This window comes from Hipposideros armiger, unplaced genomic scaffold (genome assembly GCF_001890085.2).
Source record: "Hipposideros armiger isolate ML-2016 unplaced genomic scaffold, ASM189008v1 scaffold_27, whole genome shotgun sequence".
Lineage (NCBI taxonomy): Eukaryota > Metazoa > Chordata > Mammalia > Chiroptera > Hipposideridae > Hipposideros > Hipposideros armiger.
Genome location: NW_017731377.1, coordinates 2,632,429 through 2,704,343, shown reverse-complemented (window position 1 = coordinate 2,704,343; position 71,915 = coordinate 2,632,429). Strand labels below are relative to the sequence as shown.

The window sequence follows — 71,915 nt, the reverse complement described above, 5'->3', positions numbered from 1 at the left end:
GTCCCTAGGCACCCCCTAAGAGATATTCCAACCTCTTTGTTTCATAATATGCTATCTCCCCAAAGGACAGAGAGAGCCATGCCTGGCACTTACTGATGTGGCGCTTATTAAAATGGCATTGCCCATTCCTGGTCAGGAGAATGCAATGGGAAGAACATGGAACTTGGAGTTGAATGACCTTGGCTCAGGTTCCAGTGATAGCACCTCAATTTCAACATCTATGAAATGGGCAAAGTAATGTTTTCTCCACTATGTTGTTGAAAAGTAGATGACATATGAGATAACATATAAAACTTCATTATAACCTAGAAAACTTTCTTTATAAAGCTGAGACTTAAACTGAAAAGTTATCTATCCATGGGATTCTTCTTTTAGTTACAAACTCACCTACTTTTTAAGCCCTCAAATATTTCTGACCTTTATATATATATAAACAATTTGTTATTAATAGAAAACTCTGTGTTTTCTTCTGACTTGGAAATAAAGAGCTTCAGGGCCATCAGCTAAGGTGAGGATTTTTGTCTCCCCTGCCCCGCCCTTTCCTATAGCAACCATACCGCACAGCCTTGCCCAGGCCTCTGAAATTTAGCCCTGCTTGAAATTGTTGGCATTCCTATCACCTCAGTCCATCTCTGATTCAAAACTTGATTCCTTCACCCTCCATCACTGAGCATTGCTAAAGCACTTACAGTATCAATAGTTATGCAAATGTTTTTAGCCAGTTGGTTCTCCTTGAAGTAAGTGGGACAAGGAAGTGAGTGGTGGTGGAAAGAAACCAAGCTCTTGTTCCTTATCCTTTTGTCTAGCTGATGCAGATCAGACATTCCAGTTCAAATGGACCATCTTTCAGTGGCTGAGAACTAAAGACCCGGGTCCAGGTCCCAGGTCCAGAGATTCTGACCTTCTTGGCCTGAGTTAGGCCCCCGCACAGCTATTTTGTCAAGCTCCCAGATGTGTTCCATCAAGGAGGCCCATCACTGATTTAGACCAGCTTTCTTTTCCCAGGTGAGAAGACAGACCCATCTTGCAAAAGAGAATTGCCTGAATCACAGAGTTGGATAAGTGGCCATGCTGAGATCAGACAGCAGGTCTTTTTCCATATCTCACTTCATACCCTCCCTTCCCAGAGCAGAAGGGAGGACCTACAGAGAAATGCAACAAGCAGCAAACCTGCTTCTTTGTAATTCAGACCCATGCTCCCCTTACCGGCACACCCCCCTACCTTCCTCTTCACCCCAATTCCCTGCACCTGAGTCTGTCCCTGAGACCCAGGCTCTGTTTCTAGAAGGGCCCTGCCAAAGTATCCAGGGAAGTCCCCCGCCTTTAGTCTTTCAAGCCCTTGGTACAGGACAGCTGGGAAAAGACATAGCCAAACCAAGCATGGGCCAGGTTTTTTCCTTCACTTTAATGAACATGTAAACCACCTGGAGAGCTTCATTAACATAGACAGTTCCACTCAGGGAATTCTGTGTCTGAGCATGGGCCCAGGAATGTGTGTTACAATAAGAAACTGGAGGAAAATCTAAACATCCCGCTACCCAGTTGCCTGCATTCTACACGCAGACCATCCCACCAGGACCCAGGGGGCCTCGGAGAGGCTGAGCACCCCTTACCCGCCCTGCCACCCAGACAAGCACACACGCACAGTTAGCTTCCCTGCTCTCCCTCATTATGTAGTCTTGCCAAGGGTCAGTCACAGGCAACCTCTCTCTCTGTCTCCCTCTCCTGAGAGGCAATTAGGGTGGGTAAGGAGAAATCCCCCTCTGTTGGCCCTCCCACCCACCTGGTGTCCAGAGGCACAGCTGGCAGCCCCAGCTCCTGGTTTTCCATGGGACTCACCTGGGACAGACATGGATCGGGGCCGTGAAGGTCCTTAAGCTCATGCCCTCACTAACCGAGCTGCTCAAGCAGAGTAACCCAAACCTGTTTCATGATGTCCATTGGGATGAGTCAGCCATAGCTCCCTGGGGTATTTGGCCCAGAGTTTCAATGCTCTATCCAGCGACCCTTCCCAGCATCTGAGCTGAGCCTCAGCACCCAGGAGGAGAGGGCAACTGCTTCACAATCCCCCTCCTCCTCCCTCTGTTTCCACATCCTTATTCCAGAGGCACTTCCAGACCCCCAGCTGTGATTTCATTCCTTCAGATTTACAGCAATCTACCTACGTCCTCCTGGGTTCTAACATCTTAGACCTGGTTAGGAGGTGATCATAGCCCAAAACACCTAGTTCATTGATGAGAAGACTGAATGTAGCCCCACAGGTCAGGAGAATGCCCCACCCCCCATCGTGGTGCCATCCCTCCTCCACTTTCACCTATGTCCCCCCTCCATCTCAACCCACCTCCCCCCTCAACAACTCTTGACCTTGAAATCACTGCTGGTTGCTTATTTTCGAAACACTGGAGCCATTTTGGGGTCCTCATCTCCCTGGATGCTGGTGACCCACACTCCTAATGCCGCCTCTCTGGCTCCATGACAGTGTCTCCTCGTGCCCCTCACTAGCCCAGCTCTGGCTCCTCTCCTTGGCCTTTTTGAACCTGAAATGCAGGTGTCTCTCCATCCCCAGCCCATTGCTCTTTTCTCCCACTGCATCTCCCTGGATGGTCCCACCCGCTGTCCGGCTGTTTCTGTTCCTACTTTCAGGTAATGGCTCCCAAATTCAGGGATTCAGCCCAGGCCTCTCCCTGAGCCTCCAGCCACTCCATTTTCCTCAAGAGCAGCACACCCAGAGAAGACCTCATCCGCCTTCCTCAGGCTGTTCCTCTCCGTACACACTCGCCTGGCATCGCCAGCACCATCTCAGACTCATCTCCCACCCACCCCACCATGACAGCATGATGTGGATAAAAACATATGAACACTTGAAATAGGCAATGCTCCCTTCCAGCTGGGCTGTCTAGGAAAGTGCCAAGTTGACAGTGACACTTGGCCTGGGTCTTACGGGATAAGCTTTTAGTTTGAGGAGATGAGGGGAAGGGCATTCCAGGTGGAGGTGATGGACAACAGGAGCAAAGGAACAGAGAAGTCAAGCATGGGCTTTACTGGGCTGCACCTCTGACCACGTTGCAGTCTTGTCCTTGGTCTGCTGGGATGAGTCTTCCACGTTCTCACGTCTTGTCCCAGCTGGTGTCTCCTTACCCCAGGACCTACCCTTCTAGGGGGCATCCCTGATATCTCACTGGCCTGTCCCTGATAAGGAACAGGGAATTTATGGTTTTCCAACTGTGGGAAGCTCTGAAAAAGCACTGAATGATTTTGTTTGTCACAACAACTGGTCACATCAGTGATGTTTGGTGTGAAGGGATCAGGCTGCTGAATGCCCAGGAACACACGTGGGCCAGTCCCTCCCAAGGGCAGGTAGTCCCACCCTAAATGCCACGGGTATTATTAGGGTTCATTTCATCATCGAAGACACTGAAGTTCAGGAGCATAGTGGCTTCTCCAGAGGCCCAGGGCTAGGAGCGGATCAGCATTCATTCCTCCTCTGATTTCTGACTCTTCCCACTGTATCCCTGAAAGAATGAAATCGCTTTCTAACATTTCCAGGCTGGCTTGGAAGCACCCTGCCTTAAGGCAAAGGGATAAACTGGGTGACCTCTCAAAGCATCATCAATCACAGTAGTTCGGGGAAAGGACAAACCCCGGGACAGATACCCACCAGGCGCAGTGGGTGGATGGGGTGGAAGCTGAGGGCATCGTTTGACAGATAAGAGCGCAGAGGTCCAGAAAGGTCATTCCCTGGCCCAAGGTCACCCAGCAAATCAATACAGAGTCAGGCGTAGGAACTGGGTTTCCTGATTTGCAGGCCCACATTGGCTCCGTAGCCCCAGAGCCCCAGCCTCAGAGCCCAGGCCGCCGCCTCTGCTCCTGTGGGTGGGGAGCCCGGGCAGGCAGGGCAGTGTCCCAGCCTAATTAGAAGCTGTAGAGGAGCGGGGACATGGGGGGCCGTGCTCGCAGATTAGTGCCCCCTCCATAGATCATAGGCATGCCAAGGACATAATAAATAATCTGCCCAAAGGTTTTAAAGGTAAAAATCAGCAAACCATTAATAACGTCCCCGGCACCATACATCACGCTGAAACCTTCCCATTACTGCTCTCAGAGCCAATACGCGTTTTCTAGGCGGTTGTGTGGGGTTTTTTCCCCCCCCTTCGCTTTCCAGTGTGTTCTGCTGCAGCCTTGATGCCTCTCCCTGCAGCCTGCTGAGCCTAGAAGGATAGGAGTGTGAAACCTCTTCGGATGTCCCATGGAGGTTCTGTTCAGGCATGTGAAGGCATGAGCAAAGGAGAGGCACCCACGTCCCTTTCTTGGGACCCCATGTTTCTGCTTCCCCTTTTCCTTTTTAATGCATGGACTGGAGCTGGCCTACCTCCCCCTCACTCTTGACTTTAAGTAGGAATCACTCTGTGGCTTCTCTCTCTCAGAGGCCAAGGAGGTTTAATTAATTAATGCAACAGGGTCACTTTAAATCAGAAAAGTGCTGACAGCTGCACTTTCCAATCCCTGGTGTCCCTGAGCTCTGAGGAGGCAGCAGGGGGAGACAGCAGAGAGCTGGGGTCCAGGCTCTAAAATTGGGGTGCATTGGACACTGTTTCTAATTTGAGGGTAACCTGTGGTATCCAGCGAACCAGGAATGGGAATGAGGACAATGAGGAAGAGAAAAGCTAGGTCAGCAGACTGATGGCCTGTGATGTGGGGAGGCACTGGGATATGGTGACAATGCAACACGGCAGAGAGCCAGGCAATTACGCCTGAGTCTCTCATGCAGCGAGGCTTGACCGCGTCACCCCCATGTGGCCTCAGGTTCCTCAGTTAGAAAAGACAGTCCTTTGCCACCCTTCATGAATTCTTTGAAGGGCATGTGGATTGAGTAGCTCCTAAAACTGCCACAATTAAGTGGTGTCTTGGATACAGGATCTACACTGAAGACAGAAGAATAATTGCACGCTAGCTAGTGGTCCCTTCTAGGAAGGTTCCCCTATGGGACCACCATGGGGGAAGGGGGACTGTCCTGGCAACGTGGGGAAGGGGGCTCCCGTCTTATCTCTTTCGTCATGAGCTGGGTGAGTTGAGACCAGCCCCTGCACTCCTCTGGGTCTGTTTGCTCACCTACAACATCCCTAAAGTCTCTTCCTGCTCTGACTCCTGGACCGAGTCACCTCCCAGACTTTCCCATCACACATCAGAGCCACATGCTGGTGGTTCTGCAAACCTTCTGGAGTAGTCCTGGGTTGGGGCCTGGGCTCTGCCGGCCTCAGCCTTTTTTGACCTTGGCTAAGACATAGACTTCTCCATGGCCCAGGGTTCTGTTCCGACTCCCCGTCCATTTCCCACAAAGTAGGTGGTGGGAATCCACCTGACCACACCTCCCATGTGAGGGGCGCTGCACATTTTACAAAGCCTGGCCTGGTTTCCTTTGGCCCTCCGCATGACCCAGTGAAAATGCAGGGTAGTCTGCAGTACCCATTCGATGGATGGGGAAACTGATATGGGAGAATGAACAGGAGGATTGGAGAAATAGAGTAAAAGGCTTCCCTGAGGTGGTGACAGCCAGTAGTGGGAGCTTCGGAGAGCCCGAGGAGACTGATGCCTGCTAGTCAAGGACAGTCCCTCTCCATGGATAAAGTGTGTGTCCCTCGAACATCTTGGGATTTGGTGCAAACCACGCACACTCTGAGCCAGCACACAACTGGGAGTCACATTTCACAAGAAAGACCCAAGTTGACCCTGTAGGGTAACTTGAAGCAGGGCTCCAGCAGTCAGAAAGGAGATTGGGCCCCATAACCACGAAATGTGCTGACTTCTCTCTCCTCCAGTATACTCGTGAAAGGCCAGCGTCCTCCTGGTGGGACTCCAGGATCCAACCACCTAGCCTCCTGTATCCTGAGGGAAACATCCGTCTGGTACAGGGGCCACAGGGGCACCTCAGCAAACCTCAAAGTCCCTGCTGACAGACTCCCTCTGTTGTGCCTTCTTTATACCTACAGTTCGCCCAGCTGCCACACTCTACCTACCAATCACGTAATGCCTCTGAGTTACCAATGCCTCTGAGCCTCAGTTTACTCATCTATGATAATGGGCTGAATACTCACCTAAGTAGTTGTAAGAATTAACTGGTATACCAAATGTAGACATGCCATGGTAAATATTTAATAAATAAATTATTGTGACAGATTGGAAATCATTTGCCTTAAGAGGCATAAAATGCTCCTGGGATTCAGCCGGGGAGAGAAAGCATAGTCAAACTGGAGGGGAGTGGACTGGGAAAGGTTTCACAAAAGGGATATAGCCTTTGATTGACACTTTGAAGAAATAGTAGGGTTTGACCTGGAGGAGTTAGGAGATGGGACAAGGACATTCCAGGGGAGGGGACAGAAGAGTCAAAAGCCAAGAGGTATAGGAGGCAAGGGGGTGTCCAGCTTGACCAGACACAGGCATATGGGGTAAGGGGTGGGCATTTTGGCCTGGATGCCTGGCTCAGAAAGTCCTGGTCCCTCATATTGGGCTATGCTCTGCGGCCAAGGCATCAATTCTGATGATAGAATGCACTTTGCCACCAGCTGTCCTGAGAGACTCTGGCTTCCCTCAACTCCCTGTCACTGTGACAAACCCTTGGCCCTCTCTCAGGCCTTGATGGATGGCCCTCACACTGGATTTCATACATCTCCGTCTTCTCCCAAAGCTGTGACACAAGTAATTGGTGTCACCTCTGTTGATTGCATGCCAAGTGCTGACAAAACCGTCCATAACAGGGAGCTCACTGTACTGCCCTGGATTGTATGGGTGAGGGAGCTGCCGGGAACTGACCCAGCATGGCCTCCCAGCTCTCTGGGGGTAACCCCAGGGAGAGGCAGCTGGCCCGGCTGGCCCAGCTGGAAGCAAATGCAAATGTATCCTGGCCCTAACCTAGAGAATGTGCTAGAATCTTTCTGCACTGATGCAGCTCGGTGTTTGGTATCTAGGATTTACCCGTAAGGCTGCATCTGGTATCTGACACACACCTCTCTGATCAATGGAGTCTGTGGTTGCTCAGCATCCTGGGGACATGGAGGTGAGGCCCTCGAGAGGACCCCTGCCTCCTGCCGGCAAACCTGTTATCTTTCCCCTGTACCAATGATGCATCTAAGGTTAATGAGTTTCATCTACAGATTGAGGTGTGGGTGAGAGCTGTGTTTGGTGTGGGTGGCTGGGGCTTGGGAAGGTAAAAGCCAGGTCCCCTGCTCATGACCAGGTACACCTTGCATTAGGCCAGGCCCCATCTGGCTGCGCTAGGGCCTTGACCTTTCTGACCTCCAGGGTGGAGAGGGGCCGAGTTGCCTCTCAAACATCTCATCTTTCACAAGAGGAGGGTGCCCCATTCACGGTAATCAGCTTAGTAGAGAGGCCCTCATTGAACCAGGAACACAAGGGCCCTCCCAAGTATTACCAGGAAGAAGCACCTCCTGCCAGAGTTCAACCGAGAGAAACAGGGCGGGTGAAGGATTGCCTCGGGGGCTGTGTGAACCATCCCCTTCTCTCGTTATTCTATAATCTGCCCCTTAAAATCTTGCCTTGACATTAAGCCTAAACAGCAGACAGCTAGATCCATGGGCCATAATCCAGTGGCCTCCTTCCGGAGCCTTTCATTACTGGCCCTTGCCTTACGTGGAGAGAGGCTCTGGGCCGCAGCCTTCCCTTGCTGGGAAAGGTGTCTATTGCCTTACTTTGAATTCTCTCCGTGAGGACTCCGGGCAAAAATTGGTTTTTGGTTTTCGTATCAGAAATAGCATTTTGGTACTTTGGGTTTTGTTGTTGTTTTTGCTCCTCCCAAACAACTTGGGAAAGAGCCTGTTCCTCTTTCATGGTGACGGCTGCGTGTGCGGCTATCCTCGCCTGCGTGCTGGACCTCACAGCAGGCAGTGCTGTGGAGGGACCGTCTCTCCTGCCTCCATTGTACCTCCCTTCCCCGTGTTCTTTTCCCCTCAACTTTCCAACTTTATTTTATCCTGTTATATTGTATGCATCCTATAGGTTGTTTTAAATCCTTTTCAGCATAAGGTGGGCTAAGCAATGAATAAACAGTCTCAGTACTCTTGGTTTAGATTTTGTACAGCAAAGAGGCAAATATTCCTCAAGACGCATCCTTTATCCCCTGGACCACCTCTCCTGGGGTCTCCAATTCTGACCTGGAGGGGGTTTGTGTGTGGATCCTACACACATTTGCTCCATACCCACCACGTGCTATGAACCATAGGAAAATGGCGGTGTCACTGGGGCACCTCAGTGGTTACTCCTGGCTGAGAGCAGAGGCAGCTCCTTGGGACAACTTCGTCAGTACCTGCAGGCACTCAGCCACTGAGACGACTTGGTCTAATGTTTGGCTAGACCATAAGACATTTGTGTATCTGCTGCCCTCAATGGCCAGTTCACCTGAATGACTGGCAGGCCTGCCTGGGAGTCCTGAGTACCCTCCCTGACTGGCCTCTGGGGTGTTGAAGAGCCCTCCTGTAGGGAAGCAATAGAGTGAGATAGAGGTCACAGGCCCTCCTGGGGTCAGCCTTGTGGTCATCCTGGGAGCCACTGTCCCCTTGTTCCAGCTGTGAGACACTTGCCCTCCTGACTGGGGAAGGCTGAAAGGTGCCTTCTCTGGTAATGATTCGCTGCCTGCACCTGCCCCACCCACAGAGTGAGAGGGGCCTCTTGGAGGTTAGAGCAATGGGAAGGTTGCCCTGAGGAGGGACGGCTGCCCGCTAGCTCTCCTTCCTGGGACACTGGGCAACCCCCTAATCACCCTGCCACAGAGCAGTCTCCGGCCTGGCCCTTGGGACCTACAGATCCTTCCTCGATCCCGCCTGGCCTGGGAGAGTCCCCACGGCCGGCTCATTGTCCCACTCCTGCCACTTTTCCTCTGCCGCATTGTTCCCGTTATCAGCATCCTACACACGGCAGCGGCTGCACAGGAAAGCGTGGCTGCTGCTGAGACCGCTGCTGGGGCCCAGGTGTCCTGCTGGTGGGGGCTGTCTGCACAATCATGGTCCCCCTGGGCCTGTCCCAGAGTCCCAGCCATCTGCCCGGGTGGTGGAGTGCACGGTACGCGGCTGTGCTCTATTTGGGGTATCCTGGCTCTTGGTGCTTGGGGCGGAGAGCTGGGCCTAGGCCCCCCACTTTCCAGCTATGATATTGGGAGGCATACAGTCTCATCTCCCCACCAGTGCCCCTGCGCAAGTTAGAATCCCCGTGTCACAGTTTCCTTCTCTGTTAAGCACAGGCCTGCCTGTTTTATTGACAGGACCAAATAAGGGCGAGGAAATGAAAGTGTGAAAGGCACTCCTTTCTCACAATCCCTGGGCCCTTTCTGAAGTGAGGGGTTTCGATTAGAGCGGGTCTAATAAAGCAGCTCCTTTCCAGAGGTTTTTGGGAGCAGTGTCTGTGGGAAGGAAGAAAGAATCATATTTTTGGTCTGCATTGGGCTAGAATATTCTAAGCATCTCAAGGAGAACAGGGTGGTATAGATTTAGCAAACAAAAACAAAGGACACCCAAAGAATAATTTTTGTGTGTGCGTAAGTATGTCCCAAATGTTGCACGGGATGTGCTTATATATTACAAATCATTCTTTGTTTATCTGAAATTCAAATTGAATTGGGCATCTGTATTTTACCTGACAACTTTATATAAGACCCCCTCATGGGGTCCAGAATGCTGCAAGGTCTTTGGGATGTTCAGACAGGATTAGGAGATGGGACGGTGTGGGGGGTGGCAATCTTTCTTGACCTATCTCATTCCCTAAAGTTTCTCTGGAGCACCTTTTCCAGAATCTTCTAAAGGAGACCTGCAGGCTGGAGGTGGTTCTCCAACCAGGGCACAAGGGATGATCCAAGTTTAATGTCCTCAGAGCAGCCCAGGCCAGACATTTGGGCCCAGGGCTCCTTGCAGCCTCCTCAGGTGGGGCCACCTCTTCAAGGGGTGCGAGTACATACGGGGAAGTCTGTAGAGCTGGCCTGGTAATGGAGGTGGACCAAGGAGAGAACCCTGGCTATGGAGCCAACTTTATTCCTACCAGTGGGGATGTCTCGCCCTCTGCTGGCAGATGCAGATATGATAGGGTTTCTCATTCAGGGAAGGTCTCTGCTGCCCGATAGACCTCATTTATCGCCTGTCTTCAACTCTTCTTTAGACGCTCTGGGAGAATCTGAATTGCGGCTTTTCTGTAAAAGAAAAATTCACCCTCATGCATCTCGGGTGTCAAAAAACCCCATTTCTTTTACTCTAGCCAAGCAGGAACTCAGAGAAAACAAAATATAAAGTTCACTTAATTTTGTCTTCCAGGAGGAGGGAACTCAGAAATTTCTAGAAACAGAAAAGTACACAACAGTCTGTGAGGGAATGTCTCTCAGTGTCATTAACAGCAGTAGGAGCATCGGGATGGGATGAGCGTGCTGAAGGCCCTCTTAGCACCTCTTGACCCAGCCGGGCAGGATGCCATTATCTCGTTTACTGTACCAGGAGCTCAATTCTAAAGTCACCGGCTTTCGTAGTTCACTGTTCGTTGTTCCCTTCTATGACAAAGATAATTAGATGCTTCTAAGTGACCAGACATCTCAGGACAAAATTCTCTACCCTCTACTCAACAGGCCCATGACACAATTCCTACAGACACCAGCCAATGGAGTGTGATGAGAGGGGTCTAGCACCACTAGTTAATAGTTTTATTTCATGCACCGAGTACAGGAAATAATAGATACTTTTTCACCATCAAGATATTTATAATCTGCATGGGAAAATGACATAGTTATGAGTTAATAAAGCTGCAAGGATTTATTACATACAAACAGGTCAGACCCACATTTGGGGGTGGGGAGGGCTCAGCAATATGGAGGTGCCTTGAGAAACGTAATACAAGATTGTGAATGCATGACTCAGAAGTGAATACTTTTTTGGAATGAGTAAGTGAATCACAAGGTTGCATATTTTTTAATAGACTTCATTTTTTTAGAGCAGATTTAGATTCACAATAAAGTAGAGCAGAAGGTACAAAGATCTCCCCTATACCCCCTGCCCCCCCCACGCACAGCCTCCTTTATTATCAATACCCCTACCAGAGTGGTACATTTGTTACAAATGATAAACCCACTCTGACACGTCATTATCACCCAGAGTCCATAGTTTGCGTTAGGGTTCACTCTTGGTGTTGTGCATTCGGTGGGTTTGGACACATGTCTAATGACATGCATCCATCATTATAGTACCATAGAGTAGTTTCACTGCCCTAAAAATCCTCTGTGCTCCACCTATTCAACCCTCCTTTCCCCTAACCCTGGCAACCACTGATCGTTTGACTTTCTCCATAGTTTTCCCCAAGTAGGGTATTTTTGAAAGGTAAAAAGCTCCACAAGTATAATGAAACCTGAAACATAATTCAGGCAAGCTTCTGGCTCTGCGTATTTCAAATCTTGGGTCTCTTCTGATGGATACACGCTTCCAGGGCTGGGGGCTGGCTTCATGCTTTCATCTCATGGCACTGGTGGGTCACTGGGACATGCCGGGAAGCCATGTCTATACCAGGACAGTTAGCAATGTTTAACCACACAGAAGTGACTGAAGTGTGTATACATATGATGTGTGTACACATGATGTGAAGTGTGTATAAATATGATGGAGGGAAAGTTAGGGTGGAAACAAACAATGGCCTCCACCAATTTGTCATTAAAATATCTTACTTTTGCAAATTTCACAAAAACATATACAGTTTGAATATGTCATTAGGACACTATGGTTAGTATGAGGGACCCTGAGGCTTAACTTTCGTTGTCTTCGTGGTCAACCTCCCACTGCATAGAGACCAAGGCCAAATCTTAACACAAAGTTAACATTATCCAGAAAAATGTGGCTAAATACTTAGAGAATAACACTATGGAAGTCTGGTGATTTTCAGTGTTTCCAGCATCTTGGGGGTATTTCCCCAAGAAGCATAGCCCTGTAAGTATGATTCTGAGTTCTGTATGTGTTTTATAGAAACCGGGCTTCTGAACTGTAAGCCCAGTAAATAATCAAATGCTCTTTATTTACTCTTTATAAGATCTAGCTTTATCCTGAATTCTCAGAAATGTTCAATTTAATCTGTCAATGTTCAAATTAGGCCCAATTTGTGCTGTCCCAACCCTATCCTGTACCCCACCCCAGGGACATAACATGGTAGGGAATGCTGGGTAAGCAAGAATAATAGAGGGAAGGCATCTTGGGGAAGTAATTCGATCTGTTGCAATATGAACATGAGGTTCAAAGTCAGTGGAACAGAACAAGAGGAAATGTAACACAATGGGTGCAGGTTGGTCTAAGGATTTCTTGACAAGGAGGACTGAGTTCCCGAGTAAGACAGGGGAGGGTTTGTGAACTTATGACCTCACCTATTGGGCTTGTTTGGATATGTTTTGGAGGAGACACAGAGCCAGTCAGGTGAGCACTCTAAGGGTATCCGAATTTTTTCTCGTCTTGGGTTCATGCTTGGATTGTAGGTAAACAGCGCCCTCTACTGCTAAGCAGCTTTCATGACAGCCCACAGGGCAACAGCTTTCCACATGGAGGCTCTGTCTGCAAGGAACCCCCAAACGGAAGTAGAACAAGGTGGACATGATGGTTTGATCCATTGGACACCAAGAGCCATCAACCAAAATAGAGATTTATGTATCATATTTAAAGATAATCAGGATTCCCAAAGAATTCAGGCTGTTTTTCCATCTGCAATGCATCCCAAGGACTCCTCAAAGTTCAGGTTAGCAGGCACTTACCCCAACCAGGTATAGAGCCAGGGAGGCCTGTGCCCTCCAGGAGCTCCCAGCCAAGCTCTAAACACTTGATTCTCTGATGTGCCAAGTCTCCGCTGTGAAGGAGGCAGCTCTCCATGGAAATCTCAGACTCTTCCAACCTCTCTCCACTTGATTTCTTCTCTAAGCTCCTTGGCAGAGGAGGACGGAAGAGGAAAGCCTGATAAAATAAAAAAATAAGCCCATGATATCTAACCAAGTGCCTAGAGGGGTTCTTGAAAATGCCCATGGGCATGGAAACTACCGCAGAAGATAATAAATAATAGTGACAGACACAAACAAGGCTGAATGCCTCCCCTTTGATCTATTTCCTCCATAAGGGTCTTGGCGCCTGAGTTCAACGTTGACTTGAGCATTTTGTTCTACTGTTTGGGCCTTGGTATGAAAACACAAACGCCAACTTCCTTCTGACTACAAGGCAGCCTGGTGAGAACCAGGAGGAAATACTTCAGGGACAGGGTCCTGTTTGTCCCCTCCACCTCCAACATTAGTAGGTCTATGTCTGGGGAATGTTGGCACCCTAATCTATCCTGAGGTTCAGGTGGAAAATTTGGAAAGTGAAAAGCCAGGCTTAATATCCTGTGCATGCGTATGCACACCCACCCACTCACCCACCCACTCACCCACCCACACACACCCGTCTGACTGTAAATACAGGATTCAGTCTAGAAAAGAAACAATAAGAGCTGGATTCAATGAGGCTCCCCTGGCAAATGGAGTGTTTAGGGTTTTGTTGGGATTCTATTGTGTAGACTGGAGTTTCTTAGCACAGTAAGACAGCAAGCGGCTTCCTGTTATGGAAACAGCCAAACCCTGACATTCAGAAAGTCGATCTATACAGCAACTGGATAAACAACCAAGATAATGATCAGCCATAATGGGCACAATAGCCAAAATGGGGTTGCTTGGAGAAAAGGGGCTGGCGCAGATCCAATCAATGCAGATGAATACAAGCCATCTCCTGCTTAACAATCCCCATTCATTGTACCCTGGGCTTGTGCACACCACCCTGTCCACAGCAGCCGGGAGTGTGCAGGTACAGAGCCCAGTGCTATTTATAGGTGGCTCGCCTGGCTCCCTGTGTCTGGTTCCCTGGTGACCTTCTGAAGACCTGGGGCACTGTGCCAGGACAGGTGTCCCTTGTCTTTGTCAACACTGAGATTGGTGTCACACTCCAGGTCTTGTCACTCATGATTGTGAGTTCATCCAAGTCAGTCCTTGAACCTGGGTCTCAGTTTCCCATCTGTAAAGAGTCATCCTAAAAATGTGTTGAGACCCCTCGGCTCTGTTCTGTTTCCTCTGAGGGCTGCACAGATGACAGTGCCTTTGGATGACAGAACAAGGGATAAAAGAAATGGTTTTGTCTTACAAAGTGTCTAAGCGCTGGGTTCAGCCCTTTGGCAGTTGTAGGACTGGGTACAGGGAGATTCAACTTCTGTGCTTTCAAACCGCTGTATCACTGAGGGGATCCTGGTCCCCATCAGCTCTTACTCAGCACATATCCAGCGAGCTAACCTGCTCTGGGTATTATCAAACTCAATCCCTCTTAACGAAGTAGGCTGGGTGGTCACCCATGTGAACTGACCTAAAGGACCCTAGAAGACCTTGCCAACCCCCGAATCTTTTAGTCACCAGCCAACTTCTATCTGAAAGGAAGCGCCCACCATTTAACTCCTTTCTTTGGGTTCAACTAAAAGTTGAATTGCATTGCGCATGGGGAGATTGTGTCAGACGAGCCTCTGTCGGCGTGGACATAGCCTGGAAGGGGGATCTGGGCCACCAGAGTGCCCCATGACTTTCTGTCATGCCTACATCTCTTTGTTTGGGAAAAAAGAGCAGGTCAGCCAAGGCAGGTCAGAGGACGGCCACTGCCAGGGCCTGGGTAGGACATTCCAGTATCAGGAGGGACAGGGAGGCCAACCCTCTGTGATGGAGAGAGATGGGGAATCTTGGAGTTATTCAGTGGGACAGAGGGGAGGATGAAAACTGAGGAATAGTTTTTCTTGCCTGTAGTGTTAAATTCTGAGGTCTAAGAACAAAGGGCTTGCAAAACATTTCGCGTTTTCGAGGGGCCAGAATTTACTTTTCAGAGCTAGTATTTCACAGCTGGGAAGGATCTTAGAGATCATTCCAAGCCAGAAACAGAGGCTCAGAAGGAGGGTGTGACTTCCCCAAGGTTGTAGATAATGTGAACCACAGGGCTGGAGCAATAATCCCAGCTTTCCGAATCTGTCCTTTCCCACCACATCTCACTGCTTCCACCCCATAGAGACTGTGATGGCGGCAGATGCTCTGTGAGCCACCGGGATTTTCAGCCCCAGCGAGGGACCTGACCAAGGGCCTTGCTCAGGAATCATTGAGTTCAATTCTCCCAACCCCCTTGGCATTTTCTTTTTTTTTTTAGTTGAGCCACCCTGCCACCTGTTGGCAGCTCAGCAGCAACTCAGCTCAGGCCAGGAATCGAACCACTGTTGCTCAGAGCTCAAACTCTTGAGCGGGCTCTTAACTAACTGAGCCACTCGGCTGGCCCTCCCCCTTGGCATTTTCTGCCTCTATGTGAGAAGGAGAGGAACCTGGCTTCCTGGATTCTCCCTCCAACCCTGACCCAGGACAAGCCCATGACCTGTTACTGCCCTTCGTTCCTGGCAGCTCCACTTTTCCTCTACCCAGGGAGACTAGGGGAGACAACGGCAAGGACCAATGGATGATGACCTTGAGCAAGAGAGTCTTCAGGTCAAGGAAATCAACCCTAAAACTCAAAAAGCACAACGCTCCCCATGTCTATGGCAGTTTATAGTATATAAAGCTTTCACGTCCATATCCCTTTCAACCTTGACAACTTCCTTATGGTCATAGTATCCCACTGTCCCATTTTATAAAGGAGGAAAGCTAATGTTTACGGGCCTAAAGTACTTCCCTAAATCCATGTGCCCAGTGAGTCCTGGAGTCAGGGTTCCATCAGGCCCTTTGACCCCAGGCCCAGTGATCGGTCCACAAAATCGCCCCAAACCTGAATCTACAAAGCCTCCACTTAAACACTGTACAGTGTCCACTGGCACCAGGATGAGTGTTTATTTTGTTGCCTATATTCATCCCAATGGGTAACTTTCAAACTTATGTTAGATACCATTGTTCAACTGTCATGGGCTCAGATGGAAATCTGTGATCCTATTAATCTAAGCTCCTTGAGAGTAAAATAAAAGTTCGTGTTGTCTTGATTCTCAAACAAGGTGAATTTGGCACGACCCACCGTGGTCCACATTTCTCCATGGTGGAGAAATCAGCTGCCTTCAATTATATAGAATAAGAAAGACTTGGCCTGAGCCAGGAGCCAGAGGAAAAGGAAGCCCCTCTGGCCACCCCGCCCCCCACCCCCTCAGCAGGTTATTTGCTGGACGCTGGCTTCCAACTTCTTGTTGACCAAAGTCAGTTCTGTGACTTGGAAGACAGAGACAATAGCTTCTGCTATAGGACTTGGTGTCACCATTCTAGTTTTCTTTCCTCTTGAGGCTCCTGGCTGGAGCAGGCCTGGATCCCATCCCCCTTGCTCTTGCTGATGATCATAGACCTCAGACTCCAGCTTTCCATCCACCTGTGTTTTCCTGTGGTGTTCATATCAGGTGTTTAAATCCATTGCCTTTGATGGCAGGCGAGTCGGTATGTTCGTGTGCTTCTCATAACATCCTTGAAAGGGCAATAGCATTCTTATATAATGCAGCAGGTTAAAACTCATAAAGGTTTCATTTTTTTGTTTTGCACCCTGACTCCATAGCTAACCAGTGGCTGGAAAAGAAGTGGAGCTTGGATTTTTAGACTCCAGGTCTGGTGCTCTTTCTAGCACACTATATGGGCCCATCCCATGGTCTTAGGCTCGCCCTGGTCTTGACTCAAGGAAACTCCTGGTGCTTCTGGCTCAGCCAGACCCCTGGCCTGACCTTCGCCTGCCCTGCTGGCCTTTGGTACCCACCTCTTAGAATGACCACATCATACAAGTTCTAACAATTAAGTTCATGAACTTGTTGCAACGATGTTGCTAACCATTTTTTTTTAATACCAGAGGCATTCTTCATTATGAATTTGTACTAACTGGACAAACAGTTAACCAAGTTTACTATTTGGAAGTGCTGAAAAGGCTGCATGAAAAAGTTAGACAACCTGAACTTTTTACCAACAATTCATGGCTCTTGCATCATGTCAATGCGCCAGCTTGCATGGCACTGTCTGTGAGAGAGTTTTTAGCCAATAAACAAATAACTGTATTGGAACACCCTCCCTACTCACCTGATCTGGCCCCCAGTGACTTCTTTCTTTACCCGGAGATAATGGAAATATTGAAAGGAAGATATTTTGATGACTTCTCCCAAATGGTAATACATCAAGGGTAATACGACAACAGCTCTGATGGCCATTCCAGAAAAAGAGTTCCAGAATTGCTTTGAAGGGTGGACTAGGCACTGGCATCAGTGCAGAGCTTCCCAAGGGGAGTACTTCGAAGGTGACTGTAGTGATATTCAGCAATGAGGTACGTAGGACTTTTTCTAGGATGAGTTCGCCAACTTAATTGTCCCACCTTGTATATTTCCACCCTGACTAAAGAGACTCCACTCGCTCACTCATCATAACTATTCTTTGCACATTCTCAGGGACACAACTTGCAGGGACGGCATCTGCTTTTCTCTGCTTTCCTTGGCATTGACAATGTGGTAGGAATGATGAGAAAAATTCCTAACCAGCCAAGTTCATGTCTAAGCTCCATACACCTGTAGAGAGGCGTGAACAAACATGAGACAACCCCAGGCTCTTTAGTCACTCTGCCAAGAATGGATTCCCATTGCAGGTGGGATCTCCGTCTTCCCAGAAACCATAGCATGACCTGCAGTATCATGAGGTCACTCCTAACACAGGCCAAAAAACTCAGTGCAGGTGGCCTCCTTGTCTCTTGAAACTTCCATGCTTCCCTTTTGTCTACAGAGAAGAGTCCTGCCTGACTGGCAGTCAAGACCTCCATCATCTGGCTCCCCCATTTCCTCAGACCAGCCAGGCTCCTGTCCCTTCTCTCCCTCTTCCCCACCCCCACCCCCACCTCGCAGTCCTCCTCCTCTCCATTTCTCCAAATCTTACTCATCCTTTCAAGTCCAATTCACATGATGGCTCCTTTGTGAAATCTTTCCTTATGACCCTATTTTGCAAATGAGGAAATGGAGTTATCAGCGGGATTAAATAACTTGCCCAAGGTTACACAGCTAGTGAGCGATGAAATACAGATTTCAAACGAGGCCTGCTAGACTCCAAAATCAAGGCTCTGTTTACTAAACCCTACCTCCCTATGAGGAGCATATGGAATGCTATTCTTAACGCAATACTGAGTATGAGGTGCCAAAGACCTGTAAGTCCCCTTCTCCTACCTGCTTGAGGGCAGGAAGCACAGGATGTAAATATGGCCATGCCCACACTGGGTGTTCAGGTAGTGTGGTTCCCTCGACAGAGACCATGGTATTGATTGATGACAACAGCTGCCACTTATTATCAATGACAGTTGCTGCTATTTATTGAGACCCACTGTGTATGGAACGCTCTGCTTACTTTAAATGCAGCACCCCGTTTAACCCTCACCCCCGCCTGACATGTTAGGTATTATTATATCCATTTTGAAAAGAATACTATGCTTAGGAAGACTAGAGGTAGGCCATTTCCTCACTAGTTCTCCTAACTGTGAGATATAGATGGTTATCTCTATGTTACAATTTGCAAAATTGAGGCTCAAAGAACTTCAGCCACTGGCCATTGTATGTGGTGGAGTTGGGTGAGGGCCCAGGCCTGATAACTCTTCTCACTGGACCACTCTGCCTCAATTGATGGATGACGAGATGGAGACCCTCCAGACAGGAGCCCTGCACTGACTCAAAGTGCATCAGTAACTGTGACCTCTGTATGACCCGAGTGGGTTTCCACTGTTTAACTAAGGGAAGGAAAGGAGGTAGGAGGTGAGGAAGGCACTGTGCCCACGCACAAGAAAACAGAGAGTTCTGAGGAAGGCCCCATGAGGAGCAGCAGGCAGAGACATGTCCATGTGGGCCCAGGGACCCAGGCTCTGGTGCTCAGGCTATGGAGCAGTCTGGAGGGAGAGGGGCTGGTGGAGAAGGGGGCATTCCCTCAGCTAGGAACTTTACCCAAGCTCTCCTCCCAGGGTTGGCATGTAAAAGTCAGGGGCCCTGACTGGATCCCAGCAAGCAATCTCCAGCCTGTACGTCCTGGGAAGAGACACAGCTGGGAGAAAGCACACCTTCTCTCTGTACCTCTCTTACAGCAGGGATTAACTCTGTCTTGGGCCTGCAACAAAGTGGAAATGTTTTTGCCAAGGGGAATAGGCCTAGGGTGGGAGCAGTTGAGGACCCCCTGCAGAAGGAACCTACTAGGCAGGAGAGGCACCGATAAAGGGAGCAGAAGGATTGGTTCAATTCCATGTAGGTACTAAGCCTGCAGTGGTTGGGGGATGAAAGAGACACAGACCCTGGCTTAATGTGCTGACTCTCAGGGAGGGTCAATGAGCCAACCACAGCTTGGCCCAGTTAAATAAAATCCATCCTTACTCCATATATATATGGTGACCTCCACATATATTTATTGAACTGGACTCCAAAGTAAAGAAGAAAACAACTGGTCAACCCCTAACTAAAATGCAGGATGTCGGTGATGTAGGCTAAGACAAAGGGTGGTACGACTTCCTTGGCTCTTTTGGACTCAGGAGGGCTGAGCAAGCTTCCAGGAGGAGAAGGCCTCTGACTTGGGCTTGTCACTGCTTTCAGGAGCAAGAAGCACGTCTCATGATGTGTGAGATGGTTAATTATCTAGGGATCTCAAAACCTGTGTTTCTTCTGTCTGTCTACTCCTGCCCCTGCCCCAAAGGCATAAAAGCAGTGATCTTGCTTGTGGTCCTATTCTTGTCCTCCTTTCAAAGGGGATTCTGTGACTAACTTTTCAGCCCTGGGGATGGTTGTTTTGTTGGTTCAGCCACCTCGCAGCCCTGGCAGCAACCACAGGCCAAGTCAGAAACCCAGGTGCGAAACTACATCTGCCTGAACTCATGGTGACTTCCACCCACCAGTTCTCCCCAACTTACATCCTCCTCTTCCAAGAAGCATGAGGAACAGAAGGAAATCCATGGTCAGCAGAGCTATACCCAAAGTGTGATAAGTTCTAGGCCAAGGGGAGCCTGGGAGGGACGGAAGGTGGGCTGTCCTGGTTTGCGCCTGTGGAGCTTTCTGGAAAGTGAGAGTCTGAGCTCAGTTTGGAAATTACAAAACTGCAAGAGATGTGATTTGGCAGTTGAAAGGGTGGGGGAGACAGTGCCCTCAGGGGAGGAGGGAGAAGGGGGGGGCAGCGGGGACATGAGGGGGTGGGGAAAGACCGGGTGTGGCAGCTGCATTTGCTGTTTCACTCCAGAGTCTGGACCTGAAGGGTGGCTGGGATTTAGATGGCTAAGCACAGATGGGAAGCACCTTTTCTCCTCCGAGCAGCACCTGCTTCCTGCGCTCAGCTTTTTTTTCTTCCAGGTAAGAGAATGGTATCAGCAAACTCCACTAGCCGGGCTTCTGAAAGGTGCAAGTGGGCCCCAAAGGGCCCTGGAGCTGTTGTAGAATCATTCAATAATAAAACTGGAAGACATACAAAAAGTATCCAATTTAATGTCCTCATTTCGCAGATGAGGAACCTGATGGTCAGAGGGGAAGGTGCTCACCTAGGACCACACAGTTAATAGGTAACTGCCTTGAAACTGGACAGATTTTTGGCCTCCAGCTTGGCGCTCTTTTCCCTACCACATCCCTCATCTGTTTGTGCCTGGTGGTCCCTCACCCAGCATGTATGTACAGACTAAAGGGAGGGCATTATCTTCGTGCTCCCAGGTCTAGCAGGAGCCCTGGGCCTGCTTAGCTTCTCGAGGAGTTGGAGGAGGACCAGGCTTCCCATGCTTGTTGTAAGAAACACTAAAGCTATCCAGTCTCAGGGGTGTTCAGAGCCCAGTAGATTTCCCCAGTATGGACAGCAATGTCCCGCCCACTTAGCATCTTCTGGGTGATGCCCCTGTGGTAGACAGTGCTTTGAAGATCTGACTGTCTTGGTTGAGGAAACAAAATATTGTCTCTGCCACTTACTAGTTACAAGAACTCTGATGCACATATGACCCACATGCTTCTATGAAGGCCCATAGAATGCTCTAACCTGTACAATAATACACATGCTTCTTACATCATATAGTTACCAGGCCCAAAATAAAATATACGATGTGAAAATTATACAGCTCTGTATTCACTCTGAAGCTGTTTCTCTACGTGTCATCAACATCACCTTTACCATTTTTATCGTCATCATTGTCGCCTGGGAGAACTGAAGATATACATTATCTTGGATGTCGTGATATGTAACTCTAATTGCTAATTACCAAAGGCCTTAGGTGACTAATAAAGATATCAGTGAAAGAAACCCCTGGACTGTCCATAGTCAGAACCTGCTCTCCGAACCACGGCAACCAGATGGCTGCTCTCCTCCCAGGAGGTTCCTAGTATGTGTTTATTGCTTGGCTCACCGACCTTCCCTGCAGATGGAAACAAGAGAAGCTAGAAGAAGCAGGGCTTAAGGTTTCCAGTTGGAGGCTCTTCCACCATCAGTGATGCAGCCAGAACGGAATGATCCTGACTAATATGCTCTAGTGACTATGGGGTCTACTATTCATGGATTCTAAGCAGCATCCCCCCAGGTTGGGCAGCCACGACGGGCTTCCTGGAGGAGGTGGTCCTTCCTATTTGTGATGGGGGAGGAGTGACTGATTCCCTACACAGGGGTCAGAGCCATGGCTGGTCTAAGACTTCTTGTCCATCCAGCTAATGTGTGTTGCAAACCATCTATAGTGCAAAGAGCCAAGTCATTTATGATATATTTTCTACCTCAAGAGAAGACATCCACACACACCCCATTTCAGAATGACAGAGCCTCCCCACCCCCACCACCCTGCTGTGGCAGCAAATCTATGAATCTGCTTGATGTAAAGGGTTCAAGTGCAGCTTCCTTAGCATCTGGTGACAGGAAGGCTGCCTTGGTGGGGTGGGGCTTCTCACCTGGCAGCAGGCAGGTGTGTGTTCTGTGGCCTGCGTCACACTGGACTACACAGACAGGGCAGGTGGATTCCTGTCCCCCCGAGTCCCCTTCCTTACACCAGGCCGACCTCACTCTGTGCTCCGGCCTGGTTCGTGTGGGCTTTTGAGACTGGAGCCCCCTTTCCCTTTTGGTTAGAAGCATTCTTGTCCTACAGTCTGATTTCAGAAGGTAGCACTGGATGGGCAGTGTGTCTCTGTGTCTGACCTTGTCACTTGGGAGCTAATGGACAGGCTCAATAGGGAGTGACACGCCCAAGGTCACAGGGCAAGTTAATGGCAGACTCAGGGCAGGCCTCCAGGTGCTTGCCTCCAGCTGTCTCCATGCACGCCTGTGTTGATATGTCAGCCTTCCCCCACTGATGGCGTCATTCTCAACTTCTAGCCCAATCCTCCCTGCTGCTGGGGACCTTCTAGCTCCTGGTCTGAGTCCCTCGCCATGCCTCTGTCACCCATAGCGTGTGACCACCTGTCTCCACGAGGTTTCCCCTCTCACAAGCTTCTCTTATGGAACTGAGAGGGGCCTGTAATCTGGTGACCCCATCCTCCCTCCTACCTCCTTGCCCTCTCCTTCACGCTAGAACAAATCCCACAGAGTTGGGGCCCTGGGGTGAGAAGATATCCATCATGGAGTCCCCGGAGTCCAGGCCCAAGTGGCCTCTACTGGATACAGTGAGGTCAGGGGACAGAGCAAGGGGCCGGGGTCGGGGCCGGGGAAGGTTTGGCACCCGTGGCCATCCCCAAGCCTGAATGAATAGAAGTCCCGGCGGAAACACCTGGTGGTAACGGAAATCCAGGACAACTTTTATTATCCCTGTTCACAGGTCCATTCAGACTACATTGGGGGCTTCCTATTTCCTCTGCTGGCACTTCACACTCATTCACAACAAGAAAAGCCATTGTGCTCCTGAGTTATGGGCCGAGGATCCCCACGGGGCGGGCATTAAACGCACTGGCCGGGAGGCTTATTTTTAAAATTGTATTCCCTACTGAATTGCAGGGTCTTATTTTTTCCTCCTCCCACAAAGAAAACTTTAGTAAAGGGTAGTTTTCTCCCAACTGGGAAGGTGAAACATAACTGTGAAACCCATGTCTGAGTCCCCTCAGCCATGATGGTGTGGGATCCGTCTAACCAGCAAGGGAGCTGTCCTTAGCCCCGGTTCTAGATTCTGATCCTGGCTTTGCCCACACCTTCACTGAGTGATGTTGGGGGAGGGATTCCACCGCACGGTCCCGTTTCCAACACTCAGCGAGGGAAGGGGGCCAGATTTTTGGTCTCTTTTCGTTCCCAAGTGCTGTGAATACAACCAGCACGCACAGAAGAGTCAAATCCTCCTCTTAGATGTGGCCCGTGGACGGAAGGGAAGTCTCTGTTTAGACAGGGCAAGACCATTTCTACCCCCATGGTTTCTCGTCTCCAGGCAGGAGCCAGCCAGAGGGCAAATGTTCCACAACAGTTCTTGGGCAGCGCCCCCTAATGGTAGGAGTCTGTCAGAGAGTGAGGGTGGCCATGAGCGCTGGCTCCAGTTCGGGTCAGATCCTCAACTAGCAGGTACCCAGCTTTCGTAGCCACTAACAGAGTGGTGGTCCCACTCTGCCAGGGGATCAACAGCAGGGCTGATGACTGGAGCGGCTGAGACTCCTGTTCATGTCTGTAGATTCTTCTCCCTGAAAGAGAAATCCAACAACCTGGAACCTTCCCCCTGGTCATGACTCTGTGTATTGGTAATAATCCTCATGATTGTTCCCCAAAAGTTGGCCAATTAGACAGCTCATAAAACTCATCTGCAAAGACCTGTATTCAACAGAGCCACTCTAACCAAGTAGGTAGTTGCTTGTTTGCTTGCTTTTAATATTACCTGTTAAAGGAAATAGTATTCTGATACTTGTTAAAACAGTAAGGAAGACTTCAGGATGATCATGATAGGTGTCACCATTATCCAGGTAGGGGAGAGAGACGGGGCTCAACTCCAAATACAACAAGCATCAGTGGGCTCAGTGGGTGGAAATTACTAAGAGGAGACATCGAGGTAGGGGGATTCTTGCTAAGATGTCCTAAGAGGATTCTCACTGAAGGCAGGCCAGGGTGATCAGATATCACCTGGGGGGTGAGAGTAGAGAATGAGGAATTGGCTCAGATATTGGGGGTGATCAGATACCAGGGATGGAGAAGTCTCTCTAAACTGACTTAGTAGGACCCTTGCTAAAACTGGACTCTGAAAGGACAGACACAGAAGCCCACGAGTAAGGCCTAATCAAAAAGAGGATTTCAAAGGAACCTGTCTAGAGTTTGGCCAAGGGGAGTCTTTGTCATACCCTTGTCCTAAAAATGGGGAATGGGTGTGCCAAGGAAGAATCATGACTTCCTCTTCTGGGTCTCAATGATCTGCCTCCTGGGGCATGCCGTTGATGAGTTCTACTCTCCTATCTTCTCCTGATGGGAGAGGGGCCCTGCCTCAGGTGGGAGTTTGGCCTAGATCCTGACTCAGTTCCCTTCTGATCCTGAGTCCAGGATGGGAGAAGTGCTTTGGGAATGACATGGAGGGCTGCTGGGTTCAAGCTCGGGCAGCTCGTAGGAACTGGACCTTTCTTGCTCTTCATTTTTTTTCCTGGCACATCCTCAGGTGCTTGTAGCTGGTGGGGTGGGGAGACCTGGATGGTTAACTCTGAGAGGACTGGGAGGGTATATGGGGTTGTTCTCTGCCATGTGTCAGGCCTTGCTGCTTATCCATATTGGGGCTCAGTAAGTAAAGAATGAATGCCTGAATCTGTGAGAGGTGGACATATGGGGATAGAGGAAGGGAAGAAGCAGGGAGGCGGGTCATTCACAGCCTCTGAGCTCTGTTTGACAGACCCCGGGAAGGTGAAGATCTGTGAGATTGGGGGTCCCTTGGCCCACCATGCATTCTGAGAAGGGTCTTTTTTACCTTGTCTCTGCCTTCTTAGTTCTGATTTAGGGTTTTACTAGTTTGGGGGCCACAGAAAGAGGAAAGTGGGAAAGAATATGCTGATCACCTCAACTTCATCTTAGTCCCAGATTAACAGGCAGTCTTAAGGTAGGATAGCTGAGCAGAGAGGATTCTAGAGACAGGCAGAGGGCGGATAGAGAAAGTGCACTCCTGAGTCTTGGTCCTGGCTCTGCTCTCCATGACCTTGGGCCAACCACGTGCCATCTTTGAAGGGGTCAGGAGGAGAGATGGGCTGCCACATCGACCAAAGCTGTGCTTCATGTTTATATCCTTCATCTCATCAGCCTCCAACAAAACTTCTCCAGCAAGTATTAATCATCCTATGTTAGGTCTCAGGAATTTGGGGTTCAGAGAGGTCAACTTTGCCCTAAGTCACATGTTGCTAAGTGGCTGAGCCAGGATTCCAGCCCTGATCCCTCTAGCTGTCAAGTCCCAGGGCCAGTATTCCCAGCTGAGATGCAGTGGGGACAATTTTGCACTCCACTTTCAGTGCCATTGTGAGAGTCACATGAAGGAGCTCACAGGGTGTGTCTTTAAGCTCCAGAGCAGTGTGCTGTGTGCACGGGCTTCCCTCACATGGATCTTGGGCAGAAAACAACCCCACTCTCAAATTCTGATGGTCTCTATCTCGGTAAAGCAGGGGCTTTCTGGAGAAAAGCAAACAGACCCACCATGAGCCTGGAGGGAGGCTTTGAGGAAGGGTGGGCTGTGAAGAGAACTCGGTGCTCCTGCCTACTCCTGGGTGAAACTGGGGGCTTGGTGTGCTGTGGCCACACACTGGCAAAGACACCTGTGGCCTGAATTGCAGTCTCTCTCCTCCAGCTGGGCCCAAATCCTTTTCTCACCTTGTCTGGGGCACTTGGCTACTTGCAGCACATGAAGGCACACACACACACACACACACACACACACACACCAACACGTATGCATGCATGCATGTATACACATGTGCATGCATACACACAAATGTGCACATATGCATCTACACACATGCACACACACAAACACATATAAACATGCATGCATAAACATGTATGTGTGTGTATATGCACACACACACACTTGGCAAGGCAATTTGGAGGTGGACGCTGGCTCCCCATCAGGAGTCCTGGCATTCATAAGAAGGCTTTTGCTTACCCTGCTCTTTGTGTGACCTCTGTGGGTCAGGATCAGCAGCCTTTCTGGGTGTCATTAATCCCTAAATGTTCCAACCCCATACATCCCTCCCTGCCCCCAACTAGGCCACTTTTCTAAATGTACTGTCCACCTCCCCATAGTGGACCCAACCTCCATTTAGCCCATTTCTGTCACTTCACAAATATCATTACCCTTATACCTAGGCCTGACTGAGACCTTAGCCAAAAGTCCATGAATGGCCATGGGTGGGCTTCAGGCCACCCAAAATGCTAAAAGGTCATACCCTGAGAAGACAGCCGAGGTGGAGGGATATGCTTCTACAGTGAAGGGTCCAGGGTTTTCCAGACATTAGCTCTCACCCCACCTTTAATTTCAGATCCCACTGTTCTTCTTTTGTATTTATTTGGTCACTTGACTAGTAATAGAATCAGCAAGCTCCTGAAGATGATCTTAGAGAAAGAGGACCCCAGATCCTCCTGTTCCAGGCCGATTTGTGTTTCCTCAAAATTCATATGCTAAAGCCCTAACCTCCCCATCATATTTGGAGATAGGGCCTTTCAAAAGGCAATTAAGTTGAAATGAGATCATTAGGGTGGGCCCTAATCTAATCTGACTGGTATCCTTATAAGAATAGGAGATGAGGGCAGACACATGCAGAGGGGTGACCATGTGAGGACACAGGGGGAACACAGCCATCTACAAGCCAAAGAGAGAAGCCTCAGGAGAAACTAACCTTACTGACACCTTGATCTTGGACTTCCAGCCTTCAGAACTAGGAGAAAATAAATGTCCATTACTTACGCCCCCCAGTCTTTGGTACTTCATTACGGCAGCCCGAGCAGAATAATATACCCCCAATGCACGGACAACTCAGGGCACGCAGCCCACCATGTGAGCAAATGGGGATGCTGGGTGTGTGCTCAGTGCTGTGCTGGTTGCTGTGGGGAGCATGGAGGATGCTTTTGACCTGTGCCCCGTGAGGGCATGGCCACCATTTTCCTTGCATCCGTCTATAGCCCCAAATACATTAGCAGAAGGGAGACTTGGTCCTCTGAAAACTTCCACGTCGACTACAGAGTAGAGCCCTAAACGTCAGGAACAGTTTAGAAACACATTACATACGTCAGCGGGGGCAAACGGCACATTGCAAAGAGGGGCGTGATTGCCGCGGAGTGCAGAGGCAAGCACTCCTCAGAGCTTTCAGGAGCCATTGGGGAGCATTCCTTGGGGGTGGATGAGCAGTAAAAATGTTAGACTGGGGGCCTCATGGGAGGTGGGGTATGGGGAGTGGCAAACTAGGGGAGGGAGGTAGTTCCAGGGAGGGGAGCAAGCTGGCTGGGGGCCCCCAGGGCAGCCCGTGGATTTCCTGAGTTGGAGCCAGGGATGCAGGGACAGCAGGTGTGAGGTCTAGGGGACCAGGTCAGGGAAGAAATGGATCTAAATGTGCAGCGTGTCAAGAAGGAAGAGCAAGCAGAGTAAAAAGGTGACGTCAAAGAGTTCTTGAAGCTTTAGATCTCGGAATGGAAGGAGCCTTAAGCTCCTCCAGGTCTGCCTTTTGTCTGTAGGCTTGCACCCTGGTGGGGGCAGCCAGACTCAGTTGGAACACACGGGTGGGAGAGCACTGCTCCAGGCATTCTGGGTTCTGGTTCTGGCTCTGCCCTGGGCTTCCTGCATGGCCCTGAGTTGGTCACAAGGTAAACTGTGTCTTCCTGGTCACATGACACCTGGCTCAGTGGTACCTGGGCATCCTCTGGCTCCCTGACGCCCAGGCTTTGCTTCTAATCACAGGGTTTATTGCTTTCCCAGGGCTGCACACCCCACCTCCATCAGGGAGCGTCTTTTATTGATGTGAATGAGGCCTCCTGGACCTTCCAACCTGGTCCAAGTTCTGCTCTTTAATTTACTCAAAGTAAACCTCTGCCCCACAACAGCCCCTGATGTACCCCAACCTAGGGAGCCCCCATCATAGTCCCCTGGCCTTCTCCATGTCGGACCTCCCAAATCCACTTAACTGTCCTGCTTTCAGCCCCACTACCAGGCCTTTAGCCCTTTCATCAGCTTGCAACCCCCTCCCGCACTCCCCCTGGTTTGCCAGTGTTCCGTTGAGAAGGTGTATACTCTTGTGGGGCTGGGTCCTGTGGCTGGTGGGATGTCAGCCCGTTTTCAGAATAAACTCAGTCCCTGACACTCCATCCGCTTGTCCTGTAACCTGTTCCCACATTCCAGCAATCAGGCATTTCAGTATCTAAATCTGTGACCCCCAAATTGCTTCTCTTCCAAGCCCTTCCCTGGGACCCTGCGCTTTCTTGTCCCTGGCAAATACACGGGGAGGTGGGGCGGGAGTCTTGACCTGTGGTGCCAGAGTGTGGCTGGAGGGGACCCGGGCTCCTGCTCCTGTAAGGGTTAACAGTTGGGAGCCAACCAGGCCAGGATAGGAAGCTGGCTCCAGGAAAGGGGAAGGATATCTTGCTTTTTATCTAGGTGACAATGCTGAAAGTGAGCCAGTTGGGGGAGGGGCTGGAGGCCGAAAAACAACCACCCCCAAATAAAATTATGAATGGGCTGACTCCACAACAATATGTGAAGGTTGTGGGGAGAGGAGGGAGCAGTGGGCCTGTTGACAAGCAGCAAGGTCACGGCCCCCGCCAGCACAGTAAACAAGGGCTCACAATGCCCTCTTTTCCTCCAAGAGCCGACTCCTCTCCTAGCCCTGGTCCCTAGGGTCCAGGCCTGCCCTGTCCCTCATCCTTGCAGGAGCCTGTCACTGAAAAGCCACCGCTGCTTCCTCAGGGAAAAGCCCGGCCTTTTGTGAGCGCTTACTTCCTCCTCCTGTGGGAACCGCTCCTGGGCCTATGACATCTGCTACAAGGCGTCTTTCTCAGGGGGCCCAAGGTGGGAAAAGAGGAGGGGTGCTGGCTGCAGGGCAGGGGGGCTGCAACCTGTCCGGGACTGGGATTGTCATCACTAGGCCTGGGGAGGGAGAACAATGAGGGGACCCCCGGCCCCCCCGCAGGGTAGATGCTGGTGGGAGCTTCCTCTTCCCACAAGCCTGCTCTTTTGTGTGTGTGTTTATTGGGGGGTCAGGGGAATTCTTTTGTTTGCTTCTGTTTCCCTTTTTTTGTGTGTTTGGCCTTTGGCTAGCCCCAGGTTCCATGAGTGTGGAGGGGCAACGATGCCAGCAGAGAGGGACTTGAGAACTCTGAAGGAGCCAGGAGGGGGTTGGTAAGGGAATGGGGTGATGATGAGGTTCATGGGTCGAGTCTGTGAGGGGAAGTTTGGGGGCCCTGTGAGGAGAGGAGAGGTAGATGCTGTGACATGATCACCGGATGTGTTTCTGTGGGGTAGCATAGCCTTTAAGCTGTGAGTGTGCTGTCTTCGGGGCAAAGGCCACACACAGGACAGGTACCAATGACTAGCTCAAGGGTGGGTGGAGGGATGCAGGGTCAGGAGATCTATCTAGAGGGGAATCTAGAAGCAGCTCAGAGTCTATGACTAAGTCCCTCTTACTTCCAGGAAGTGGGTCCAAGGAAGCTCTACCAATGTTCTAGTGCAAACACTGCCCTGTCTGCTCCCTGTGGCTGGCAAAGACATGGTCCATTTGTCCCAGAACACCCAAGGGAGCCCCGAGAAGTCATACCCCTTGGGAGAGAAACTGCCTTGACTTTGGTTCTCCAGGGTGGGGCTCAGGGCGCTGAAGGCTCAGCTGTATCAAGAGAGCTCAGTTCTCTAGATGAACTCCTAGCCCCCAAGACAGGGGTGGCAGGAGTCAAAGGAGGCAATTGCCCAGACCACAGAGCTCAGCCTGACTCCCCACCAGCTGAATCTAGGCCTGTGTTTTACCGCTAACTAAAACCTGTGTAGATGCCAGTGTGGACACACATTTTCTTGAGCTCATATCTGAGAGGACCGCAAATAATTAGGAAGATGGAAAGAGCAGCTGACTTGGTGAACGACTCAGGAAGATTTCCCAGGAATTATCTTTGAAAAACCGAAGTGGAAGACCTCCTCTCCATTAGCTAAAGTTCCTACAGCTTGTGGGAACAACTCAGTTTGGCTTTCGGAGCAGCAATTCTTAGCCCCGGCTCCACAGCAGTGTCAGACAAGAGTCAAACACAATGTCAGACAGCCCTTCTGCAAAAGTTGTCTCATAGAGAACTGAACATGCAACTACTATGTGGTCCAGCAATCGCCCACTTAGGCACTTATCCTAAGAGAATGAAAACTTACGTTCACAAGAAAACCTGTGCATGAATGTTCTTACGAGCTTTATTTGTGATAGCCTCAAGCTGTAAACAACTCCCAGGTCCTTTAATGGGTGAATGGTTTGCATCTGATTCGCCAGCAGCTAGCCCTTGGGCAATTCAACTACCCTGGTTGGAATTCAGTTTCCTCACCTGTGAAAGTGGGGATGGCCGGCACTCAAAGGGAAACTGCTGGTTGTAGGACTTGGGACCTGCTCCCCAGGACACTCCAGCACCTGCTATTATGAGCACAGCCTCCCTATTGCCAGAGAAGTGCTTAGGACATGCAAAAGGCACATTCAGTGGCCACGGGTCCCAGTGAGGCTTTCTCCCGGATGTGAACAGGAAAATGAAAAAGCATGAAGAGAGGGAGAGAACAGGGCACCTGGTAAAATACGCCACAGCTGTGTGTCCACACACAGAGCTTTGTAAAGCAATTCCTCTCTTAAACCAGAGTCCTTTGCACATACACAGACACAAATTTAAGGAAGAACATCATGGTCTTCACCTACATATAGAAACAAATCAGAATGATGTCCCAGGCCCTATCTCATTCGCTTTCTCCTTTATTTGGTGAATTCATTTGTTCATTCATTCAACCCACAAACATTTTAAATGTGTCTCATAATTATTTGGCACTGTTTAAATCAACTTTCAACTTCTCATTTGGAACTGCACACTCGGATTTGAACTCTGGGCCTTCCAGAAAGCCCCAGATATTTACTGGATATTAGTTACCAGAGCCTGACCTATAAAGAAGTAAGCAAGGGCAAAAAACAAGGTGATAAGCTTGGTGAAGGAGAGCAGGGGACTGGGCGTGGGATGTCTAGGAAGAAAGAGCCAGTATATGTGCCTCTGCCAAACGCTCCATGCTCAGCTGGGCAATGCATTTTGCACACCTGTGTCAGATGGCTTCAGCTGCCTGAACCGCCTGTGGGATGTTCACAAGCGTTATGTGGAGAAAGGCCTTCCAGGGTAATAAAAGTCTAAGGAAGGGCAGGCAGGTCTTTCAAGTAGAGTAGTACTCTTTTCTACGGGACTTTCTAGGACCGTTACTGTGCTAACATGTGCTGTGTATCCCCAAGGTGGCGGTGCAGCCAGGGAGGTTTCCTAAGCCTACCTGGACACAGAGCTTTTCATGAGACCCTTGAAACACTTTTTGGGAAATGCCGTCTGATCCCAGCGGCAGGATCCATTGGAAAAGGGAGGGCTGACTCTGGGCTCCAGCAGAGGCCAGGCTCATGCCAAGAATAGACAGGGCCAGCCAGCCAGGGGCAAAGGACCGGTAAAGGAGGGAAAAGGGGCACGTGGGAAATTTTTGTAGGATTTGGGATAAGTGACCTAAAAGCTACAGAGAGACATTCTGTCTACTTTAGAAAAAGAGGCTGCTTTTTCCTTCTGGGACCTGGGAACTTAGGGAGAAGTGTGAAGCTGAAAGGCTGGCTGAGGATGAAGGCCAACTCAGGGGAATCAGAAAAGGAATGTAAATGTAACATTTGTTGGAGACAAGGATCCTGGTGAGAGAAGGGGCAGCTCTGAGGTAGCCCCTAAGGCGTCTCCACCTGCGGGAGCTTCTAGGCTCTGAGCCCAGGCAGCAGGAGGCCTGACTCTCCAGCCTGAACCAGAATCCTCCCTCCCCGGTCAATGGCAGTCTCTACAGCCATCATTGCCAACCATGAGCATCCGCCACCTAGTGGCGGAGAAAAATGCTGCTTCACAATGGATTAGCGCGCTGCGCATAAATATTTTCACAGATTCCATGTGGTTTAATTGAATCTTATTTTAATGCAAGGCATCTGCTGCATAATTATGAGTTGCCGATCTGTTCCAGCCGATAACATCAGCACACTGGGGAAGAGCAGTGCTTACTCCCAGAGCTCCGCGGCCCTGTTCCAGGACAGATCATCTTTCTGCGTTCCGGCCATTTGAACCCTAGGATTCCATAAAACCCTCGAGAGGTGGCAGGGCCGCGAGTGCATGGACCCAAGCCCTTTCACCAATTCTGGGGTCCACTCAAGAAGGACCTTGTGTCCTTGTTGTCCTACAAAGCCCTCCCAGGGGATGAATATATACTCCTGACACTGATGTCTGAATTCGGGGAAGCTCTTTTTGGCCCTGGGCTCGCTATTCTCCTGGAAAGTTGTCATTTTAGTGGAAATTTCCATTGTGGGGTAGTAGCAGACTTACAAGTACTTCAAGCTTTCAGTTCTCTGGGTTTTAGTTTTGGTTCTTGGCCAGTATTTGGGGAGTCGTCTGCGGTTCACCACCAGGAGATGTGGCTCTTCCTGTTTTGCCACTGGTGAAAGGCCACAGCATGAAATTCTAGCCAGCAAGGGGGACTTGCCCCTTCACCTGTCTAGGGGGACCTCAGAGAAGCGCCTCCTGCTCCAAGACCTCGTCAATGGGCCTTAACCAGCAATACCTCATTCATTCATTCACTCATCCATTCACTCATTCATTCTTATGTGCAATTGTTCAGGGAAATTCCAGCATTTGTTTCCTCCTGGAGTTGGGGTGGGCAGAAATCATGCGCTCTTGGGGACCCTTTCTCAAGTTTCTTAGGGTTTGGGTCGGCTGTGGGGTCTGCTGTGCCAGGCTGCAGTTGTGGCCTGACCACAGCAGGGATGCGACCCCCAGGCTGAAGCAAGCAGAGATATAACCCTTTTGGGTTCTGGGTGCCTGGAGGAGGCTGAGCCTCTGTCTATGGGAACCTGGACCTTGCATTCAGAGGCTCTAGTAAGCAAGCAGGGTGCTTAGGGTGGTTGATACGCTAAAGTTGTCTTAGCTTAGGTCCTTGCTAGGACTTCTCTAGGTTAGCACAAAAGTTTTTTTGAGCAGATTCTGTGCCTTCTATTAGGCAATAGGCCCCAATTCCCAGCCTGTGGGAAAAAGCTCTTGGAATTGTGTGTGTGTGTGGGGGGGCAGGGGAGGGAGAGGGGGGTAGGTGGACACAGTAAAATTTCTCTTTATTGAGTCAGGAAATCAGACTGACCCTGTGGCAGGGCTCCATGGAACAGGAGGAGGCTCTGGAACTCGAGGTTATCTGGGACCTAACTTTTTAACCCTGGTGGGGATCCTGGAATCTGGCCTGCAGCTCTGGAGGTCATGAGAAACATCGGAGCCCATGGACACAGTTGGATCCAGGTAAAGGTTTGCTAAGACAAATGACTTTAATTCTGAAAAGTTCAATCTCTGCCAGGGACTCCCATAGCAACCTACAGGGGGTGCCCATCACCTAGCTTGGGTTCTGCCTATTCCTGGTCTTTCAACCCTGAGAGAACCTGGAGTGATGGGATTTTAGATAGAGTTCAACAGAATTTGATGAGTCCAGAAGTTTTCCAAAAATGTAAGCTTTTCTGCTGATAGTATCTGCCTTTATGTTACGTATATTATTTTACTTTCTGTGCATGGTTGTGGTGGAGGGTGGGTTTGCTGGGAGCAAGGAGAAGATTTTAAAGGTCATGGAAATAGACTGAGAAGCTATGAATAGAATCTAGTTGATGAAGCCCTCAGCAGTGGCCAGGGCCTTTTGCAAATGTGTGGATTTGCTTCTTTAAAACACTCATGAAAGTCACTCAGAATAGGAAGGTGTTCAAGTCTATTCGCCATTGGCCTCAAGAATAGGGGAAAAGCCTGCCCAGGTAAACGTGCACTCACTTTGGGTTGCAGGCTGCCTGTTTACAGCCTAGCTAACTCCCCTTCATCCCTGTCTCAAGGAATTGCATTCTCCTCCACCCAGAATTCTAGATTACTCCCTTGCCCCACCATTTTTGTCCAGTCTATCATCAAGTTCCATCCATTTGGCCTCTGAACCAGCTCCTGAGCCTATCGACTTCACTCCACCACCTCGAATGTTCTCCCCTTGCCTCCCCGCCCCCCGCCTCCATGCCACCTACCCACCCAAGCCATTGACCTCTCCCCTGGACCACATCACAGCACCAGACTGATCCACAGGCATCCACTATGCTCCACTCCCAAATCTCCTCCCTGATGCCTCCCCAAAATACACATTTGATCACATCATCCTCTGCCGAATACCATTCATGCTCCCTTGGCTCATAAGAGGAGGGCAAAACTCTGTACCACGGCCTCCTTGGTCCTGCCCACTCTGCCCTTGCCCAGCAATCCAGCCTTGCCACCACCACGCATGCCCCCGAGGTCTCTCTCCACGGCCATCTGTCAAACAGAGGTAAGTAGTAGGACCTGCTTCATTGGGTCATACAAGTTTTAAATGGGACTTGACAGCACACATGGTATTTAATGGCACACATAGTGCAAGTTCAATAAATATCATTATCATATTAACCCTGGCTCTCCATGCTCCTTCTTGCTGAGGTCCTTGTGCATATTGTTTCCTTTGCCTGGCATGTCCTTTCCTTCACTGTTCTACTCATATGTTTCTATCTCAGCTTCAAGGTCACGTTCATGGGAAGCCTTCCGGGATATCTCACACAGGCCAGACCCTCATCTCACCTCCTCTTGGTCACTGGTTATCTCTCCAGCATCACATTTAGCACAGCTGCCACTTCCCCATAGATGCTTTCCTCCCACACAGCCTATACATGCTCCACCAAGCCATGGTTGTTTGTTTTTGCTCACCGCCTAATTCCCCAGCACCTGGCCCGAGAAAGGTCTCTTTGCAGGTAGTTCAATGGATGAAAGACAAAATAGAGGCCTGAAGGAAAAGGAAATGGCAGTGTAGGCAGGGGTGAACATTTAGAGTGAAGGGATTATAATAGAACTTGTCTCTCTCTTAGATCCTCCTTTTAAAATAATTGTTTTTTCTCCACGTAACAGTGATACACATTCAGTTTTCAAAATGTGTGCATCTTAGTTAGAAGATCTGGAGGCCTGGAGGGTGACCACGGGGGCAAGGGCAGAAGGAGGCCTCAGGTCACCCACTGGTCCCTAGGGTAGGAGACCACATGCAGCTCAGCACCAAAGCCTGACTGGCTCCACAGGACCCACATTTCATGGGTGGTTCTCAGCAACTTCGTGGAGATGGCCCAGGAGTGGGAAGTCCACCACGTGCTCCTGTGTGCCCTTGGACAAGTTATTGGGTTGTCGGAAAAGTCATGATGCATTTTTGCAATGAAAAACATAGAATACCTCATGACTTTTCTGACAACCCAATATTTTAACCCCTGTGTGTCGTATTTTCTTCATCTGTCCAATGGAGATAAATAGTAGGGCCTACTTCCTTGGGTTGTATGGATTTTAAATGGGATTTTACAGCATACATGGGGTCTAACAGTACACATAATCCACATTCAATAAATGCCATTATTATATTGGTCCTTATCCATGGGTACATCAAAGCAGATCCTTAGCCCACTCACTTGCTGTGGAATAAAACCAATAGAGTCCTCAGAGGCCTAATTCTCCTTATCAATGTAACTTGTTCCATTTCCTAGTAATTGCCTGAATTTTCATGATTACACAGGAAAAATGACCCCTTTAACAGCACTTCGAGGCTACTTCTACCACAAAACAAGAGGATTACCAAAATGGAGAGGCTTATCTTGACTTTTTCATTCATTTGTACAGAATAAGTCCTTGAAGATTTTCAACTTGAGGCTATGCCTAAGGAATGTGTTTTCTGCCTGAAAAATGGCTCATGCAGAAGAAAAAGAAACACACAGATTTTGCAGGTGAAAGCATGGGATCCTTGCTTGCTAGCTTCCTGGGTTTGGTGCTTGTAAAGTGGGAAGTCAGCTTTGCTTTTTCAGCCCAATGCCTGGTAGATTAGTGTAGTAAGATGTTCCCTGGAGCCCCTCCAGCCATCATCAGCTTTGTCATTATTAACAAATAATGACAGTGATTTCAGGCTCTCAAAGAAAGGGAGTTCTCACAAGTGCCAACTTTAGGGCATCAGTAAGTTACTGATGGGATCTCCGGTTTAAATCAAACAGTCCATAGCCTTAGTACTAACAGGAAGATGAAGAGCTTTTCCAAAACCAGTAGCTCCCAATACTTTGTCTTCTAACATGTGAAGATATCCCTCTGTACATTATTCACATGAAGCTGTACTCAGACAAAGCAGGAGAATGGGTCTTTCCTTCCCCAGTAATCTCCGGCCATTTTCTGCAGTGCTTCTCACCACTTGGCTGCTGCCCACAGCTGTTACCCAGCTGTGCAACGGTTCTGTTGTTTAACTGTCCCTTTGGGCAGGATCATTTGAAAGCGGGGATTTGGCAAAGGTTCTGCTTTTGGAAGTTGTTTGTTGGCTCCCATCAAGCAGACACATGGAAAGGAAAGGGAACCTGGAATACTTTATAGTGAGGGTAGTTTGGGACTTGACCCAGGACAAAGTAATAATGCAATTATTTGTTTGCCCCCTAAAAGGACAGACTTCTCCCTGGTCACCGAGAGCTTCTGGGTCAGTGCAGGATGCGGAGACGCTGCTCTGTCATTCCTGGCTGTTCCCTCCAGCCTCTCTCATTGATACATTGGTCAGCATTGCTAGAGTTAGGAAGGGAAGCCCCTCTGTGCAGCTCCCGAATCTTGAACAAGGTGACTCAGGCAAAAACAGTCACAGGAAAGGTTGTCCTCTATCCTCTGGGACACGTGCTCTCAGTTTATGCCTCCAACATGGCAGTAGTTTTATTTCTGCATCCATAGACCTCTGATGCTGCCAGGGACTCGGCTTCCCCCCACAGATGTCGAGCTTCCGCAAGACGGTAACCGTGCACTGCCTGTCATTGTGTTTCCCAGCACAGAGAAAGACCCTTAACGCCTATTCTGAATCAACAAAATGAATGAATGAGTGAATGAATGAATGAGTGACTGAGTGAATGATGGCACTTGAAAGCCAAGGGTGTTTCTGCCTCACAAGGTCATTGTCTTGTGAGGAAAGAAGGCCAATGAGGAGATCAATGAGAAGTCCAGTGTGCAGGATTGCTTCCTGTGCCTTTTGACCTTTAGCTATGAAGCATGACCTTTACTGCTTGTTAAGCACAGACTGCTTTTAAAGGATATCCTTCCACTGCCCTCCCAGAAGGAAGGGGAGATTGAATGGTGCTCAGAGCCCACCACTTGCAGGATCTTCTGAGCATGCTCAGAAATAAGAAGACAATAAGGGAAGGTGGCAGTGGAAGGGGATTTGAAAGCTGTCCTGGAGGGAGGCTGGGTTCATTTTGGCTGATGGGGTACAAAAAAGTCTTAGTGGAACTAGTTGATTATTTTGAGAGTTATCTGAATGTGAAAGAAGACAGGATAACTAAGTAAACACCTTTCCCTCAAGCCCTCCCTTCACCCCATACAAATGTGTGCATGAACACACACACATGCACATGTACACACACAAATGCACACATATGCCTTTTGGGTAGTACACCATGTTGTGGACACAGGTATTGGATGGAAAGCTGCTTCTTTAGAAGAGACAAAAATCCAACACAGTAAAAACCCAAGATAGCATAGCCTGGGGCAATAGGAATTCGTATATAGCACAGTTGGCATCAAATATTCTTACGGGGGGCCGGCCGAGTGGCTCAGTTAGTTAAGAGCTCGCTCAAGGGTTTGAGCTCTGAGCAACAGCAGTTCGAGTCTGGACCAAGCTGAGCTGCTGCTGAGCTGCCAACAGGTGGCAGGATGACTCAGCTAAAAAAAAAAAAAATCTCACGGAGTGGGGGTGGGGTGAGGTGGGGACAGGCTGGGAGGAAAGGGCAAAGCTGAATGGAGAAACTGCAGGTGATCCTGACACAGAAATCCTGACACAGAAAGGTGGAAGATGGGACTCTGTGTACCAAGTTTCTCCAAAAAGGCTAACAAAATGGCGCCAATCAGGGGAGTCCTGTAATCGCCACCTGTCTTGGAAGTCCCAGCAAAATCCTAGGACCCAGAATCATCTTGGATATTTAAGCCAGGGCACAGATCTGCCTCCAGGTGGCACTAAACAAGACCCTGGGCTGGGACAGACTATATTGTGCCATCGATAGGAGGCTGCCCATTCATTCATTGACCATATAACACCCCAATTGCTGCATTTTAGGAGCTTGGTTTTCTCGGCGCCCACTTATGGTGTCATGGCATGGTTCTACTATAGTGATTCTCAATGAAATAATGATGATCCTTTGGATATCTAAAATGCCTTGTAGTTTATCAATCGCTTACCATTGCCAGAGCCCCATCTGTGAGAGCCAATTTGGAGGTGACAACCATTAAGAAGATGAGGGAATCCAGGGGCTCTCAGAAATCTCCAACCAGTTGCCAAGCAAGGAACCTTTTCTACCTCCTCACCCTTCAAGGCTGTATCGGCTGTTCCTCTTTTGGAGAATGAAAGAACTTTCATCCCAGACACCTGGTAAACCTTTTGTCTGAAGTCACTCTGCCACCTGGTGGCGACATCTGGGAATTGCAGCACCATCCTGGCCAATCTCACATAAACCTTGTTGGCTGCGTTCTCCCACCTCCAAAACCCTCCCCAGCAACCTCATCAAGTCCTGATCATTCGGTAAAGCTTTGTGAAGCTCTATTTTGTGAAGGCACCCAATACCGTCTACGATGTTCTCTTTCCGTGTAGCGTAGCGACACAGGTCTGACCTCTCAGTGAGGTAGGCCTTCCCCATTAACTGCCATAAAGCAGCCCGCCCTCCTCCCCACGTGCAGCCTTCCCACCCTCTCCCCCTTCTTTTCTTTCCTTCACTGCACGGTGTTCACTTGTATTCAGGAACATGTTTGTTTATTGTGCCTGTCTCCCCGCTAGAATGTTAGCTTTCTGAGGGTGTGCTGTCTTCTTATGCACAATTCTATCTCTGCCGCCAGGGCAGCGCTGGCACACAAAAGCGCCCAGTAAACGTCTGATGAATGAGTGAACTGGACGAGATACACACCGATGCGTGATGATTTTGCTTCCTCTAAACACTTGCTTTCTGTTTTGTGAACTGTGTTTCATTATGTGCCATCTTGTACGTAGCTTTATTTGTGTAAACCTATTGCCTCCTGGATTGCACCTTAAGGAGAAGATTATTTTTGCATTTTCTGACTGAAGCAGAAGCTCAATAAATATATATATATATATATTTTTTATTGTGAATACTATAATATTGTTATCACTAATACAATCCCTCACATTTATAATCTGTTTTATAGTATCTATCGCTTTCTATACTTGATCTTCTCGACAATTCTATGAAAGATTAAAAACAGGAATTATAGGGCTGGCTGAGTGGTTCATTTGGTTAAGAGCGTGAGCTCTGAGCAACAGGGTCGCTGGTTCGATTCCCACATGGGCCAGTGAGCTGCGCCTGAGCTGAGCTGCCAACAAGTGGCAGGATGGCTCAGCTGGTGAGAACACGTGCTCCTAACAACAAGGTCGCTGGTGGACTCCCACTTGGGATGGTGGGCTACACCCACCTGCAACTAAAATTGAACATGGCATCTTGAGCTGAGCTGCCGTGAGCTGCTGATGGGGCAGCCGGATGGTGACTGGACTTGGAGCTGAGCGAGCTGCGCCCTCCACAACTAAGATTGAAGGACAACAACTTGGCTGTTCCCCTTCCCCAATTCCCCACACTGTTCCCCTTCCCCAATTCCGCAATAAAAATCTTTAAAAAAAAAAGACATTAAAATTTCTAACTAAATGTTTAAAAATAAATCCCATTTTTATATAAGGAAACTGAGGCTCCGTAAGGTTAAATGACTTGCCCAAGATCACACGACTCTTGAGTGGATGTGCTGGGACTTCTGACTCCAGACTGAGCATTCTGTGCCCTGCTTTCCTTGATTAGCATCCAAACGGGGAGACTGTCACTCGGATTAGGTTGTTGGGAGAAAGTGGCATTATGGTGTGGGCAGAGGGATCTAGGCAAAGAGCCTGTGGTCTGTAGAAAAGTTGATTCTCTCGTATTTCTTGCCCCTGCTGTATTAATCTGCTCAGGCTGCCAAAATAAAGCACCACAGATGGGGGCGCCACAGACCCCTATCTGACAACTGTCATCTTCTTTCTCCATGGGCCTGTGCACTCCTTGGAGAGCCTCTGAGTGCCTTTCTGCCTGTTCAGAATTGCCAGCTGGTTGGCTGATGACTGGCACATGGAAGGGTATGGTCTCAGGCCATCAGTAACTGAGAGGGTAGAAAATTTCAGAAGCCATAGAGACCTCTGCAGGCAAAACAGCTCATGACCACTTTACCTGGCAACAAATTAAAATCTTGACCAAGTGGCAGGGGACTTCCCTTCCAAGGGCAGGTTGGCTTTCGGGTCAACAATCCCGGAGAACTTTCTGTACACATGGATAAGAGGAGGCAAGCAGTCGGTGTAGAGGCCTGACCACCACACTGTATTTCTGAAGCTGATGTTGAATAATATTGTACGTCAACTATAATTATATATACCTATAGTCATGGGACGTGGAGTAGAGTGTGGAAATGGAGTCAATGGAATTGTAATAGACAAGTATGATATCGGGGGTGGGAGGGCAGTAGATGGGGGAGGGGGGTTGTCTCTGTGTGAAGGGTGAAAAGGATAACTATTGCATTGTTCTGTACACCTGAAACTAACAATAAAAAAAAAAGAAGAGGCAAGCACTGGGAGTTCAATTTCAGACACCCAAAAAGGTCTCCAAACGGGTCCCTATTAACTGACACCTGGAATTTATTCATCTCATTCTGAGGCAAATCTTTTCATGACCCTTGACCTCAGTTTTTAACTTGTAACATGACAACAGTAAGATTTAAAAGAAGGGTCTGGGTTCCAGCTCCAATCCAACTAACTGTGTGACCTTGGTCAAGTCACTTAACTTCTCTGCAACTTAGTCCCATCTCATAAATAAGGAGTAGAATCAGGTCATCTCTAATTCAGTACCAGTTTTGAAATTCTCTTTTTTAAAAAAATTTTCAAGCGAATTATAAACTTACAGAAAAGTAGGAAGTACAGTTATATAATAAAACCTTTTCCTTCCTGATCATTTGAGAGTCAGTTGCTGACCTGATTCTCCATCAGTGTGTGTTTCTACAAACAAAGACCTTCCCCTTTACAACCATTAGTGTCAGGAGGTGACACTGACACATTACAATCACCATCATCCTCAGACCTCATGAAGTTTTACCAATTGACCTAATAAGGTCTTTCATAGCAAAAGGATCCATTCAGAATGAAGTGCTGTCTTTTTTTTTAAATTAAAGTTTATTGGGGTGTCTTGAGCTATCACTTCTCTTTAGCCTTCTTTAGTCTGGGACAATTCCTCCATTTTTCTTTGATTATGACCACCCTGACACTTTTGTAGATTATGGTCCAGTTGTTTTGTAGAATGTTCTTCAATGCCAGGACCCCTCCACAGGGACACCTCACTTGGACTCTGGCTTCTCACCCTGCTCATCCCGCTGTGTGGACATCCCTACTGCCCCATCCAGGCTCGGACTCTCACTCTGGGCCACCCCTCCTTGAGGATGTCCTCCTCACCCTGCTTGGGCCCCAGCTCCCCTTGCCAAGCCACCTCCCCTTGCATACATCCTCCTTGTTTCTCTCATGCAGCCCTGAAACACTCTGGCTCTCCTGACCCCAAATTGAGGACACCGTAGGTGCTCCATTCCATATCATGGCTTTAGGACTGAATTGGTCAGGATGAAAGGGAAAGGGAAGGGAAGAGAAAGAAAGGGGAGGGGAAAGGAAGGGAAGGGGAGGGGAGGAGAGGGGAGGGGAGGAAAGGAGCTGGTAGATTAAGACTTTACTCTTGAGCGTGTCTCCTAAATGTGGGTGGTTCCTGCTGAGTGGGAGCCAATTGGATTAAGAGAAGGACCGGAAGGCCCCAGGATTCAGGGAGAGGCAGTCGTGGTGTTAAGAAGAGAAGAACAAGGAAGCTGAGGGCACTGAGACAGGTTTTGCACACTCAGTGGTTTGGAGAAAGATCAGGTGTGAGGTCCACTTTTGGGGTCCACAAAGAGAACCCCACAAAAGCAGGATGGGGGTGGGTCTCACTTTGGGAGGCTATTTCATGTGAGGATGTATTCTGAGGCGAGTGACAGGATGGTGCGAATTGTAAAACTATAAATAGGAGACGTGACCATGAGCTGGGGACATGTAGCGTGGAGACATTAAGGCTCCGTGAAGCCAGAAGCATGGTTTTCAAGCATGCACACGGCCATCTGGGTGGCCCCCAGGAGCAGCACCCCGTGTATGTGCAAGAGAGCTACAGGGAAGCCCATCAGCTCAGCATGAGACTTTGTTTTCCCAGGCAAAGCTGTGCAAAGCTGAGAAGGGCTGCTCGCAGTGGTGAGCTCCTTGTCATTTGTGGCATTCAAGTTAAACAACTAATGAGGTTTATGTAGAGAACTTCACGGGGACTCAAGTCTGGGCCAGGAAGAGGGCGGGGAGAGGAGAGAGAACTCACTAAGGGCCCATCCCAACCTGAAGTCTTGTCATTCCGCTTTGCCCAGTGACAGCTGTTTGGGTCTACTGGATGTTAACTGTGCATGCCACACTTTGCTCATTACTCCATCTGTGTCATTGTACCCTAGCATGGGTCATACGTAGTCCATGTGACAATGCTCCCCATTTTACAGGCATGGAACCTGGGGCATAGATGCTCGTGTTCTTGGGGCGAAGCCCTGAGCCTTGGCCAGGGTGACTCTGGACATGACCCCATAGCTCAGGACCACTGCCCTCAAGGCCAACTCAGGACAGGGGAGCCCAGGCCTTGCCTGCTTCCCTCAGTGTGGGCGACACTGAGATCTGGCTCTGCTCTTTAAACGCCAGAGGGAGGCCGCCTTTCCTCTCTGCGTCTGTGCCCACAGCTGCTCACACAGCATCTGAGCCTCTGGGTGATCTGGGGACAGAGCTTTGGAAACATGATCCACAGGGAGGAGTGGCCCATTCACGCACGTCGTCGGCACAGAGAGATGAGCAGGGACCAAAGATAGAAAATGCTTCCTACGGGGCCTGTTCTGATGCAAAAATGCAGAATTCAGAAGGAAACAGGGCACTTTGCATGGCAGAGGAAGAGCGCTCAATTAAGCTATTCTGGGGCCTGGGGCATTGAGGAACTGTGTGAAATTTTTATTGCTGAAGACAAAAAATAAATACGTAAGTCGGTACAGTCTCAATTCAAATGATGACTCAAGAGCCACAGTGAAGGCTTCCTTCCAAGCCAATCCATAGTCCAATGTGACCTTCCTACACTTCAGAAAGACTAGGCTTGGCAGCTGGGCACTCCCTATTTCTTGGCAATTAAAGTTTGAATTTTTTAGGGAAATACTTCTCAAAGTGTGAAACATAGACCGCTGCTGGTCTGCAAACTGCTTGTTCCTGGTCCGTGAAGACATATTAAGTACAGACACGGAGAGTTAATTCTTAGAAGAAGGCTTTATAACAATTTAACAGAGTGATTTTATGTGGGTTGAATCTAATAACGAAAGTTTGGGCTTGCATTTTATACTTTCCTTTTTTGGTGGTTGTTCGTTGTTCTAGTAATTCAATTTCATTGTGTTTTATGAAAGTATTAGTTGGCAATGTTAGAAACTTCAAATGACAAAAAGCCCTGGTTCTTTTTCCCCACAGAGGGTCTAAGATGTGCAAGTCCATGGTTCTCCCTGCTCGTTGCCACTGAGTCTGCAGAGCACACGGTCAGCTTCACGGCCCTTGATGCCCAGTTACAGCAGAGTCACAGGTTCAAGGGCTTGGTGAGCAGGAGCGTGCCCTTCATTCACTGCAGGGCTTTGTGCCAGGCACTGTACTGGGCTCCAGCTGTGTTACCCCTTAGCTCATGGCCACAGCTGACCTTCCCGGAGCCACAGTGCCCTCCTTGGACCTGCAGACTAGTGATGGCCCAAGTTCAAACCCAACTTCACCACAAAGTAGCTGGGTGACCTTGGGCAAGTCCCTTCTCTCTTTGGGTTTCAGATTTCTCATTTGTACAATGAAAAGATTTTCATGTTAAGGGCCCTTCCCGTTCTTTTATTTTATGGCTCTAATACTCGCTCTGGGAGCCACTGAGATGCCCATTTTAAAACAATAAAATCAAGGCCAGATCTCTACACAAGTTCTCATAGCACATTGAAGACAATTTCTTAATCTAGACACAGAAAAGCCACTGACATCCAACACTCACACTTTATTTTACCTCTATTAAGGTTTAATTTAATACAACAAGCTGTACATATCTAAAGTGTAGATTGTGGTGAGTTTTGAGATATGCATTCACTGGTGGAATTGCCTTCTCAACCAAAATACTGAAAATTTCCATCACTCCCAAAGGTTATCTTGTGCCCTTTCAAAATCCATTTTTCCCTTTTCCTCTGGACTGCAGGCAACCACTGGTCTGCTTTCTGTTACTATAGATGACTTTGCATTTTCTAGAATTTCATATTAGTAGAGTCACACAGTATGCATGTTTTTGGTCTGACTTGTTTTCACTCAGCACAGTGCTTTTGAGATTTATCCATATTGTTGCATGTATTGACAGTTTGCTCCTTTTTATAGCTGAACTGTATTCCATTGTATGGATGTATCACAACTTTTTTATCCACTGAATGATTAATGATAAACATCTGGGTTGTTTTCCGTTTTTGCTATTACAAATAAAGCTACTGTAAATATTCATATGGAAAGTCTTTATGTGAACATGTGCTTCATTTCTCTTGGGTAAATATGTCGTTGAATGGCTGAGTCCTAAAGTAGGTCTATGTTAAACTTCTTAAGAAATTATCAAACTGTTTTCTTAGTGGGTTCTACAGTTTTACAATTCCATCAGCTTCATATGAGAAGTTCAGTTTCTCTATATCCTTGTCAACATTTGGCACTGCCAGGCTTCAATTCTGGATGTTCTAGTAAAGTGCATAGTGGTAACTCACTGCAGTTTTAATTTACATTCTCTGATGCCTATTCAAGTTGAGTATCTTTCCAAGTGCCTCTTGATCATTCATAAATCTTTTCTTGCAAAGTGTTTGTTAAATCTTTTCCTCGTTTTTAAATTAAATTAACTGAGTTAGAAGAATTCTTTATATATCCTGGGTAAAGTCCTTTGTTTGACATATATGTTGCAAATATTTTCTCCCAGTCCCAACATGTGATATTCAGTTTTTTGCCTGAACACAATTTCCAGTTTTACAGCTCTCTATAAGGTCATCCGTGAGCCTGAGTCCTAGCCATGGACCCAGGTGAAGAACTGGTGCCAGTGGTAGAAATAGGCCCAATGAAGGTGGAAGTTCTTTATGTCAGTGAGAAAGTGTGTGTAGTTTCAGATTAATTGAGTTTTAGGAGAGGGCAGTAAAAAATAAATGAAAAAGTTCATCAGAAAAAGGATAAATGAGATTCCTACTGTCCCTACATGCTATCCAGAAAAAATACAGCCAAGGAAACAGGCTTGGCGGAATCGTCAGGGGACACCCAGTTGACTCTGCTGAGAGCAATGCAAATTAAGCTGCTACAGCAGGGAGACATTCCTGGTTGAACGGGTCCTCTAACCTCTAACGAAGAGTCTGGAGAGGACATGAAAAGAACAAGAGATTGAGGACAGAAGACTGAGGAAGGAAATACCCCAGACCGGAGAGAGGAAGAAGAGGGGACATGGAGGGCTCATGGGAGGCTGAATGTTCTATTTGGTTTTTGTGACATTAGTCGGGGAGATGTGTGCATAAGTGGACTTGGAGAAAATGAAAGGATCTCAAGTGATGCGGGCATGTAGACACTTGGGGAGGAGAAGAGAGTGGGGGAGGGAGTTTGCCAACAGGACCGGCAGGAATATGGAGGAAGACCAGGCTGGCTGGAATTGTGAAGCGGAGGAGGGGTGAATTTGAGCAACTGCTGTGAAATGCACATTTTGGAAACAAGAGCTGTGACTAGAGGATTTGTGGCAAGTTTGGATGTGTGTATCCGATGTTTTCTCTTTTTCATCTGCCTTTCAAGAAATTTCCAGTAAAGACTTGTGATGCATCTCAAAGCTTTTGGAGTCAGATCTGTATTTATTCCGAATGCAACAGCATGCTGAATGGCTTCAGAGCCGTCCTGTTCTATTCAGGTTCACAAAGTTTCAAGAGTGAGTAGCACTTGGTTCAGTTCAGGGACCTTGTACGTTTTGTTCCTTGTTTGGGAAGTCTTGGCTCTTCATGTGTTCTCGACAGTCAATGGTTGGTTGCATGTTATTGTAAAAAGCCTGTAGTCGTGTACTGTGCATTGCCTGTTGGATAAGTGTAGGGGAACCAACTACCTCTAAAGAAGGCATTAAGCAGTTGGTCTCCAGGTTAGACACCTGTTCCTCATCTTCATTTTTTCTTCTCCATATGACTACACACCCTTTTTTATGTAGATCCTTTTAGCCTCTCACGCTCCACATGTTTGCTTCTATACTCATTACCCTGTTCACCCCAACAAACCTAGCAAACAATTCCCATTGTTCGCCGTGCTCTGAGAGATGTTTGCAGACTGCAAACAAATGACTTGAGTCACAGATCCTTCTGGAGCGCCACAGGAATTGCAGTATGTTAGCAACATACGGGTACTACACTGAGCAGGAAGTTCACTGGTCTGAGGAACACGGTGTGGGAAGGAGGTTCGTACTTGGGAACTTGTCTTCTTCATTTCTCAGATTTGTCTCCCCTGACCTGAGACGTCGTTAAATCTGCCCTAGAACTCCGGGCTTCCCTTCAGTGAGACTTGTCCCTCTGTCATTTCCTGTCCAGAGCTGGCTTCCCTACCACAATGCAAGCTCCAGGGAAGCGTGCGCCAGGCTGACCTTAATCGTAGTGATGCCTGTACCTGGGGACACTGCAGATGCTTAATAAATGTGTGTTGATTGAACGGTGCATTGACTGATAAGCCAGTAAGAGTGGGAGAGCTCCTCCCGGTCCCATTGCTTTTCCAGGATCCAAGACCGGGCTTCCCACCTGAGAAAGAGCTGAGGTGCTGCCTCAACATGCTGTGCAAATGTCAAATCATGGATTTTTACTCTGTAAGGGGCTCTTAGAATTTCTCTAGAGATTCCTTTTACCAAGGAGGACACAAAGTTTGAGCAGGTTTGACCAAATCCTTCAGAGAGTGAATAAAAACTGAAGCCCTGCCCCCAGGTATCAGGCCCACGGCCCAGCATCCTGGCCTTGGAGAATGCCCAGAGGCAGCGTGGCACACTGGGTAAATCCTCTGTCTCTAGAACCAGATGATCCGGATGTGAATACCGGATGTCCCACCACCTCGTAGATGCATGACCTTGGACAAGTCACTTCCTCTTTGGGCCTTAGTCTCCTCAACCTATAAACAGGGCATAATAATAATACCTACTTCATAGGGTTACTCTGAGGGTTGATGGGGATCGTAACTCATATAAAAGCAGTTAGAACAGTGCCTGGCATGTATGAAGCATTATGCAAGTGCTAGCCATTATTAACAAAGGGAGTTGCACAGTATTTCCTATGCCTGCTCAGAACCACTCAGTCGTGTGATTGGAGGGGACCGAATCTGAGACGTTTCTGACTTTACCAGCAGATGAGGGATTGAATTAGAACTCAGGCCACTGGGCTCATGGGGTGCTCTAGGGCTTCATTGTGGTTGTCCCTCACTAGTCCTGTTCTTAGCACTCTTTACTCTGAGTGAATGTCTTCCATTCTCTGAGCCTCAGTTTCCTCCTCTGAACAAAGGAGGTGGTCATCTCTGCCCGGCTACCTCCAAAGGTGACAGGGATGAGAGGACAGGGTGCTTTTAAACAAGAAGAAAAAACGGCTTCACAATTATTTCCCAAATGAATGAGTTGTCGGGAGGAAATGCCAACAGACTTGTGAGTTGGAAATGCTTACCCTGTAAGGAATTGCCAAGAATCTGCTTCTTAGGAAACCAGGTGACCTCGAGTGGCAAACCAACAGTTCATTTCATTGGCTCCATCTGCACCCACAGCGGGCACTGCCAGCGGTGGTGGCAGAGCGCCCAGGCCGGTGACACTGCCACTCAGCAGCCGGGAAGAGGCGGTGACATCTGCGTGGGGGTGGAAGCGGATGCGACATTTATAGTTGAAAAACAATATGTATTTGTCAGGGTTTTGCTCTTTCTTTTCTAAATTCAGAACATTTGGGGAGAGAACAAGAGGGAGGAATACTGATTTCCCCTCCAGGAAAGGATGATGGATGGCAGGGGCTGGCAGGAAATATGAACACTTCTTCTCCCCACCCACCCCACCCATCCTATCTCTGTCTCCTCCCTGGCTGATGCCTGCTCTTTCTCTCTCTCCCTCATCCCTGCCCCCGCTCCCGTGCCTGCTGTCCCTCTCACTCTCTCCCTCCCTGACCAAATAAAGATGCTGCCTGGGTTCAAGATTCCACCACGTCTTGGAAGGAGTTATTCCCCACTGGGCGTAATGGAATCTCTGGGAGGAGAGAGATGCAGACCTCAGTACCGGTCATTCGTGGGGCCTGGGAGCAGGGTGGGTGTTCCCAGGGGGCCCAATGGTCACATCTATGTGTGAGGAGGCATTTTCACAGAAATAGGAAAAACAATCCTAAAATTTGTATGGAACCAGAAAAGACCCCAAAGAGCTAAAGCAAAGTTGAACAAGAACAAAGCTGAAGGCATCGCAATTCCTGACTTCAAGCTGTACTACAAGGCTATAGTAATCAAAACAGTATGGTACTGGCATAAAAACAGACACAGAGACCAATGGAACAGAACAGAGAGCCCATAAATAAACCCACATATATATATGGTCAACTATATTTTGACAAAAGTGCCAAGAACATGCAATGGAGAAAGAATAGTCTCTTCAATAAATGGTGTTAGGGACACTGGATATCCACATGCAAAAGAATGAAGTTGGACCCTTATCTTATACCATACACAAAAATCAACTCAAAATGGATCAAAGACTTAAACATTAGATCTGATACTGTAAAACTCCTAGAAGAACATATGGAAGAAAAGTTGAAATACATAAGTGGGGCTATATCAAACTAAAAGGGCTCTCTACACAGCAAAAGAAACAATTATCAAAATGAAAAGGCAACCTACAGAATGGGAGAAAATATTTGCAAATTATATACCTGCTAAAGGATTAATATCTAAAATATATAAGGAACTCAGATAACTCAACAGTAAAAAAACCAAATAACCCAAGTTAAAAATAGAACCGAATAGACATTTTTCTAAAGAAGACATACAAATGACCAACAGGTATATGAAAAGATGTTCAACTAATCATCTAATCATCAGGGAAATGCAAATCAAAACCACAATGAGAGATCACCTCATACTTGTTAGGATGGCGATTATCAGAAAGTCAAAAGATGAGTGCTGGGCCGGCCGAGTGGCTCATTGTTTAAGAGTTGGCTTGGGAGAGTGAGCTCTGAGCAGCAGGGCTGCTGGTTCAGATCCCACATGAGGGCCAGTGACACTGCACCCTCTACACCTGTGGTGAACAACAGCTCTACCTGAAGCTGGGCTGCCATGGGTCGCCGGCGACAGCGAGGGCTGTGGTGGGGCTGCAGTGGGCTGCTGTCCATGGGCTGCTATGGGTGGCCGGCGGCTGGCATGAGTGGTTGGCAGCTGGAATGAGCTGCCATGTGCAGCTGTGGACGGCTGTCCAACAGCTGGCGACCGATCTGCCTCGTCCAGGAAAAGCGTAGTGATCATAATACCAACATGGGCCAGTGGGGTGACGTCCTTCACAACTAGACTGAGGAGCAAAAGGATAGCAACTTGTCTGTTCCCTCCCCCAATTTCTCAAAAAAATCTTTAAAAAAAATTGAGTGCTGGTGAGGATGTAGACAAGAGGGAACCCTTGTGCACTGTAAGAAGGAAGGTAAGTTGGTGCAGCCATTATGGAAAATAGTATAATGGCTCCTTAGCAAATTAAAAATAGTACTATCACATGATCCAGCAATCCTACTTCTGAGTATATATCCAAAAGAAAAGAAAATCACTATCTCAAAGAGATGTCTGCACTCCCATGTTTATTGCAGTGTTATTCACAATAACCAAGCTATGGAAGCAACCTAAGTGTCTATTGACAGATGTATGAATAAATAAAATGATATATATACAGAGGGTGCCAAAAAATGTATACACATTATAAGAAAGGAAAAAACTGTATTAAAATTACGTTGATGGTAACCATTTTGAGCACCTTTTGTCATCGCGGAAGTCAAACATGACTTGTATTCATCTTTTGTTATTCATATATATTGAGTATTACAATTTTAATACAGTTTTTCATTTCTTAAATTGTATATATATTTTTTGGCACCATATGTGTGTGTGTGTGTGTGTGTGTGTGTGTATTTCAGCGTTTAAAAAGATATGTCATTCAGCCTTATAAGAGAAGGAAATCTTGCTATATGCAACAACATGGATTAACCTGGAGGACATTATGCTAAGTGAAATAAGACAGACACAGACAAATATCACATGATGTCACTTACATGTAAAATCTAAAACGAAAATATGAACTCATACTAACAGAGAGTAGAATGGTAGTTACTTGAGGCTGGAGGAGTGGGGGGAAATGAGAAATAATTATCAAAGGGTACAAGCTTTCACTTATGAGATGAATAAGTTCTGGAGACCTAATGTATAGCATGGTGACTATGGTTAATAATAATAGATTATACACTTCAAATTTCCTAAGAGAGTAGATCTCAAGTGCTCTTATCACACACACACAAAAGGTAACTATTGGAGGTGATGCATATGTTAATTAGTTTGATTCTAGAAATCATTTCACAATGTATATGTATAACACAATGTACACCTTAAACATATACAACTTTTATTTGCCCCAAATAAATAAAAATTTGTAAAAACTGTGCAGGATTGAGACTGGTACCCTTTGTATCAGTTAGAACTCTTCCAATTGCAAGACATAGGTAGACACCAAACTTTAACAAAAACAATTTCATTGGCTCATTATTAAAAATCTGTGCTTCTTTTTAGCATTGTGCAGTGCCAGAAAGTAAGGAAGTGCTTAAAACACACACACACACACACACACACACACACACGCACACACACACGCACTGGTGGGAGTATATCAAAGGGGCACAGGGGCCAACAGAGAGCTCCCAATGATGACAGCTGGAAAATTTGAGCAATAAAAAAAAGAGATAGTTTTGATTATAGCTCATAGTAAACAATAAATATCCACAAGTCTATATTGATATACGTAAATGATTGAACAAAGTGATAAATAGGAAAGAGGCAAATATCTCGTGCAGAAGAATTCCAAATAAATGTACTCCATCCTAAAGGAGGTGGAGCATAACTCACCACTCCATAAGCGTGGACTGTATGTTGTGACTTCCTTCCAAAGAGCACAGTATGGAAAGGAGGGACAAAAAGAGTAACTTTACAGTGGAGAAATCTAACACTGCCTCAGACAGGTGATCAAAGCCAACATCAACCGTCGTAAATCAGTGTGATAACATGTATTCTTGATATGATGATTAAAATAGTGCTTAACCTCTGTGACCTTCCTCACCACAAACCCCTAACTCTAATTTGATCATGAGAAAAAGATCAAATTCCAATTGAGTGGCATTCAGCAATAGACTTGACTAGCCCTTCTAAAAACAGTCAGGTTCATCAAAAACAAGGAAAGTCTGAGAAACTCGTCACAGCCAAGACGAACACAATTACTGTAACAGCCCACGCTTTATTCTTTTTTTTTTTTTATTGGGGAATTGGGGGGATGGGAACAGTGCTGGGGAGTTGGGGGAAGGGGAACAGACAAGTTGCTGTCGTTTTGTTCTTCAATCTAGTTGTGGAGGATGTTGCTTCACTGGCCCAAGTTGGCACCATCATTGCGCTCTTCTCTGGCGAGGCAGATCAGTCGCCGGCTTCTGGACGGCCGCTCACTGCGGCTGCTGGCCGCTCACGCTGGCTGCTGGCCACACACGGTAGCCCATGGCAATCCGCTGCCACAGGGACTGCAGCCCACGCCGTCGCCGGCGACTCATGGCAGCCCAGCTCCAGGTTGAGCTGTTGTTCAGCATCTCAGCTGCAGAGGGCAGTGTCACTTGCCCTCATATGTGGGATCCGAACCGGGGCCCTCTGGCATCCCAAGCGAGTTCTTAACCATCGCGCCACTCGGCCGGCCCCCCACGCTTTATTCTTAAATACAAAATATTAACATCAGCAGGTATCCACTAGGGCAGAGGTTCCCAAACTTTCTCAGTTCGTGGGCCTATAGTGTTTTAGTAATTTCTTTCACAGCCCTCTTAGGCCAAAAGAAATACCTAATGACTGCATTTATTAAGTAGTTAGGTCCAAATAACTTAATAGTAGTAGCGTGTTCCATGTCTGACAGATGTTGCTGTTTCCCTTTATGTCCAATGGAAGTCTCTGGGTTCCCACAGTGTCCCCAAGAGGTTGTGGTAGTCCCATGGAGCACCTTAGCGCACAGGTGAGGAATTGCAGCTCTAGGTGTTAAAACTCTGACAGGACATACAGGATGATCATCACATGGCATGACTAAGCTCAAATCAACTGATTGGATAATGTTTAAACTCACAGTTTCCATGTCATGATAGAGTGTTGCATTGGTTAGTTAAATGTGAATTGTCTACCTTGCCTCCACCTCATTATCACAGCAGCCAGATCATATTATAGTTCCCACCATAATATCCCTCACTCCATAGGCCAGGGAACCAGTGTGGGGAGTCTGCCAGCTGCTTAGTACATCTATTCCAATTATACATTCTGGAACTGGGGGGGAAAAATACCACAGGATGAATTTTGGGATCCACTGGGCTCACTGTGAGATGGACTTGAGCTAAAACACTCCATTGATCACCTGATTTTCATAAGCCCCTCCTCTGACTGGTGGGACACAGTGGGTCTCCTAGAATCAGTGTCAGTTCAGAGTGCCTGAAAGCTCTGAGTATTTCCTCTCCCCTAATACACAGTGACCCTGGTAAACGGCCATAGGTCCCTTTGGGGAAGGCTGGGAGAAAGAAGAACAGTATAAATATTTGGTAGTGCACTGGAGGCCTTCCAAGGGAACCCAGCCTCTCTTTCATTCAAGGGGTTCTGGGTCTATAAACTGGCTCAAGCCTGAGAATTGATTGAAGGGCCATAATTCTGTTTTTAAGATTCCGATTAGACTTCCTTCACTTGACCTAGAACTTTGCTGCTCATACAGAACAAGTAAGAATTCAGTAGGCTTCCGATCCATTTCAGCTCTAGGAAAAACATGATCAGCTAGCTAACACCAGAAGTCTGCGTGTCAGACTATCCTGATTGCTGCTTTGTCCCTGCTGTCCATTCAGGACCCTCGCCCACCCTGCCTTTGGCGGTTGAGTGCCACCACTTGGCCCCTGTCATCCCGGGATCCAGTCACCCCATTGCATGTAGGTTTCCCAGGTCAGTGACTGCAGTTCCCACTGTGAGGTCTGGGCTACAGAGAAGCGTGATCGCAGCGCTCTCCAAGGACACCAGGGCTCCCCTCAGGAATTTATTCCTCACCTTCCAGGTGAAAGGCATGTGCTCTGCACCTTCCCAGGTGGGTAAGTAGGTCTCAAGTGACAAATCCACCCTAACATTCCAATCTCTCTAAGCCTTTAATCCCTTCCTCTACAGTAAACCAAGGCAGGTCTGGCATTTCAAACTCACCATTGTGGGTCTCCTTTTGGCCCATGTTTGGTTGGCTCAGCCAACCAATCAAAAAACTGTTAGAGGGCCAGCCGAGTGGCGCAATGGTTAAGAACTCGCTTGGGATGCCAGAGGGCCCCGGTTCGGATCCCACATATGAGGGCCAGTGACACTGCCCTCCACAGCTAAGATGCTGAACAACAGCTCAACCTGGAGCTGGGCTGCCATGAGTCGCCGGCGACGGCGTGGGCTGCAGTCCCTGTGGCAGTGGATTGCCATGGGCTACCGTGTGTAGCCAGCAGCCAGCGTGAGCGGCCAGCAGCCGCAGTGAGCGGCCGTCCAGAAGCCGGCGACTGATCTGCCTCGCCAGAGAAGAGCGCAATGATGGTGCCAACTTGGGCCAGTGAAGCAACGTCCTCCACAACTAGACTGAAGAACAAAACGACAGCAACTTGTCTGTTCCCCTTCCCCCAATTCCCCAGCACTGTTCCCATCCCCACAATTCCCCAATAAAAATCTTTAAAAAAAACCCCAAAAAACTGTTAGAGTGCTTCCTAACGCTAGTGATACAGATGCAACATTAAAAGCAATGCTAGATGCAGAATCCCTGCTTCGTGAGCCCATATCAATAAACTCTGCCCAATCCAACTGCATGTTCCTTCTAGCATTATCCCACTCATAATATCCATTCCCACACATGTGCCCAGGTTTCTATCTGTATAAATAAAAAAACTCAAATAGTTCTTTTGGTGTGCCGTGCCTCTCCCCATGGGTCACACTCTGTACCTCACCTTTAGGGGCCTACTGGGACTTGACTCTGGTTATGGGTCAAGAAGGCAGTGGGGGTGGATCCTAAAGAGAGTCAGCCTTGTCTTGCTTGGCAGCTGCCTTAGGGGAGGCCATTACGCTTCCCCAGGCAATGCAGGGTGAATACCCTTAGACGGGGGTGAAGAGGTCACTTTTACTGGGGGTGGAGAGACTGCTGCCATTGGCAAAGAAGACTCCTCAGAATTTAGAGGCTCAACATCAGGGTCTTCTCAAACACCCACATCCCAGCTTTCAGGATCTCATTCCTTCTCCATCAGTGCCTTCACTTTAATAGTAGATACGCTGTGAAGCCGGGAGTGCAACTCTGTAATTCAGCCAGTCACAGGATGAGATTGTGGCTACAGGAGATAAGGGTCTCCTTCAGGGCAGATGTAGAAGTTTTCAGGTCATTGGTGGGCCTTAGGCATCACAAGAGTTAGAACCACAGACTTTTGCTAGAATCCCCAGGAACAAGGTTCTCTCTTTCTACTGGGGCTGCTAAGCTGGTAGGCTCCAAACTGGAGGTACTGGTGGTCATTATGGCCACCCCTTTGGCAGCCCTTTTGGAAAACAGTCCCTGTCAACCCCTGTTGAGCTCCTAGATTCAGCCATGACTGAAGCCAACATACCATTCCTGTTTTTTTTCTGTTATGTACATCTACAGCCCTTTTTGGTTTGAGTTCAGTAACTCGCCTTCAATGGAAAGATCCTGACTAACACAGGGTCCCCAAAGGCCAGTCCCCAAACCAGGGCTCCAGCCTGCCTGGCTTTCTGGTTCTACTTTCTGTTATCAGCCTCAGTTTAGCATTTAGCTCTAATCTGTAGTCTCTGCTGGTGGCACGTTCTCACAGCCCTCCTTGGTTGAGGAATAGCATTTGTTTTATTATCGGTAGAAAACGCTAGAACAGCATGTAGGACAGAAGGCAGAGCAGGAGCCGGAATTTGGGGCTGCCTGGCTCTGGGAATTCTGAGGCCTGGGATCTCATCAATTTGTTTTGGAGAGGCATTCTCATTTTCTCAGCGTTATAGGGCCTTCCCTCTATCTCAGTCACCTTCTTGATCCAGGGGCTGTAATTTTCTAACAAGGTGTATATTCCTGGGGTGTTCTTCTTTCCACAGCTCCTTCCCCAACTGATGATGCCCACCTGGTACCAATTCTTGCCAGGTTCTATGGTACAGACGAGAGGCCCCCCACTGTCACCCTGTGGGCAGAGAACATAGTTTAGTAGCAAGTCCCATTCAAAACTGTCCATTTGAGGCAGGGCACAGCTCAGTAATGGAAGAGGACTCATTGACCTCTCCTACTCCAGGCTGCCAAAGGAAATCGGTCATTGCTGACCAATGCCCGCCCCTCTCCCATGTCTATGGCAGGAGTGTGCTGCTGTCAGGCTGGTTCTGGGAATGGTAGGGTGTATAGTAAGGACGGTGGATGAGACAGGACTGAAGAGGGTGGAGGAGGGAGAGCTTGGTGAAAAAACGCTCCATCTGCAACACAGTGAGAGGGGACTGGAAGACGGAATAAGTGTTGCACAGGCTGCTAGAAGAGTAGCGACTAGTTTTGTGGGTCTTATCAAATCAGAAGCCCTGGGAAGGGTTATAAAGGGAAGGAATGAAAACAGATATGAGAAATGCTGTTGGGGTTGTGGGTATGAATGGGGCCTCCTTTGATGGTCTTCCAGAGGCGTGAGGGAGAATGATGTTCTTTTTTCATTCTTTGGGGTGGGTGTTTGCAGGAGGCAAACGAGCTAAGCTTTTCAGAATGTGTGGTCCCTCCAGGGTGGGATCACATGGTTCTATGACTCACATGGCTATTTATACAGAAAACATGATCCAAGTCCCTACCATGTACCACACATATACATGGCTTCCCTTCATCTATTTAATACAAGGAAATGGAGGAGGATGAATGAAGGGTTTGCTCAGGGTTACATAGTAGCTAGGCCAGAGTTGGAACCAGAGCTTCCTGACGCCAAAGCACACATTCTCTCTACCTTGCTACTCGCCTCTCACGGAAGGAGCTGTGTATAATCGTTCAAATGGTTTTTCTTTAGTGGAGAGATGGCTCCCTTTCCATGATCGTAAACAGGTGACTAGAATGAATGAAATCTTATAATGGACTCTAACGGGGAGAAGGAAGATTAACTTCCTGGACAGGAAGTACAGGGCAGTGTGTTAACCCCTTGGCTGTTTTTTTCTCATCAACCTCACAGCCTCACATCTCTGTTGAGGTAGGTATTTTGATTTCTGTTTTATAACTAGAAAATTAAAGGTCAGAAGAGGTTTGAGCACTCCCACTTAACAACATGTTCATTGAGGAAAAACTAATTGTCAGGCATTTGGGATACAAGACCGTATGGTCTAGTGGAGGAGATAAAAATGAAAACAAATGGGACCCACTGCATTTGATGGGACAGAAGCATGAACAAGATATGGAGGTAGTGCAGAGGGGGAGGAATTGATTCTGTTAAGGGACAGTTCTGTCCGAATCGACTTCAAAGCATTTCATTTGAAAGGCGAATAGGAATTTAACAGAAAGAGAATGCGTGGGACCTATTGGAGAGGAAAGGGACAGAAGTTAGAGAGACTAATTAAAAGGAGGTGACAATGATGAGAATCTGAACCAGGGCATGAGGAGGTCAGATGGGCAGGGATGGATTGAAACCCACATGATCTGGTGACTGGTGACATTGGACATGGATGTGTGAAGAACTAGCTCTAAGGTCACAGGGTGTGGTTAACAACGATAAAGTGCAGAGGGAAATAATGAAGAAATTGTGTTCAAATGGAGTTTGGGTGGACTGTGAAAAGCATCACCAACCAAAGGATTAAACAGAGCAGAATTAACAGAGCAATCGGAACTCAAGAACACACAGTAAGTATGGATCTAAACCAAAATTACCCTTTCCAGTATGAAATGTTGCCTCTAACACTTAACTGTTGTTTTTTTTTTTTGGGGGGGGGTGCTTTTCTTTGTGCTAGGCCTGTTTCAAAGTCATGGGGCAAGAACCAAATCAACAGGATTTCTACTCAAATAGTTTGTTCTGTAATGCTGTTTTTATAATTGTCTTCAATTTTATAAATGCATGAATGTTCTAAAAAATTTTTGTTAATATGTTGCCTTTTTTGTTATTTACTTACATAACAAGGAGAGAACTGTCCTTGAGCAAATAACTTTTATAAGTTATTAAAATGTCATTAAAATGGAGATAATACCAACTACTTCCCAAGATTGCTGGCAGTGAAATTTTAACAAATCTATATAAATCACTCAGCACAGTGTAAATGCTATGTAGTAAATTATCCAGAAATGTATTAGTATTATTATTTTACACTTACATATTACAAACATTGCTTGTATATTTAGGAAACAGAGATTCCCTTTATGAACTGCTGGGACCCAGAGGGACATCTATAAATAAATACATGATCTTTTATGCGTAAAGCCTTTACATTTTTTTCCCTCTTCCTCTCGGAAAGAAAGCAAGAAGTGCCTAAAAGAAAGGTTTGGCTTCAGCCAGCAAGCACCTGAGACAGATGACAGCCCACTTGAGGGGGACTTTCTTTCAAGGACTAAGACTAGTAGCTGGGGACCTGTCTGGTTAAAGCCTCCCAACCACAGCTGTGAGATAATTAAACCGTGCATGTGCTCACTCTTGTCCTTTTTGGGATAAAAGCACATGACCTGGTTTCTAGCCTGGACACACCGCTACCTGGACGAAGGGGAAATCACTTAAATTCTAAATCCCTGTGTTTTCATCTATTTAAGCAGGGACAGTGAGACCTGCCCAGCCAATGTGACAGGGCAGTGGAGAGACCAACATTATTGAATGTGTATGACAGAGCTATGAAGTTATTATACTGCTTTGGATCCATTCAGATAGCGAGGGAAATGATTGATGATTAAAATAACCATGCTTTGTCATCTGTGAAACAGAGTTTTGATTAAATATTTTCTATATTCTTTTTCAGCCCTAGAAGTCTGTGATGCTAAAAGTCTAAGATTCTATGGAGTGAAATAAGATGTTTGTGCAAGTGTCATGAGTGATGTGTTCAAAGTAACACCCTGGAAAGTAGCCCAGGGCAGTGATACTACTCTGTATGATATTATAATGGTGGACACATGTCACCACACATTTGTCCAAACCCTTAGGATGCCAACACCAAGAGTGACCCTAATGTAAACTATGGACTCTGGATGATAATGACGTGTCATGTGGCTTCCCCAGTTGTAACAAATGTACCTACCACTCTGGTGCGGGATATTGATAATGGGGGAGGCTATGGATGTGTGGGGACAGGGGATATATGGGAAATATCTCTACTTTCCTCTCAATTTTGCTGTAAACCTAAAGCTGCTTTAAAAAAATAAAGTCTTAAAAAAAAGTAGCTCGGGTCTAAATCCAGGTCAGCTTGGTAGCCCCATAAGCACACTGCCTAACAGCCCAGTGGGCCGCCAGCTCATAACCCCCTCTCCACCTGCCGACTCCCACCTCCTTCAGGACCCCCTCAGGTGTCCCCTCCACGAGGGCTCGTTTGCTGACAGATAGGTGCCAGCTTCCTTGGAAAGTTCATCTATTTGATTAACATTTGCAGAGCATTTTTCACGTGCCAAGCACTGCACTAGGCACTGACAATTCACACGTGAGTAAGACGCCATTTCTGCTGGAGCTGGGGAGACAGATGAGAAAGCAACGCAGTACACTGCGGTGGCTGGTGCTAGTCCTTCACAGAAGTATCATGTTACTTGTTGGGATATGTTTGATTCTATATTTTGCTTGACTATGCCACTTAAAAATTATTATTTTTTAAAATCGAATTCTTTTTTTCCCCCCATAGTTTAATCTTAGGACATTACAAAGAAAAAAAGTGCTGGGAAAAGTAAACCCCCCCCCAAAAATCCAATTGTTTTCCATTTTAGCATTTACTTATAATTAGTATTTTAAGCATAGCATAATCTTACTGCCATTATTTTGAACATATTTAAATGTTTTCATTATAAAATGATCCTTTCCCTTAATTATGTGACTCCATGCTTTTTTAAAGTTTGCTAAATTTAAACAGTGATTTTATTTGTAAGGGCAGTTATTTTTAAACCCTAAGGGGTTTATCTGTTTTTAGGTGATGATACTATTGTATAAATTCTGAAAATTTTCTTTGACTGGATCACTGTCAGCTTATTGCTGACAACAGAAAGCTTTCTAAACAGAGAGCAAAGCTTTTCACTTCACACGTTTTTTAAAAGGCTGAAAACAATAACAGCATATTTATTTATGGCACTCGTAAGTAATAGATGATTAATTTTAGAAGCTTTCATTAAAGTACATTTTGATAGGAGAAGGATTGAAGCAAAATTCCTAGATTCCAGATGGGAGATCCAGCGACCAAAGCAAAGAAAGGGTACAGAACATGTCACCAAAGATGACACTTGATTATTTTAAATTTTGCCACATTTTGTTTCGGCCATTTGGATATGGGATGGCGTTGAATCAAAGAGACTGCAAGGAGCAGTAGGAGGACGAGTGGGGCCTGATTCTAACCTTCTCGGGTGAGCAGTAGGAGTGACAGCCTGGGATAGCAGCGAGTCTCCCACGCATGGCACAACCTCCCTTCGTGATCTTGCTCTGCTCGCCTCTCCAGACTCTGTGTGTTACCTTTGGCTTCTGAAGTACTGGGAGCCCCCTGAACACAGGATGCTGTTTCAAGCCTCTGTGATTTTTCCCACATTCTCTCTGGAATGCGCTCTCTTTCCAGTCACCTGATCTATTAAATGGCGTCTTCCCTTTTCTTTTGATATTGGAGCCCTATGTCTCCGGTTCCATTGTTAACTGGTTGCCCCCTAGGTCTATGACATGGCTACGAACTGAGATCTTTCTTTACTGCTTCCTAAAGTTTGGAAAGTTTTGTCTTCTCTGTTTTTTATTTTTGATATAATGGTAGATTAATGCAGTTGTACGAAATGACACAGAGTCTAGATTCCATGTACCCCTTTCGTGTCACCCCCAACAATAACATCTTGCAAAACTATAGGACAAGCGGGATATTGACGGTGATACAGTCAAGATACAGAACATTCCAGTCTCGACAGGGATCCCTCCTGTTGCCCTTTTTACGTGACATCCACTTCCCTCCCACCCCCAGCCCTCCTGAAACCCCGAGGCAACCACTAACCTGTTCTCCATTTCTAATTTCTTTTTTTATTAATTTCAAGAATTATGTAAGTAGAACCAGACAGTGTGGGACCTTTGACAATTGGCTTGTTTCACACAGCATTGAGTTTGGAGATCCATCCACATTGTTGCGTTATCAGTAGTTGCTTCTTGTCATAGCTGAGTGGTTTGGATGTACCAGAGTTTATGTAACCATCCACATCTTGAAGAACGTTTGTTGCCAGTTTTTGGCTGTTATGAATAAAGCTGTCACACACACTGCTGTACAGGTTTTTGTGTGAACGCCAGCCTTCATTTCTTTGGAATAGATGCCCCCAGAGTGTCATTTGCTGGGTTGTATTAGCAAGAACATGTTCTTTTTTTTTTTAAGAAACTGGAAAACTGTTTCGCAGAGTGATTGGACTATTTTTAAGTCCCACCAGCAATATATGAGTGATCAAGATTCTTTGTATTCTTGTCAGTCTTTGGTGTTGTCACTATTTTTTTTTTTACTTTAGCTATTCTGAGAGGTGTGTAGTACCTGATTGTGGTTCATTTGTTTAATGACTGATGACGTTGAACATCTTTCCATGTTCTTTCTTATCTGCCATCTGTATATCATCTTTAGAAAAACGTCTGTTCATGTCTTTTGCCCATTTTCTAATGGAATAGTTTGTTTTTCTACTGTTGCACTTGGGAGTTCTTTATACTCATATATGCAAAGTATAATTCTTTTGTTGGATATTATCTCCCAATCTGTACCTTGTCTTTTTATCTTTTTAATAGGGTCTTTCATAGAGCAAAAGTTTTTAATTTTGATGAGGTCTGGTTTATCAATTTTTTTCCTTTTCTGAGTTTTTGATGTCAATCTATGTCCAAAAGATTTTCTACATTTTTTTTCTAAAAGGTTTTAGAGTTTTACATTTAAGTGCGTGGTTTTAGAGTTTTACATTTAAGTGCGTGATTCATTTTGAATTGTCTTAATTTAATTTAACCTGAGAATGAATAATTCAATTTTTTTTAAAAAAGGATTCTTTATTCAGATTTTTAGTTTTATTTTTCCTATCCTATGCTTATCAATCACTTGAATCTATATATGTTAGTGCAACTATTCCAGCTATGACAGATCCTGTCTTGAGTATTGTCCTGTGTATTAGGTTACTAGGGTCTTGTTCTTATTTAAATCTTCTGTTTTAACAGGACTCTTATGAAACTGGAGTCGAGGAAAGGGAATACCAACTCCACCATTGGATTGGGGTGGAAATCCAGACTCCCCACTCAGGCCAGCAATGACACCAAGGAGAGGAGCAGGAGTGCCCAGTTACACCTGGGTGGGATGCAAGCCCTGCTCCTCAGGGGCCTCCACTGCCATTGGGCAGGGGCAGAGGTGGCTCATTACTACTAGATGGAAGTCAAAGTCCTGGCTTTCCACTCAGCCTCCTCTGACACCACCATGGCGGGCAGCAGAAGGGGGCAAGTCGAAGTTGTTCACTTGACTTTGGTTGATGGGGTAGGGGGACTGTGAGGTCTTTCCTCATGTTTGGCTAGAATAGAATATTTATTGTCAAAAAATTTCTGCCTTGCTAGGTTACCCCTTTCCTGGTCCAAAGAGAGAGAAAGCTTTCTTGTTTTGTTTGGTTTGGTTTGGTTTTTGTCTGTGCCCATTGGCATTTCTGGGTTGCAGGGTTCTCTAGAATCCAGTCTGGGATATATCAGAAGCAGAAAGAAAACCCAAGGAACCAAAAAACAAACAAACAAACAAACAAACAAACAAACAAACAAACACCCAAGGAACCCACTGCTCTGTCATTTCTTAAATCTCAGTGTGTCTTCTTCTCTCCACCTTTCAGAGCCTTTGTTTTTGTTTTATAATATAAGGCCCACTGCTTTTAGCTGTACTTAGTGGGAGGGGTTTGGAGAAAAGTGCCTACTCCATCTTGTCCGTAACCAGAAATTCTAATTTTAATTGTTTGTTTTGCCATGTTTTAAGTGGTCCAGAATGTGAAGAAAACACAAGGTTCCTATGACATTGATTCTGTCTCTCTTTTGGCTCTCCCAGTATTCACCACATGAGGGACTCCTTTTTAACCTGGTGCCATTGCTGCTGGAGTCCCGTCGTCCTTCCTCAGTGCCCCTTCTCCATTCTCTGCTCCATCCATGCTCCCAACCCCTATCCCAGCAAGTCCCTCCCAAGGCCCGATCTCATGATCTTCCAAGGACAACTACCATTTCCTAACATTAAACAATGAAGATAGTTTCATGGAAAAAAATACTCTCATATGGATGGAACTAGAGAACATTATGCTAAGTGAAGTAAGTCAGTCAGAGAAAGACAAATACCGTATGATCTCACTTATACGTGGATTCTAAGGAACTGAATGGATGGGAGACGTGGACGGAGATAGTCTCAGAGACACAGAGGAAGAACTGAGGGCTGTTAGCTGGGAGGGGGCGGGGATGAAGGAGAAGGGGAAGGGATGAGACAATACAAATTAGTAATTACAATATGGCCTCAGGGATAGAAAAAGACAGTCTGAGGAATATAATCAATAATGTTGTAAATATTTCTTAGGGGGCCAGATGGACTCACGTCCTGTTGGGGAGACCACTTCATAGTCAGTGTAGAGGCCTGACCACCACACTGTATTTCTGAAGCTGATGTTGAATAATATTGTATGTCAACTATAATTATATATACATATAGTCATGGGACATGGAGTAGAGAGTGGGAATGGAGTCAATGGAATTGTAATAGATAAGCATGATATCGGCGGGGAGGGCAATAGAGGGGGAGAGGGGGGTTGTTACTTTGTGAGGGTGAAAAGGATAACTATTGCATTGTTCTGTACACCTGAAACTAACAATAAAAAATTAAAAGAAAAAAATACTCTCCTCTTCCATGAGACAGCCTTCCATCACTCTACTGAATATTTAACACCTGTGTTTATAGTTTTACACCAATGATCAGATCCACTGTCTGGCCAATGAGTACGATTAAGTGGGCTTATCAGGGTGATCCCTCCCAAGATAAAGAGAACATCTTTCAGCTTTAAATACAAAGTCCATCACCATCCTTAGAGCCAGAGGAAGCTATTAATAATTTCCAAATAGTATTTTTCTATACTTTCTAGCATCAATCAAAAAGTGGTCTACTTTTTTTATTTTTGTGTTCATTTTATTAAAGAGAAGCTAAGATACCACACTTTGGCTCAATGAAACACACAGGCATCACTCAATATATTATAGTTGTTTACTCACCTGCCTGCCCAGGAGATTGTGGGCTCCCTTAGATGAGACACCATGTCTTAGTCATGGTTAAATCCCCAGGGCTTACTATGCTCAAAAAGGATAGCTCAATTAATGAATTAAAGTGTTTTCTTGTACGGATTTTAAATCCTGCTTGGATTGTTTTTTAAAGAAGCCTTAATAATGAAAAAAGTCTTGGAGCTCTATTAACTAGTGTACCTGGAGAAGACCTCAAATATTTATGCAGGGTTGCCACATACTGACTCCCAGGCACACGCTGATATTCCAAGGACCTGACAATGAGCACTCCTCAATCCGTGTCCTTGTTCTGACAGCCAAACCCTGATTCCCACACATTTTCCAGACTCTTATTGTTTATTTCCAGTGGAGAGAGGATACCCTTGCATTAGCAGCCCTGAGGGGATGGGGACCTATATGATGAGGGAGGGGATATTCCTTCTTTACCTGGCAAGCATCATAGCTCTCATTTTCGTATCCAGCACAAAGCATATTTTCAGTAAGTTTTGGAAACAGCTTTGAACATTTCCCCCAATCCATGATGATCATTGGCGCTTTCATCAGATCAGTTTTCATAGAGTTTCTGTCATCTGGCCCACAGAGAAAGCACATTAGAAAAGTCACTGGACAGCAGTCCCAATGTTGATAATGCAACTGACTGTGCCCTAGACCACCCTGAGCATCCTTGCATCCCACCAGCCACCCATCCATCTTCCTTCACCTCCTCATATCCCCTCACACTCTCCTTCTTTCCAGTAATCTCACACAGTTTACCCACTTCACCACCCCAGGTGTTTCCAAACAATTCTCCACCTACTTGAATCGTTCCTCTCATTCAAAGTCAAATCCCTGCTTCCAAGAAAACTCCCAGCTTGACTCCAACCAGACCTATAGACTTGATTTCTTGGAACTGGCTATTGATCATTTCTCAGCATAATTCTGTCTCTTCATCCTATCTGCCAATTCCCGCTTTGAATTATGAGAGCATGGTCATTCCCTAATACAAGGCTGCTGGAAGAGGGGTTGCACTCCCAGTGGACAAGTTTCCAGGTCCTCTAGGTAAGGATTGGGCTGGCTGAAAGTCTTTATGGGGGATTTGCCATGGCCCTTTCCAGACAGCTTCCGGGAATCTGAATTCCTCTCCATGTCATTAACTCTGACCACACAAAGATTTCAAAATTCTTCTCTTTACTGAGTAGTTTAAATATTGTATACCTCCTCCTCCACTTCTAACTTTTAAGTAGTTCCTGGAGCCCAGAATCAATGTTATACCAGATGCTGTCTAGCTACTAAACTCCTGAAATACCTCCCATTTTCCAGACCCCAGCTCATTACAAGGCATTCCTAGGGGCCTAGTGTCTCTTTCAGGCCTCAGACAGTGCTGTGCTGTTCCCATCCCCTCGCCTACCCATTTGCTTTTGGTTTTGTTGAGTTTTCTTTGGGGATAGTCCAAGGTTTTGTTGAATTTTGGGGGTTTTTTTTTGGGGGGCGGATTTCTTTCATAATCCCTTTCTGCCCTGGTACAGTTCCTTTTATTTTGGCCAAGTAACAATAGGTAACAAGTCACAACAGATTAGTTTCTGAGGGTGCCTGGGCAACATTCCAGGGCCATCAAACATGTAGGCCAGGGCAGGCATCCTGAATGCCTGCAGGAACCAGGTGGGACGCGTCCATGTGTGAATCAAGGGAGATGTGAAAGGATGGAGAGCGGAGAGGCCCCTGACAAACTTGAGAGTTTAAATTCAGTTAGACAAACAAGACTGCTCTGTACTGGCTGCAGTCTTGGGGACTGGCTCGGGCCTGGCATCTCAGCTTGGGGACTGGGAGAGTTGCCTCTTTGGTCCTCGGAAGAGGCTGAGATTGGACCTCTGCACGTCTCTGCTGTGCAGGGATTTGCTCCAGTGCAATTCCTTTCCCCTTCCCTCCTTCCTCAGTCCTCTTCGCTTTTCACCCTCCTCCCTTCTTCTTTAGATTGAGTGGCCCATGCTCAGGTGCCCGGGATGTGGCTCCTCCCCCAGCAGGTCTCAGGAGATGCTGAGCAGTCACGTACCAGTTTTGGTCTGTCCCCATCCTGCCACCCAGCATTCGTGCCACGTGGAGGGGCTGGGCTTCCTAGGTGTGCAGATGGGTTCTTTCAGGCCGCTGAATGTGATGCGTGAGTTCAACAGCAGCAAGGCGATGTCATTGTCCATGTTCAGGTTTTTAAAGTCCTTGTGAATAACGATGGTGGTGACTCCCTTTATTTCCAGGGATGGGCTCTGTAAGTTGTTGGTTCCCAGCACAACACTCAGGTCTGTAGGGCTGGCAGCATAAAACCAGAGAGCGGAAGCTGGGAGGGGAAGGAAAGCCACAAAGCACCCAGGATTGGCTGTGCCTAAAAACATCTATATCCCATATAGTTCTAGGGGCCTTTAGGACTTGTCCTACTGGGGCTGTTGCTCAGAAGATGGGAGAATTTGAAAAAGGTAAGGAAGGAGGTGTGGCAGGCCACAGCTACGCCACTGCCCCAGCACAGTACCAGAGATGTGAATGAGAGACTCTGGCCTACTTGTACAAAGGCTGAACTTAGCTTTGGGTGCTCCAAAGAGCCCACAAATAATAAATAAAATAAAATAAAATAAAATTATACATTAAAATAAAATAGAATAAAAATGAAAACAAAAACCACCTGGCACAAGTCAAACTAGCCCTCAGATAAGTGAGGTATTATTACATTGATTTGTCTACCAGCAACTTCGAGACCCCAAGACAGAATTTCATCTAGACTTGCCACTAAGGAGAAAGAATTGTCAGGAACTCCCTCCAGACAGAATGGTCAGGAACTTTCCAATAGCCCATCTTTAAGTATCCCATGGGAACAGGCACGACAAGATTCCTTAGTTATGGTGTGATGAAACTTCCCCAGCTATCTGATTAGCCCTTTAAATTTAGTCTGTGTGTACCTCCAAACTTACGTGAGGTAGTGTCACAAGTGCAGCAGAAAGCACAAGCCCTGGACCCCGGATTGAAATCCGGTTTCTGTCTACTAGGTGTGTACCTTGGGTGACTCACCTAACCTTATTGGATCTCAGCTTCCTTCTCTGTAAAGCAGGGCTGTTTGTTCTACCTGCCTCTGATGGCTGTTGTAAGATTGAATGAGTTAAAAGGGGGTTGTTCATTCTATCTGTCTCAGGGGTATGGCAGGATTAAATAAGTTAATGCAAGTAGTTTTTTTAGAAGGTCACTGGCACATGATTAGCAACCAGTAAATGCTAGATTTTCCACCAGTCTGCTGGAGTACAGAGAAAAAACTCTACAAGAAGCGGGGAAGTAGTGTGACAGATTGCCCAGTGATCCAGACTTCCAGTATTAGGAAACTTTCTTCCTAGAAGGACTTGACTGACCGAGGAAAGGTAAACAGACCAAGCCCTTTGGCTCCACCAGGCCACAGGTGTTCCTAGGACAACAATGTGTGACCTCAGGGAAGCCATAGTTATTGGCCCTGGGTGACAACAAGGAAGGCATGGCAGAGTGCCAGCCTCAGGTTTGCTGCCTCCTCATCCCCAGGGCTGGAGGGGATGGGTGGTAGCCATACTGTCTGACTTAGCACTGACCAGCCCTAGGATTCCTTTAGCAATCAGGGCTGGCTGAGTGTGGGGTGCTCCAGGGGGGAACCCTGTCAGAAGCAACAGGGATGGGCTCTTGATACTTACATTAGCTCCTCATTAAATAAGCAGTGAGCAGCAGTGACAATCCACCACTCGTTGATGATCGTGCCGCCACAAAAATGTTCATTTCTTGTCTGAATACTCACCAGCCATGGAAACTCACCCACCTCAGCCTCCATCCCCTCTATGATTCTGGAATACTGAGGTCCTCCCTCAAAAATGGGTCTTACACCACATTCTGGCAGAATGGAAGACAAAGGAAGGGAAAAGATGCAATGCTTAGTCAATAGCCATAGGAGGCTTCTAAGTAGCTACCATTATACCCATTCTAGACATAGAGAAACTAAGGCTGCCCCAGGGAAGCAGCCTAGGAAGACGAGTAAGCTGACAGATGCTTTTGTTGCACAGGGCTTGAGACATGGGTCAGAAATGTTGGCTCCGTACCCCCTCCAGCATTGTGATCTCAGGCAAGTCACTTCACTGAGCTTGTTTCTGCTCTTATCAAAGAGAAATCAGAGGAAAATACTTGTCCAGCACTAACTGTGGAGTGGTAGACAGAATAACACCCCCCAAAAGATGTCCATGTCCTAATGGACCACATCCTGGGACTTGTGGATGTTGCCTTACAAGGCAAAAGGGATTTTGGAGATAGAATTACAGTTGCTAATCAACTGACCTTAAAATGGGGTGATTATCCTGGATAATCTGAGTGGGCCCAATGTAATCACAAGGGTCCTTAAGAGTGGTAGAGGGAGGCAGAAGAAGAGAGATGAGGCTTTGGAAGAAAGGCCCGGAGAGACGCAATGGTTGGCTTTCAAGAGGAAAGAAGGGGCCACAAGCTAAGAAATAGGGATGATCTCTAGAAGCTAGAAAAGGCAAGGCAAAGATTCTCCCCAGAGCCTCCGATGGGAATGCAGTCCTACCAACACCCTGATCTTAGCCCAGTGAGACCATGTTGGATATCTGTCCCACAGAACTATAAGAAATTTGTGTTGTTTTAAGCCACTAAGTTTATGGCCCTTTATTACAGCAGCCATAAGAAACTAATACACATGGGAAACCAGAGGGGTGGCCCAGAAAGGGCCTGAAGCCACTGGAAGACCTGAATTGTTCTAAGTTAAAACATTCTGTTCCAGGCAGAGCAGCTCCATTTCCTGGGAGGCTGAGGACAAAGGCTGCAGCTGCCTGTGTAGAGAAGAGAAATCTGCCTTCTGGACAGAGTACAGGTCCAGCTCCTAGTCCCCAGGAGAGGAAATACTCCATGAATATTTGTTGAGTCAGCCTCTTCGTGGCCAATTGGTTCATTAATGAGCTCACTAACCAACTGTCTCCCTTTGCCCCAAATGATCACTACTGACTGGGTGAAGGGGAAGGGAGTAGGGCCATTGTCGTGCTCGGCCCTGCCTGGGAGAGCTGCTCTGGCCAATGGGAGAGGGGACCACATACCGAGATATGCGCCCTTGGCTTGGGACATGAGCAGCAAAACTGACAACAGGAGCATGGCCCTTGGCTCTGCTGTTGGTTTAAGAAGTGATGGAGGCAAGGGCTGAGGGGAATGACCCCAAGGAAGCCTCCTTTTTTATGGCCAAACCCAGCTGGCGATGTCACAATGGACTGTGGGTTTGAGAACTCAGACAGGTAATGCAGTTATCTCCTTTGGCCATTTGTTTCTAAGATGGTTGCACAGACGTACCTCATTCTTGAAGCTGTCTTGTCCGAGCTTCCCTTCCCACTAACTGGGGCATGGCCTGCCTTTCACCGAGTCCTTGATGGGCACCTTGCTTTTGGCCCCTGACATAAACAGCCTATTTGAAGACTCAGATGCCTCGTCTTCCATAGAGCCTGCAGCTGCTCCTTGGCACCCAGGTGTCCACTTGCAGGGTTGGGCCAGCCTGTTGTATGGCCATGGATGGTGCTATCCCCACCTGTTCTGAACAGTACTTCACCTGCTTTCTCAGACAGAAAATCCTGGCTCTGACGAAGGGCTAAGGCTCTCTTTAACGGCATGTGGGTAAAGGTCCCAAAGCTCATCAGGTCACCTGTCCCTGGTCCCACCACTGGGAAGATACAGGCTTTCCCTCTGCACTTCCTTTGGATTTACCTCTCTCCCTCCCCCGGCCCTGCTGCCACCTCCTGATAAATGCCCATGGCTTCTCCTTTGCTCGGGTTCTGTTGGTTCTGGGGGTGCAGAGGGAAGAGGAGCCTGGGCCCGAGGTCTGATTGGGAGGATGAAGGATGACAGCTAATCTCACTGATGGAAAGGCATTGACAGGCACGTCCACTCTAAACTGCTACTTATTTTCTATAAAAGTATCTGAACAAAATCACAGCTCACCCCTGGGAAGATCCATTGCCTTTTGGGTCTATTAATCTCTCTTATTAACATGACTTGGGCCTTACTTCCCATGAAATATCCATTCACGGTCCAGCATTTCTTTGCCAAGCTTCTTTACAGTAACAATGGACTGCACCATGCCTGAACTGGTAGAGGGATGGACAGCTGGGGACAGAGCCACCATGCCCAGCAACAACTCCAGAGGGTACCATTCTTATAGACGACAATGAGAATGGCTATTTCTGGGATTGGGCAAACATGGGGGCCTGGGTGTGGAGAGAAACTCCAGTGCACTATAAGGAATCTGTAGAAATTCAAAGAAAGGAGGCCCGTGATGACATAGTTTGCCCAGGATTGCTGCCTGGCTGATGCTCAAGAATCCCCGAGGGTGGCATTATGGGAGTGACTTTATTTACCACCATCCCAGCCAGCAGTCCTGTAACTTTGGTGGACAGCCTAGGGAGCTTGTTTAGCGCAGATTAAGGTTGCCAGATTTAGCAAATCTATAGGATGCCTGCTTACATTTGAATTTCAGATTAAGAACAATTTTTTTTTTTAGTCTATGTATACCCCATGCAATGTTTGGGATATGCAGTGTAGCTGCCTTCTCAGCCTGTATAGCTCACCAACCACAATACTTTTATATTCAACCTTTTTAGTATCTCTCAATTACATCTGTTTCTTGATAACTCCACTGTTATGGGCTGAATTGGGTCCCCCTTAAATTTCATATGTTGAAGTCCCAAGCCCCAGTACCTCAGAATGTGACCATATTTGGAGATAGGGTTTTTAAAGAGGTGGTTAAGTTAAAATGAGACCCCCGCCTCAGGGCAGGGCCCTAATTCAATATGACTGGTGTCCTTATAGGAAGAGACACCAGGAGTGTGCGTGCACAGAGAGAGGACCATGTGAAGAGGCAGCAAGAGCGTGGCCATCTGCATGCAAAGGGGAGAGGCCTGGAAGAGGTCCTTCCATTATGGCGCTTAGAAAGAACCCAACCCTGTCCACACCTTGATCTTAGACTTCCCAGCTTCCCAGAACCAGAACATTTCTGTTGTGTAAGCCACACTGTCTGTGCTATTTTGTTATAGCAGCTTTGGCAAACTAATACAACCACCTTCCTTCTTACTTTAGGCCACTACCATCTTTCATCTGTATTATGGAGCCACTTCCCAAATGATATTCTCTTTTCTAGCTTCATCCTCTCTAAAATAATCTCCATGTTGCATCCAGAATAATCTTTTAATGCACATGTGACTATATGGAACTGCTTTCATTCCACCATTCTCCCCAGTAACCTCACAATGAAGTCCAAATCTCCTAATAAGTTATAACAGGCTTTGAGATCTGGTTCCAGAGACTATGGAAACTTGCCCAAAGACCCAAAGCTTCTTAATGCCAAAGCAGATGCCAGAATGCATGGCTCCTCGAGAGGCTCAGAGTCAAGGGTGAAGGGGAAGTGTACACACAAAAGTTTGCCTGAAATGGTTTCCCGTGAGTCCCCACTGCAGAATGAACACAGACAGGGAAATATTGGGCTGTGACGCAGACTCAGCTAAGCCAGGTTACCTTGCATCCCCTGCTTCTTCCCTAACCCCAGGCTTACTGTGATGTCACCCAGGGCCAGCTCTGCCATACATCTGTGATGGCCCCAACTGAAGCAGCTGCAGCTGGCATTTTATCAGCGTGGGCTAGAGGCACAGGTTGGGCAATTCCGGGCTGGAATGAAAAGAAGATGCTACAGCTTCTAATTTCACTGCTCATGGTGCTCAAGGGATATGCCCAGGAAGATCCAGGTCTGTGCCCGGCAAACCCAGAGCGAAGGATGGGGAGAAGCCTGCAACCTCTGACTTGGCTCCTGAAGAATTCATTCAGAGGCCCAAGCGGGTGGTGGGTTAGAGTAACAGCTCAGGAAATGAGG

The 71,915-nt window shown here is 47.4% G+C and overlaps 1 protein-coding gene across 1 annotated transcript; it reads right to left on the bottom strand.

Annotated features, from left to right (window-relative positions):
* Positions 1-55,501: 55,501 nt before the first annotated feature.
* Positions 55,502-69,160, bottom strand: PRSS55 (serine protease 55). The gene is made up of 5 exons (XM_019636116.1): positions 69,106-69,160; positions 67,705-67,897; positions 66,063-66,313; positions 64,460-64,602; positions 55,502-55,804 (listed from the first exon to the last, which is right to left on the bottom strand). Exons 1-5 carry the CDS (start codon positions 69,158-69,160, stop codon positions 55,502-55,504), a joined length of 945 nt encoding a protein of 314 aa, XP_019491661.1.
* Positions 69,161-71,915: the final 2,755 nt, after the last annotated feature.

Excerpts from the sequence above, each read along its gene's own strand:
- PRSS55 (XM_019636116.1), bottom strand. The coding sequence starts at position 69,160 with ATGCTCCTGTTGTCAGTTTTGCTGCTCATGTCCCAAGCCAAGGGCGCA. Across the intron at positions 66,314-67,704 it reads TTATTTAATGAGGAGCTAAT|CCCTACAGACCTGAGTGTTG; the intron begins GTAAGTATCAAG and ends TTATGCTGCCAG. Across the intron at positions 64,603-66,062 it reads ATGGGGACAGACCAAAACTG|ATGACAGAAACTCTATGAAA; the intron begins GTACGTGACTGC and ends TCTGTGGGCCAG.